The sequence below is a fragment of the Coptis chinensis genome, chromosome 2 (genome assembly GCF_015680905.1).
Source record: "Coptis chinensis isolate HL-2020 chromosome 2, ASM1568090v1, whole genome shotgun sequence".
In the NCBI taxonomy this organism is placed as follows: Eukaryota; Viridiplantae; Streptophyta; class Magnoliopsida; order Ranunculales; family Ranunculaceae; genus Coptis; species Coptis chinensis.
In genome coordinates this window covers 111187777-111259299 of record NC_141457.1, presented here as the reverse complement: position 1 = coordinate 111259299, position 71523 = coordinate 111187777, and the positions used below count along the sequence as shown (strand labels likewise).

Sequence of the window (71523 nt, the reverse complement as noted above, 5' to 3'; positions counted from 1 at the left end):
AAAGCATTGTATAACCCATATGTATCGTCATACTATATGATAAGCAATACCATTTTTATCAGACCTCCAACTAAGTCAACACATCCATGATTTAGTGAACCTTGCAATGTTAAGTAATAAAAACTTAAAAGTCAAATTTTTATATTAAATTAAGAATGAAGACTGAAGAGCACAAATAGTCATGAAATTTAAATAGACCAACTGCAGGATAATCAGGCTTGGGCTACAAGTTTCTTTGGAAAAGTTGGTTAGTCTGGACTGAGATTTATGACCCTCAACACGAATTGAGTAGAGCTACACAAGCTTCAAATTATAATATCAGTTACGTTCATATATATATTTTTTTCTTTTTGGGTCATGTTGTAGGCAAGGAAAAATCAGTCTCCCTTTGCTCAGTCCGCTACCTTCCACCATTCAAGATTTATATGTTGGAAACGATGCAAAGGCCAGATCATTTAGAGAACACACTCGAGGATATAATTTAGCTAATGCGTTCACTAGTCTTAGTTCCAAAGCAGATGATAGATTTTTCAGTGGGAGTAGAAAGGCATTACTGAATGTTTCTATTGATCTGTCTGCGGTTTTCTAGACAAAATGTATGTAGGATTTAATGAAGCAACAGATCGACTCCAGAAACTGGTCATAGATTCCCCCACTTCGCTCTCTGTCAACACCTTAATTTTGAAGACACAGCCCCACTTTGTATTTCAATTTAGATTAAAGAATAAGAATAAAAAATTATAGTAATAAGTACTAGCATAAACCAAATCAGCATTTCATAACAATTTTAAAATATTATTGTAGAAAAGTAGAATGCTTGCCTTCAACATTTGCAGCTGGTCATTTTTTGCTTGACAAAAATCCTGGAAAATCAACATCATTTCTTAGCAATAAATAATTCCAAGCCCTCTACTCTTTGACATAAGTATTATGAATATATAAAGATAAAACATAAATTTGTCCGGACTCACCTCAATATCATCAATAAAACCTTCAATCGACCGATATGGTGCATAAACAATTAGATCAAATCCTAGGCCCTACAAAAGGTTGTTTCAATATATGTGGTCTAAACGAATGAATTTATACAAAGAAGCAACAGTAGCTTGAAATTTAAATCCATGCCTGAAGAACTATCATCTCGTTGTTGAGAATCATTTGATGATCCTGGTTTATCCCTTTACCAAGCTCCTCGGCCGATACATGATTTTCTTCTATCTTACATGATGTGTATATGCAAGTCAACCTGCATAGACAAAAGTGTGACGAAGATAGTGAAGATCTAAGCTATCCATTCAATCATATAATTATAAAGTTTAAGGCATAAATCACTCTTCATTGGACTAGACACGTTAAAACCAAGTAATTGTCATGCAAGAACATTCAACTGATGAGAACAATACCTCAGTCTTAAAAATAATACGTTAGAGCATCTCTAGGTGGTAGTATCACCTCCAAATTTCTCCAAATTTGCTTCCAAAACTCGGAATTTCGCGGAAATCCAACTCTAGGTGGAAGCAAATCCGTTAGTATCACCTGTTTAGCCGCATTCGTGGATGCAAATTTGGGATTTCCTAATGTCGCCCAAACTTTTTTTTTTACTTTGACCAACACACCGCGCCATTACTAATGTCGCTACCAATGTCAATGTCATGGGTTATTTTTTTTTTACTTTTTCAATTTGGTAGCGGCGATGGGAATGTCACGTGGGTTTTTTTTTTTTCAACTTTTTTTCAACTTGGGACGACGATGGGTAATGTCGCATCGACAAGATATCAATATTGCGTGGTAGACCCTACTTCAAATATGCGATATATTTATACCATCTAGAGTTGGTCAAAATTTGAGGATACTTTCTTCAAATTTCGCCTCAAACATGCAGTGATACTACCACCACCTAGAGATGCTCTTAGTTGCTATGCAACCTCTCATATGGCTGTATTTGGTTTGAGGAATCTTAATTCCCATAAAATAGAGAGTCGCGGTGAAGAATAGTGAAAAAAGAAGAAGAAGAAGAGTGGAGGACCGAGGAAGGGAAGTTACCCCATCTACTCCATACATTTAAGGAAAGTGACCACCAAATCACCAATTTGCCATAAATCAAGTTGTTTTCCCTAATTCCAATACCCTTAGAAGGAAATACCTTGAATTATGTAGTTCTCGCTGATTATCTACCCACAATTTCCATCTTTGTTTTTTCTAATTTAGCTCTTTGTTCACTCCCTATTTACATAACTACCCATGACTTTCCATGAATATGGATTCCTTGAACCAAATACAGCCTATATGCCTCCCTCGTGAACCACCCCGAATCTCCCGAAAGGGATTTATAAGTCTGTAGAAGAGAAATTGGAATGCCAATACAGCCCGTGCGCCCTACTGAGAATGCTTAACAATCCTAACAGTTGAATTCTAGTATCAAATGATGGTCTTATTTTCCTCATTTGTCATTCAGAGCTGTTATGACTATGATAAGTTCATTCATTTAGACAACAGAATTCTAAGAAAAATATGCAAACTAATGAAAAACATATCTCACATTATGTTTTTCGGATGATGCTCCATTACAGACCATTGCAGATAAAATCGTTTAAAATATATGATGGCTGTTCCCTGCAAAGGATGAATAATTTGAAATTTTAAGAAACAATATTGTTACAACCACATAACTATAGCCTTGTTGCAACAGACTAAAATAAGTATACCTGAATTTTGTTTGGAAATCCAAAGGCTCGGCATACTTCTTGAATTTTTTGTTCATAGAAGACCCGCATAAGTTGTTCGTCTTCAATACTAAGTGGCTTTGAACGCTTTTCAGCTAAGATGCAAACAAAATAACTTAACAAGCTATGAAGGACATATTTATAAAATAACGGATTCAAACTTGAACGAGAGTAACACGACGTGCATACATTTATTTGGGTCAATCTTCGTTTCGGGGTAAGTCAACGTCCCATCAGCATTCACTTCTATCCGTGTTGACCCATACTACAAAAAATGAATTTTCAAACGTATAATCTTCAAAAAATGATAATCCGTGACCCATATATTGGTTAAAAAGTTTCTCCATCAGTATTGGCATTCATACAAAAAATTGGATATACCTGTAAGAGTGCTTGCATAGCTCTCTGGTTAGAAACGTGATATTTTTCCATCTACACATTTAACAACAACAAAAGAAAAGATTAATTCATTATTACGATAAATAACTATTTCAGTTTAAATAATAGTAATAATTATTACCAGCTCTTCTGGAGTGAAAATCCACTTAGCTCGATGAGTTGATGTTTGAAAATCAGCCATGGTAAAATTCTACGCTACAGAAATAGAGTGAGAGAAGAATTAGAGTGGTTTTTGTGCTAGTCAGAGTTGGGCTTTTTTTTTTACGGGTTTAAGGTTCGGGTTTTAGTGATGCCTGCGGCCTGCCTGCCTGACGCCTGTTGTTTCAGACGGGCACCTACGTGATTTTCTTACTTATTTATGGGTCGGTATATATATGGAAAATAGTCAATCGGTCAAGAAGTGATTATTTTACTAGTATACTGCATTGTAGTGGGGGCGTGAGCGTAGTATATAATTTATTTGGCTCTCCTTTTTAATATAATATATAATATATAATATTTATTTATTTATTTCCATGACTTAGCTTCAAGGGCAGAGAGAGGAGCAGTTTGACCGGACGAGGCGTTAGATCTCCGCAGCTCCAACATCGAGGAAGTCCTACGGTAAAGTCATCAATCGCACCCTGACCGAGTTTCCAGACACATCGCACTGGAGCTCGGGTTGAGGCTGCCACTTGGCCTAAGACGGATCAAAGAAGAGTGGGGAACCTCTTGCGGGTGTTTGGAATTCAACATCAAGAAGTGCACCATCACCATCAACCGACATCAGGAAGTGCACCATCGACCGACATCGACTCATCCCAATCTTTAAGGAAGAGATCAACGATCCCAAGTTATCTCATAAGAGATCTCCTTTTCCCATAAAGAGTGAGACACTCGATCTAACATTCTTCTAGCCAGAGAAGAAAGGAGGAGTTTCTGACTTTCCAAGTGATTGGTTTTCATTGTTTTGAATTGTGCAATGCAAAGGTGAATAAAATATCTCGGACGGGATGTTAGATTCCGTCTGAAGGTTTTTTATTGAGACGGAATGTAACATCCTGTCTGATATTTTATAACCAGACGGAATGTAACATCCCGTCTGTTATTTTATAACCAGACGGAATCTAACATCCCGTCTGATGACTTGTTATGAACAGACGCGAACAGGCTCCATTTTCACTTTCTTTCCAGCCTCCATTGCGATTTTCTAGCCTCCATTAACAACTTTTTATCACAAACTTCCATTCCTAATGACTTCCCCCCAATGCATCCCCACCAACCTCACCACATGAAGAACATTCCCGATGGTTTGGAAATGTCAAAATATCCAAAAAAAAATGGCAAAAATGATCGTCGTCAAGAACGCAAAATGTGGGAGAGGAGGACGAAATTGAACTTAGGTTCAATTTTCCACCGCGTTATGAAATCGAGAAACACCCACTGTCATGCCCCGAGACCCAACACACATCCCGAGACCCGAGTACGAGGAGTGAATCTCGAGGCCGACACTATCCCAATTCTAACGAAATTTCGGCGGAGTTTCCTTTGTTTAATCGATGTTTCGTATACAAAAACCTGTCATAAAACCTGGACATCGCATAATTCATCCTTCCAACAACCATATATATACAAACCAACTTTCTAAACAACAGTGATATATCTATATATCCACAAAATGTTTAAGTGTAATCATACTCAATTACATCGAAAGTATTACATCAAAATGAACTAGCTCTCTATATATACAACAAAAGAATGAACTAGTCTCTCTCTATACAACCCAAAATGAACTTGACTCTGTCCCTCGTCAAGCATAGGGGAAACCACCCAAATCCCCATAACCATCATCACTAGGGTTAGGGAAAGCCTCATCCGCAACTGGCGTGTTTGAAATGTTAAGGTATAATGAGCAAACAACTATGCCCAGTAGAAACGCACATAGACAATAAATAGTCTACTTATAGCAAAACATTTAAAACATGCAGGGTTTCCATAAAAGTATTCAAATATCATGACTATATATATACATCACTAACTAACAGAAATCATTTCGACATGCTTCATTGATATACAAAATAGAGTTTTTCACAATCATCATACAACTATTGTGACCGCTGCATCCTATTAGAATGGTGAGGGTATGACTGGTACTCAACCCCAGTCACAAGCATATCTCGATTCAGTACTTTCCAATGTGAACCATTCACCGTTATTTTCCTGATTTTACCGGCAGAGAGATGAAATGTCGTTGTTGTATTCGTACACACAAAATCCCCAAAGCTTTTAGGGATCAGGTGGGCCCTGTGACCACGACCCCCATACGGACTGTCACCTAACTTATGATGGTCAACTGTTCGACGACTGCAGACTGTTCAGGATCCTGACACACATCCATGAGTGGACTAAACTCTCACTTCTCGCGTCTAAACCTCATCGAGGTAACATGTAACCCCACACAAGCTAATCACCATACAGCGTGACACGTACAAACATGGTTATCTAGAAAAGTAGAAAATGAATTCCCGAACTCCATTATGTGATGCATCCCTTTAAAGATGGCCCACCACTTCGAAACGTGTATACCACAGTTGGAATCCTAGAGCGAACTGCCGTCTCCGGAAATGCGACAACAGTTCCTTCTTTATAGGAATTCACCAATTCTTTTCCAAATCCCCTCGTGATAAGAATAGTACCATATACTCGTATTACCGTTTATCTCAAAATACTATAATTACATATTTAGTTTTCCATTTTAAACTGTTGTCCTGTATGTGTGAGTTCCTGGATTTCCAACAATCGAGTAAATACAACCTATGACTCCCAAACAGGCTAGTCATAGTAAATGACAACCGATGATTCCCAAACGGCGGATCATCGTAAATAACAACGAACTACATCCATAGAACAATCCAGAACCTCACACATAGTTACAAACAACCGGGTAATCCTTACCCACATTACAAAATCCATCTCTCTGTCTCCTTACCGAGACAAGAGACGAAAGCCCTTCCCAAAACCAGTTTTTTTTTCTCTTTTAACAAAGAAAACAATCCCCGCTACCCAGGTTTCGCAAAACTCATTTTCACACGAAAGTTATCCATATATTTAGTTTTTATCGAGGAAAAATACAATGCAAAACATGAATATCACATATACATACATGGTTGATAAGCAAGTATCTTTTCCAATTTAAAACAATCAAATCATGCATGAAAATAAACATGATATATATATTGGTATGTAAGTTCCTACCTTAGCAAGCTCCGTTCTCCTCAAGTCCACTTAACCAAATCCACTCGTATTAACTCCTATAACATCATATGTATACGTCGGTTATTAGAATTTATAACTAACGAGAAATTTTTATCTAACGCAAGCCAAGAAGAAATCTCGACGCTACGAATTTGGTTTCAGGTATCTTTTCCTATAACTACTGTCAACAACGCTACAGGCCATTTCTAGCACTGTTACTCTGACAGGATTCTATAGTCATTTACAGCCACTGTAGGGCCGTATGCCAACGCCAATCATACCACTTACAACTTCCCCATCATTCGATTCACATTACATCTAGCAATAATTACAGTTGTGTTCCTTATCCATCGTTCCTCACTCGACTTAATCCTAAACAAGTACATAACTAACATAAACTTCTATGTTATATAACTAACACAACTAACATAAACTTCTAGGTACATTCTATCTCACTCGACAAAAATGACGTTTGGAGTTTTGCAGGCACGATGGCATATTGTTATGGCTTCTACGCGTTGTCATAGTGTTGTTGTTCTTGGAGACATAATGAAGGCATGCATTATAATGCATAATATGATTGTTGAGAATGAACGTGAAAGTTGAGCTTGGAATTGGAAAGTTTTCTTGGTCCACCATATGTACAGTAAGTCCCTCGGACATGTTTCCTTGATCAAATTGCTCCTACATCTGCTCAAGAATTTTGGATTATTCTTCAACCTTCACCTTAATATTTCCATAGACTTCCCTGTTCCATATTTTCAGTACCCCTTTCAATCTCTTTAACTTTTGAGTTAGAATATATATCGAATGTCCCATGATGGGAGTTTCCCAACTTTGTTGCACCAGGTCTCTGAAGGAAGGATGATCACACCACATGTTAAAGAACTTGAAAGGAATATTTTTTGGTTTGGGGATGTCTATGCTTCTCCCCACCAGAGGAGAGTGGTTAGAGCATAATCTGTTAGCAACTTTGTAATTCCATCTTGGATATTTGGAGCCCCATAGGACATTGCAGAACATCCTGTCCAATTTGCCCAAAATTTTAAAACTCCCCACTTGTTTATTCCACCAGGTGTGATGAAAACCTGTGCATGGTACTTCCATCAATTGAGAGTAGCTGACACACTCACGAAAATCATTCATGGCCGCTGTTGATGGTCTGTTTCATCCTTTTTTATCCCTCGTAGCTCAAGTATGCATTGAAATCCCCCAGGACAAGCCATCGTAGATTGGAGGAGCTGAGAAGCTGCAATTCAGCCCATAGATGTCTCCTTTGTACATATAGACAATGGACATGTACAATTGTAATAAAAGCCCCATCTACCTCTACTGTGAGCTGTTGCTGAGAGCAATGGAATAGAAAAGAGGCTTTCCATAACAGCCATAGATTTGGCACCTGATGGTGTCTTGAGTTACTATAGAAAGTTATGTTCATCCCCAGAGATTGAAGAAAGGACTTAGACATGTCTTCTGCCTTTATCATATGTTTAGCAATTCCTAGAATATCAGGGTCCCATTTATGAATCAACTTAGAAAGTCGATTTTGCGACTTATCATTTGCGATACCTCGTATATTCCAAAAGATGCATCTCATTGTGAATATTGGAGATTTATTAGTGAAAAGTCGAAAACCCTTTAAATGTCCCTTCTGTCAGACCTAGATCGTGATCTAGATCTGGTGGATGGGGGATTTGTTTGTTGAATCTGCCATTGTGGCTTATAACCACCTATGCTAGGTTGTGCTTGAGCCTCTTGATAAGTCTCTTGATGGAATGGATCGTTTTATACATAGATGAGATGTACCGGTCCTGCATTAGAAACGGTTTAATTGAACTAACTTATAAAAACAAAGATGTTCAAGTTAGACTATGCCTTTGTTGGTTGGACTGGACTGTCCTACACTTAGATTAGATTTTGCTGGTCCTAGATTAATATCGGTTTAACTAAACTAACTTAAAGAGAAAAGACGTTCTAACCAGGCTAGCATTTTCTGCTTTAGTTGGTTGGACTGGAATGGACTGTCTTACACTTAGATTAGATTTTTGCTAGTCCTACATTAAGATCGGTTTAACTGAACTAACTTAAAGTGAAAAGACATTCTAACCAGGCCAGCCTTTGCTGCTTTAGTTGGTTGAACTGGACTGTCTTACACTTACATTAGATTTTGCTGGTCATGCATTAAGATCGGTTTAACGGAACTAACTTAAAGAGAAACGACGTTCTAATTAGGCTAGCCTTTTCTGCTTTAGTTGGTTGGACTGTAAAAAATCCTTATCTTTTCAGTTTACTTACCAAAATTGCTTGGACTTCATTTTGTGACTAGCTTTATTTTTCTTAAGGGAGCGTGGATGTAGATAACCAAAATCTGACCCAATCCATTGCAAGTTTTAAAGCAGCAATCCATTGCAAGTTTGGCTTTAGAATTAGAGATAATGTATTGTGAATTTTAATGCTATAAAATACACTTGCTAACAGAGACTGAAAGCTAACATTGTTACCAACTAAGTCCAAATAAAGTTCAAACAGTACATCCAGGTGTACACTTGTACCTTCACAACCAGCAATACCAGAGAAAACAACTCAAGTAACAGTCTTCAAGTATAATTATTGGCCGATTTTCTCTCTTACCCTGTTGAGAGTTGAGATAGACATGACATCATTTAGAAGAATGACCTAATCCTTTATATTAAAGCTAATAACATTACACCTTTGTGAGAGACAAAAATATAGAAGATTGTCAACAAGAAGTCTGCATCAAATGGCTACATATTAAAATTAATAACAAAATCATCCATATCTCCTCTGACAAGCATTTTTTATAACACCAACATTAACACCGTCATTTCTTTCTCTTCTGCCTCATTGCAAGTTGTCATTTTGTCAACTTTGTCGTGTCAATGTCCATGTTATCTCCACTATTTTCACCACCATCTCCACCATTATTTTGACCACCCCCACTATTTTCACCACCACCTCCACTTTGTGAACTTTCTTGAATAATTTGTTTGAATTGGAGAAAGTTGTATATCATATTCCCACGTGCTCACATCCCATGAACATCTTGAGTTCCTCCTGTGTCCAACGATTCTTTAAGTAACCTTGTCGCTTCTTGCTACAATAAGTTCCTATAAAGTAATTTGAGAGTTAAATGCATATCACAAATATGACTAACATTAGATATATTATATTTTACGTACATAATGAAATCGTATACGAGTATAATTAAATAAATATATATATACATCTTACCCAATTTACATGTGGAAGTCTATGAACTTGTGAAAAGTGATTCGGATTCCGCATACGAGGATGGCTAATATTGTTGAACCAATTTATGTATCTATTAACGCGATCCGAGGAACCTACAACACGTTCACCACGTTCAATATGGTCTTCTACAACCATTGTTTTTCTGTTTTTTCATATTCGATGAGATGCCATTTGGGGCACCCTAACTGAAGGTTGTCTAGAGCCAACTTTCACTCTCTTTTTTTCGGGGCGGCATGACTATCCCTATAATACATCAATAGCTAACAATAGTCAAATTTCAATTACAACCCAAACTTTATGATGCAAGACAGAAAATGCAAGCTTTTGACTGTGCCATGAAAAACCGATAAGCAATGTAGACATGCTGCATATAGAAACCCAACTAAACTATAATATTAACAAAGCTAAAATACAGTGAATACATTGTTATAAGAATTTACATATTTAGAGTCAGGATTGGAGGTTATGAACAACAATAATATCAACAAAGCTAAAATGCAGTAAAAAAATATGTCACTTGCATTGTCACCGTATTTGATTCCTTAAGGAAAAATCATACATAAATGAATTTATGAAGCAAACAAAAGAGAGCAAAATAACCAGTGGTATGGTGATTATTCTAAACCGCAAATTACCATATTCTTTATTACAATCAAGAAAAACATAACATTTATTAAATGTAAGAACATAAAAGTATAAAACTTTTACATAACCTACTTTAAACACTTAAAAAAAACTAGAATAATAAAATATAATTACACTGTTAATGACAATTGTGCAAAAAAAAAAAAAAAAAAAAAAAAAACTTAAAGAATGAGATGGTGTTCTTATTACCTAAAATGGAGAGAAGTGACACAGTTGGTTTTAGTTTTTAGAGGAGGAAAAAAAATGAAAAGAGACAATTTTAAGACAATTTTGGACTTTGGGTTGACAAGGCACAGGTGGGTGTGCCCAAAGACAATTTTAAGTTTGGGGTCTGCTTTGAGAAAAGAAAAATTGGGGTCTGTAGGTAGTCCCCTGTTAAACGGCGTGAGACTTTGTTGGGTCTAAAAAAAAAAAAAAAAAAGGTTCCCGAGAAGTTTTTTCTCGTTGTGATTCCCTCGTTTTTATATTTTTTTTAACTGATCAGAATTCAGAAGAACCAGACAATAATCAACCAAGGTGTCTGGAGAACTGTTCCAGGGTTTCCTATATAGGGTTTCTTATTAATTGTGTTTCATTGACTGGTTTTTCTGTTATGATTTTTAGTTATGCGATTAGAGGAGTGTAGATGAGAATTTAAAACTAGGACAAGCCCCTAAAGACCTCAGGTACCAGTGCTTTTCTTGCCGAATACGTGTTTTGCTCTAATTTTGTTTTTCGAAACAATGAAATGAAATCACTGTTTACGGATAAAACATATATGCTCAAAAGATTTAATATTTTATCTGCTAGGCGTCTCCCAAAAGAAACACTATCTCTTATGTTTTTAAGGTGTTCGATTTTTCATGGTTTTCCAGAAATTCACGTAGTAGTCCTCAACTGTTACGATTATACTCATGGTTTTTTGGTTCGTATGTCCTATGTTTTAAAATAGAACTTTCCTCTTATTTCAAACGGTGTCTTTAGGTGAATTATTATGATTGGTTTAAACAAATTTCGTGGGATTGAATTTATGCGAAAAGGGTGTGGAGAAATATTACTTGGCAAGTGAAAAGTCGAAACAGACTTTCCTAGTTCATGGAAGGTTTCTCCACTATCAGGTTGGAATTGCTCATTGAAGTTTTCTCATTCATTTGAGCACTCTATTATTTTGTACACTACATGATTTTTGCACACTTTAGCTTGCCATTAGGGTTCCTTCTATGCAAATGGTTCTTTTGACTGAAGAAATTTTATTTGGAGAGTGAAATGTATCAAAGTAGACTTTCCGTGTTCATGATATGGTCTATAGTATTTCTTGTTAAACTTCTCATTGATCCCAACATTTTCTGAAGACATGAAAACTAATTGCAAATGTTGATTCAAATTTGTTTTCAGAATTAAAAAAAAATAACATACTTTCTATGTAAATCATTTTCTTTCAAGAAATTCTCGTAGTAGTCCTCAATTCTTTCAATCATCCGCATGGTTTTTGGCTAATGTTTCCTATGTTTTAAAATAGAACTTTCCTTTTATTCCAAACGGTGCCCTTAGGTGAATAGCGAATGCCCGGAGTACGTCTAATTTTGATGTAGAAAAAATTAATGGGAGAAGAAGTCGTGCGAAAGCGAAAGGGGTGTGGAGAAATATTACTTGGCATTTGAAAAGTTGAAACTGTCTTTCCTAGTTCATGGAAGGTGTCTCTACTATTATGTGGAATTGCTCATTGAAATTCAAGGAGAGATAGAGGAGCAATTGGTTTGTATGATTGGATTTGATGTAAAGCTGGAGAGGAAGCTTAGGTCTATCAGATTTGGAGTTAGTGGTCTTGGTCGTAACATGCCTCAAACGGTGGTATGTACATGCAATGCGGTTTTCAATTATAAATTACATTCTGTTTTCTACACTTGTTTATAAGTTTGTTGGTACAGCTGAATGTGATTCTAGAAACAATCAAGTGTGAGAAATGCTGAGGAGATACTTCTTTGAGAAGCTTATTTGACCCGCCCCCTTGAAAAACAAGATTTTTGTGATAGGTGCCTTGGAAATTTAGTAGGTGTCTTTCTTATTGGATTGCACAAAATCTTATTCTATTAGTTGTCTTTCTTGAAACCCAATTGTTAACCTATCATATCTAGTTGTGGCCATACCATAACAAATGTCAAACATGTTTTTGATTTTATACTATCTTATGTAATGAGGTTGAAATCTTTCCATATATTTAAACCTCATTACATGTTTTTAGAATACATATATTTAAACCTCATTACATGTTTCTAGAATACATATATTCTGGGTTTATTGCTCTTTATTGGACTGTGCTTATTTAACACAACACTGCTCCTATTGGCTGTTACCACAGAAGTTGCTCAGACTCAGAAGTATGCTTACGGGTGATTAATTTGCCTCTTTTCGAATTGTTTTCCTAAAGACCTCTATAACATCATAGATTCTAGGCTGCAATGATAGTGTATATAGTTATCTAACACCAAACGTTTTACATTCTGAATTTTCTAGTTTTCAAAAGTTAGTGTTGTTTGTTTTAACATTATTTTATATATTTCACAATTTATGGGGGAATTTTCAATTTTCAATTTTTTTTAAAAAAAAAAAAATAAAGGGTGTAGTAGATATTATGGCAGAAGAGTAACGACTACGTCTCACCTTGTATTTGAGAAATTTCATGTGGTTGGAAGCATTTTGCAAATATATTTCTCCACCCTGTACAAATTTTTTGGGAAACTTAAAAGAGGAATGGGCATGGAAAAGTTTCGTGGGCAAGTAAATTATAAACAGAGATGTACAAAGTGAGACTTTTTAAATTCTTCCCTGCTTTCTAACACTCCCAATTTCTTTACACATCATATTCTTGAAACGTACCGTTATTCTGATTTTCCTTTGTTTTTACAATGATTTTCCTACTCTTCAATTGTAACATGGAGTTACTACATGCTCTTTTGTGTTTACATATGTTAAGTTAGGCGAGTCAATATCTTTGGTACTGTCCATCTTAGTCTTAATTATTATGACCTTGTTTGTTCTACTTCATCAAGTGTTGTCTTGTGGTGGATTTTCCTTTTACGGTATTTTGCTACAGGCAGCAGGCTATACTACATATTTAGCTGTTTGTGTTGCAGACATCTCTGTACCAGACCCTTGCATGCAATGTTCTTGTGTCAGATCTTGGCTAAACTCCTCACTTGTTCCATTGCTACTTGATTGTGTTCAAGCTCCCATGCGGTCCTCAAGAGTCATGATATAGGTAATATGTTTGAAATGGATTAGATGGTATGCATAAACTTCTGTCACTGATTAATTAAGCACAATTTTTGTGACTGAAGATTTAACACCTTGTTGTAATGTTGTATTTCTCGCAAGAGGTCAATACGGAGGATCTATCGGCAAAGCCCGTCATAGATGTCGACTGTTGCATCTTTCCACTTGCAGTTGTTGAATGTATTGAAGAGATGCACTCCTACCATAGGAAAAATGAGGTAACCAGAAACTCATTAGTATGTTGCTTTCTTGGTCGGAAAGACGGAAACACACAACTATATCGAGCTCACATTTTTTAATCCTTTTCCTGCTTTGTTGCATTATGGTTTTTAGCCCTTCTAATTTTTTTTGCCAGATATAGTGCAGGCCTACTAAAATACAAAGAAACACGATCTCCACATTGTATATCCCTAAAGTCAGGACTTCTACTTCTTATGAATGGCAGCAACTGATTGGTGATCGAACTTCTATTGACATAGGAAACATTATGGTTGGGAATTAATCATACGTGCTTACAGTAATTTTGTTATTGCATTGTTTGATATGCAGATTGGTAAACAATAGTAATTAGTTAAATTCTTAATATGAAACTGCAGATATGGTTGAAATTGCTACCCAGTTCAACCTGATGTTTTGCAGATTTCTGGCTGTGTCCATCCCATTGGATTGGGAATTTGATATAAATGCAAATCTAATATGAAGGCTATCCTCATTAACTAACTAATTGAGGTATTACTATATTAGAAAAATCTGGGGGTCTAATGAACAGTGTTTTTACGTACATCAAAGTGGTATTTTTGTCTTTTCACTTTTTGTTTGGGGGATATTTTGGTCTTTTGGCTGTGTAAGGGTATTTTCCCCAAAACTCTTGAATATTCTCTCTCTGCTCTCGGCCTCTCACTTTGTCTCTCCCATTCTCTTTTCTCAAGCTCTTCGCCTAAGGATAAATATCTCGATTATTTCCTCTTTGATGTGCGCAAGTTCTTCTTCTTTGGTCTCTCTCTCTCGGTGTATGCAATTTCAGTGAGAACTGGACTTGAATAAATTTTGAAGTGTTGAAGGATGGGCTAAGAAGGAACTGGTTATGTGGGATTTGTTTGTTGAGTGGAATCCAAATACAACTATATACTTTCATGTCTGCCCTTAGATGACATGTAATTAATTCGTGCAATTTTTTACATGCTATTGTTCAAGGAACATTACTTATTGGTTCTATTGTCATACAAGTAAGCCTTATCTATATACTTGGACCATTACATACATCATAGAAATGAAAATGATAGTTGAGTTTTTTTTTGACATTGGAATGTTTAAGAATTGTCATGAATTACCAATGTCAGAACCTAATCACTCAAGTAGGAACATTTTGTTTTATATATAATGTCTATTTATACATAATGCTTAGCAAGTTGTTCCGTGAGACAGATCTCTTTATGCTATATATTCACTTATCCAGGAAGTAGATATGACAAATCTGGGACTTTCAAGAGGAGGCTGAGAAGAAACTAACACTATCAGAGATTGAACTAAGGTAATTTTCTAGAATCTTAACATTCGGTGATTTTTCTAGGACCGTGTATTTAATTGTTATCCCCAACCTCAGTCAATTTCCCGACTTTTCCTTCTTGTGTTTTTTGGGAGAAAATAGTGTTAAACCATCAAGAATTTTAACAGTGTTTTTTTTTTTGTTCTATTGTTGTCTATTTAATCTCAGCGTCTGTATTGTTGTCTCAGTTTTAGCTCCATAAATGAATAAACTACAAGTATTGTTGTCTCAACTTTATGACGTCAACTGCAATTGAAATCCTTAACTGACATTCTCTAAATTGTACCTGTTACGTTGCTTGGTCATTTGAAATGGAATCCATACCTGTCTCTGATGCTACCTTATTACCTGTGAGTAGTCTCCTGACCCATATTCAGGGAGCATACAAATCGAAGTGAGTTTATAACATAAACAAGAGGCTCTAAAGTAAACTATTAGAATTTAGTTTGAAATAAGTATTGTCAAAACCTCCACTATTAACTTTTGTGTCAATAAAGTACAATATATTTCGAACAGTATTGTCAAAACCTCCACTATATAATGAAACATGTGTTATATGTATAATTTACAACATACTTCCATTTCATTTGAACATATGTGGTTCTACAATTCATAGAAATTTTGTGATGAAAGCATTTCACCATTTTTTTTTAAGGCAGTTGGATATATAATGTGCAGGGAAATTTGGTACCTAAAAGTTCAATATTATTGTCGGAATGAAGGCAAACTGCATTCAACTGCAGTTATGTTAAGCTAGGATCCTCTCAAAACTACTATTTCGTAATGCAATTGTGTGTTTGTTCTGAAAATGATATGCGGTGCTATTTCAGGTTGATATTCACTACCCAAAGTTTGTCAAGTGGTAAAGAAGACTGGGGCAGTAGCCTGCAGCTAATGTATCTGTTTGTGATGTTTCTATACTTACGTTTATTTGTTGTGTTTTTTTACATGTGAAATCAACTTTGTAATTTTTTTGTCTTAATGAAAGTATAGTTTACCGAACTTTTAGCAAAACAGCATGATTAGGCTCCATGCTCTACAAATCTGTATTGTTAATACGTGCATTGCATGTGCATGATGCTAGTTGAGGTATATAAAATGCTTTTTGATGTTGCTTAGTAAATATCAAGTGGTTCTCATTAATAAATATAATTATTTATCCAAGGATATTATGTGTAAGAAAAATATCCGGATGAATTTAAGAGGCAAGATTGATTATAGGAGATGCTACTAATAGAGATAAATATCTTGGGTCTGGTTTAAAACAGAACACTCAGAAACTGGTGAATCTGAGTTTTACGTGGTTACTTGATCCGATTTCCTATTTGTTGCTTTGAGCAATTTTCTATTTTTCAACCTGCTTTCTTTGTTCCTTTTTTTTTTCATTTTTAAACCTTCATTTTAGGTTTGTAGATGGTTAACGTGACTGACGTTCTTTTGGGGCACGCTGAATAGCCCGGCCCAATTCTGTTTGTCGTATTAATCAATTGAAAGACAACGACAGGCTGAGTGGTGTTAGACTGATATATAGCATTTAATAAGTGTTTCATCTTTACGGAAGAAGAGCAAACAAAAACAATGTCAGAAACCGAAGAAACCCCTTCACCAAAACAAAACCAACCAAAAGAAGCAGAAAACATAAGACAAAAATTCGAAAAAATGAACATGACCTTAAGCATATGGCCACCCTCACAACGCACGCGTGACGCCGTAACAAACCGATTAATCGAAACCCTATCAGCACCCTCTATTCTCTCCAAGCGTTACGGCTCATTATCAGCCGACGAAGCTTCTTCAGCCGCTAAAATAATCGAAGAAGAAGCTTTTACCGTCGCTAATTCCTCCTTTTTATCTGATTCTAAAACGGGTGGTGAAAAAGAAAAAGAAAAAGAAGAAGAAGACGATGGGATTGTGATTCTTCAGATCTATTCTAAAGAAATTAGTAAGAGGATGTTGGAAGCTGTTAAAGCCAAAGCTGTGGCGAGTGTTTCTCCTGACCAAAGTGAGCATGTGGTGGGTGATGATGATTCCACTGCTGCTAGTGAAGAGATCTCCTCTGCTTGATCCTGGATCTCTGAAGATTCGAGGTTTTATTTTATATTTTATTAGGGTTTGTGTTGTTTTTTATTCTATGTTTGTCGTATCTGGATGTTTTTCGTATGTTTAGATTTACTTGTGCTTTTATTGCTTTATAAAACTGTTTAGTATGACTTTTAGTGTTGGAAAGTTTTATGAAACTTTCTTTCATCTTTGATTAATTCTCTGATATCAAGGTGTAGAAAAGTTGTGTTTTCCAATTGTCATTGATATTGTATCTCTCAGAGGGTTCTGGATGTGATGTTTATAAACACGACTTGCATGTTGTACAACAATGTCTGTTGTTCATATGGGGTAGGGATAAAGTGTGTGCTGAGTGTAGGTCGCCATTACTCTTCGCTGTGTGGAACAAGTAGCATTGGAAATCACACCTAAAGGGATATTAAGCTTTCATGAAATGGAATATTCAGCATCCTGCATTTTATTTTGAGTCAAGTGGACTGCTCGGAATTTATTATGCTAAACGATTATTGCATATCTACTTTGAGAAGAATTCCTCGGTATTTTCCAAGGGAACATAATAGGCTGGGTCGTGGGTGATTGGGTGTACCCAGACTCTTATCTTTAAGATACTGGCTGTATCGGTTTTGGTTTACATAGTGGACACACTGGTCAAGTTTCTACAACTATCGTAACCTTTTCTTTGTAGTACCTGCTCTGAATTGGTGTGTGTGTGTGTGTGCTTGTTGAGGAAACTTGATGAAACCTAAATAATTGTTATGGATTCAGTGATTGATGGAATTTGGTGACTCACAGTTTGTAAAAAAACACATGATGTTGGAAGTCAGGTTCTTACAATCAGGCAGAACTTTCTGACCTTCAACAATACATAACTGGTTCTACAATCAGAACTAGTTGGGTTCATTGAAATTCAGAGTGCTGATGTGCATCCTCTTGGAGCGTCACCACTCTCAAATAGTCATTAGAGCCACAATCTTTGATATGTAAGTTGATATGTACTAGTTTCATATGAATAGGAATACCAGTAGCCGTGATGGATTGTTGTTTCTGTTATGCCTTTCCGAAATTTTTAGGAATAAGGTGAACTAGGAACTGAGAAAACGACAGGATGTTAGCAGTTGGTTGTTTTGCCAAGTATTTTTCTTAGATGCACATCTTGTGGAATTGAGAAACCTGGTTTCTTTTTACCTTATAAGCTTCAGATTGTTTTACTGGTACAATTGATATATGGAGCTGTCATGAAGAGAGGGTAAAAACATCAATAAACAACTTTTAGTTAACATTAGTCCTTTAAAAGACCAAGAGCATTTTAGGATCCTAGGTTAACTATTTTCCTTCCTCTCCTTGGTATCTCAGGCTTTTAAGAAGTATTGGATGATTACTTAACTGACCGACACGGACTATGCATTTGTGCAATTTAGCAGCTTCATATCTACACCATTTGGAACATCAAGAAAATGTTAAGCCAAAAAGGTCTATTTAATATCATTATTTCAGTCAAGTAATCCTTGAACTGAAATTTGCATACATATAAACACAGATAGAAAAATTGATTTGATCAATAAGATCTGACATGTAGGCAGATGGCAGATCATCAGAGTGCCTCTGTGTCTTCATCTGTAGTTGGAATCCAGTCATTTGTTGCTGGGTTGCTTCTGAAAGCTTTTGTTTTTGTTCCTCCTCGTCCACTCTGCAGGTGAAGACCAACATAACCATCTTCTCCGCTGCCTTTGACCACCTTGATGAACCCACTTCCTGTCTGCTATTAAAATTCAGTTGTTATCGATACTTACAAGTCCTATATGTAGTAACGCTTGATTGAGAAAATTTTCATTAGAAAATTTGTAGAACTAACTGTGTGATGTTTGTTTCTCAATTGAATTTAATTGTTTGTAGTATTGTGTCTCTACAAACTCTTGTTGCACTGTAGACACTCTTCCAATGAATAGATAGGCTGGTTCATAGATCAAGAGAGTTAGAACTTTTTATCTGAAGACAAACGAAAAATAGGGAAATGGAAAACTGTTGGTGTTTATTTATTTTACACATACCTGAACGAGATTTTTAAGGGACCTGGATTTTTTTAGCTCAGGGATGCTCTGATCATTAAAAGAGACTTGAGATGATGTTGCTGCTGAATTGATGTCACTTCGATTGGGTTTAGTGGGTCGTTTGGGAACCATGGAATCGAAGTAAGCTCAAACCTGATCGGTAATCTTAAGTTGTTGATCAGCATCCAGCACCTCGTCACTGCAACTGGGTCTTCTCATCAAGCCGTCTCCCCTACCCATGTTCTTTTCTATGGTTTGGTTACACAATGAAAGTTGAATACAATTAAAGTTTAGTCTGTCCTTTTATAGCAATACAGATCAGTGTGCCCACACAGAATCCACTTGGACCTTGTGTTTTCCAAGGGTCCAGGCTCGTCTTTGGTACCCTGTAACTGTCATATGGTTGTTGCTCAATTCCAATTCAAGTGAACTGCGTAACAGTGAGGGTCACATTGCGCATGAGGTTTGTCGGAAGCAGTTAACATTGCGTATCACATAACTTCTTGAAAAATGATTTTGGATGGCTTGGACTTGGATGCACTGTCGCTCATAAAGTAGTGTACTAGTGCGGTACTGATTCTAGAATTTGTATAAGCGCGGGCTGATATTGAAGCCCAACCCTACATTTGCACGAGGGCTTGGGCTTTTCAATGCAAGTGGCACACTGGCACAGCGCCCAATCAGCATCCTGAATAGTATGCTATTTCCCAAAAGTTTGCATAGAAATCCAACCGACTGATTGCTAGCTGTCGCATTTTGCAGCATCCCTCCTCACGGTGCAGTACTTCAGTAGTAGGGCGGGACCAAAAGCTCTGAAATTTGCTCCATGACAAAACAAATCCTATTTTTTAACTTTTTTGCAACCCTTCTTGTGCTCTCAAAACTCAAAAGTTCAAAGTTTTAAACCGACTGTAAGCTGAGCAAGACAAATGTGTGACAGTCTGTCGCCAGAGGGATGACGATTTTGTAATTCATGATCATCATAAACAAATTATTTTTTCTTCTAAAAAACAAATTCGTTTGTTGCGCCAAATTGTATTCAATTAGTTTTAGCACTCTTCGAACAATGTGCAAGAAGAAAATGAGAGTTATCCACGAATCTGTTCAACCAGAGAACACCGAAGAAGTGTTGGAAGAAGGAAGAAACCAGCATGCGGTGATTTTACAAATGTTAGGAAGTTTAGATTTTCTAGACACAATCAGACATCGTTCTTTCTCTGCCATCAGAGGTTTATTTGTCCTCACTCTTACACGTGTTGACATTCCCACGTGGCACCATTTTGTCTTCTTTCCTCCTCACTCCCGAGGTTCTGGAAATCAAATTATCGGACACCCGGAATGTCCCAAATATCGGAACCCAAAGTTCCAGAAACTCATACTATTTAAGTCGTTTGTCATAACTCATAAGTACCAGGTGTCGCCGATATGCCACCTAGAGTCGCGACACAGAAAGCGATGTTAGAGTGCCGACACGAAACGGTATTAAAAAACACCGAAAACTGCTACGTATGCATTCGGATTTTGGATGTAGAAACCACGGTTTTCTCGGGGAAAGCTGGTTTTGACTAAGACATCGAAACCGAAGCCTGGAACTTCTCTACCTAATTAAATAAAAAGTGAAACAAAACAAAATTAGACTGGCCCCCACCCATACCAAGCTTGATGACCAACCTATTTTAGTTTTCTTTCCTCTCAAAATCTCAAACGCCACACTCCCTGCCCAGTTCTCATCACCAACGCGTCTACCTTGTTTCTCTCTATTTCTCTTCTAAGCTTGTTTATAGAGTTTTAAAGCTTGGTCTAATGGAGAGAAATGAAGGTTTTGAGAAAAATCCAATTTCAATGTTAGATAATGCTATGGGTTTTGATATCAAGGAAAGTTATATGTACCCAACTTCTTTTGCTTCTGGAAACACTGCAACTATGTTGTGCTTTGATAACAACTTTAAAGATCAGAGATATGGAGTTAATGGTAGTGATTCTCCATCTGCTTCTTCAAGTAACAACAGTAGTAGCAGCAGTAGCATCACCAAGTCAAAGGCATGGCAGTTATGCAAGAACATTTTTACTAACAGGTTCTAAAGTTTCTTGTTTTAAGGTTCTTCAGTTAATTTTAATAAAATGCTTGTGTTTTTCTACACTCTACAGAGGAAAAGAGCTAAAGCGGCAGGTGCAGAGCAAGAAAAACAGAGGACGAAAACTGAGAGCAATAAAACAAGTAATAAAAAGGCAAAAACAACAAATCCCCCTTCAACCAAACCTGTGAAAGTAAGAAACTCAATTTCTTGGTTTCTATTCATTTGAGTGTTCAAATTATTTGTTTTCACTGAATGGAGTTACTTGTTTTTTGCTGATAATTGATGATAGGTAAGGAAAGAAAAGCTTGGCGAACGAATTGCAGCTTTACAGCAACTTGTTTCTCCTTTTGGGAAGGTGAAGTAAATAAAGCTAATGTGTAATGTGTCGTTGTTACTTGTTTAAAGGTTGAAACACCAAAATGAGTAGAAAACAGACAACCTTTGTCTCCTCTGTTTGACTTTTAACTTTTTGACGCATGCAGACAGATACTGCTTCTGTTCTTCATGAGGCCATGGGATATATCAGATTTCTGCATGACCAAGTTCAGGTGAGTTTAAATTATCAAATAGGAATTTCGGAAATCATAATTAATTTATATATTTATGTTTTTATTTTTTCAGGTCTTAAGTTCTCCATATTTGCAATGCTCACTATCATCTAACTTGATTGTAAGGGCAATGCTATATTATTTTATTTTTCCGTTTTACAATTCATGGATTATATGATTTATGTTGTGGTTGAAGACTTGAAGTTAGTGAATTTATTTTATGTATCTTATTTTTAATGCAGGATGGAAGAGGGGAAGAGAAGGAAAGAAGACATGATTTGAGAAGTAGAGGTCTTTGTTTGGTTCCGATTGAATGCACAGCAAATGTGGCAAACAACAATGGAGCTGATTTTTGGTCACCTGCAAATATGGGGAGAAATGTCTCAATGCCCTGAATCTTTTTTTCTCTCCTTTACTTCAGTTTTTGCCTTTTAGACCTTTTTTGCCCCCTAGTAAAAAAGAAAAACAAAGGCAAAACTTGAAAATCTTGTCAGTACAGTCAGAGCCTCAGAAGACGAGAAGAGTACATTTTGGGGGGTCGTGATTTGTGAAATGAATAGAAGCCAATGGCACTATTCTTTTGGTAGAATTGTAGAAAGAAGCATGCACGTGGTTTGAATTTTCTATTTTGGGCTTTAGCATGCATTACATGTGTACCTTCCTTCTGTTTAATTGTGCCAAAGATGTGGCGCGTTCTGAAAATGAGGCTTTGAAGTCGTGGACGGACTGGGACTGGGATTTCGACAGCATTGGCCTGTGGAATTGTACCATGAATTAATTTACTTTCGTACTTCCATAATCCAGTTGATTGGTTTCTAGTTAATTAATTTATTTTCAATTGGTTCGCGGTATTTACACCCTTGCTTGACGGGATTGACACTCTTTTGGCCGAAGTGTACATGAATAATAGTTATTTCCAATATTTATTTTTGCACTCTACAATAGTTTCACGGCAGTGAGTTGCCGTGAGATCTCACATTTCATGGCATCGAGTTGCTGTTAGATTTTATAATCCACGGCATCGGATTGGATTGTCGCGAGATCTCATGACAGTGGATTATCACGGAGGGGTTTTTTTTTTTTTTTTTTTTTTGTTCTTTCAAATTTTGAACACATGGCATATAGATATCTCATATTTTTCTTTATACGCTCCAAGAAGAACACCAAACTTATAGAAAAAAAATACAATCGATGTATAGTCTTGTTATTTCATGGCAAATTTTTTCATACGCTCTAAGAAAAAATTGTGATCAAGTTGACGAAGAAGAGCTTTTGTAATTAATAAAAGCAAATATGAACACAATAGTTGTTTTTAAAATGGTTATCAAAAAAAAAATTAAACAAAAAATGACTTGCAGCAACAACTTTTTATGGATTTGCCATCTCGAACATTTTTTGTTGTGGGCATCAAGGCCCAAAATATTGCTGATATATCTAATATATTGTCGATATATATCATTTTTTTTACACCGACATCAATATATTCGATATATATCTACCGAATATTAAATTATTTTTTTCTCGATATATATAGAATTTTTTATATAAAAACTTTATATCGCCGATATAACTAATATATGTAATATTAACGATATATATCAATTGACTTTTTGACCATTTTTTAATATAATATATCCGATATTTTACGATATTTTTTTACCGATATTCTTGATATTTTAGATAGTTTGGACTGGTTACAAAAAAATGGATATATCCGATATTTCTGATATATATCGGTTTTTTTATACATCAAAATATTCACCGAATTTAATATTTTGGCCCCTTGGTGGGCATTATCTTTTCTCAGCAATTTCTTACCGTGAGTGATTTTTTATATGATTAATAAAATAGTGTCAATACCATGACCCTTTTTCAATTTGTGACATTATTTCTAGAGTTGTTAATATATATTTTGTATATGTTAATTTGGCAAAAATCATCCTCTATCTATCACTTTTTTTTTTTTTTGCTTGGTAAGTGAAAATATATTAAAACTTGAAACAAAAACAAAATATGTTGTATAGGGTGGCCAAAATATGTTCTTACTTCATTACTATAACCATAAACATGTACGGTGTATCAATTTAAAATATGTAGAAAAGTTGAAAAAGTGCCTCCCATTTGTGCAACCAAACTGGTCGACCATCAGTGGTAGATATCTCGCTCTCCGTTAGTGTGGCACCATGTTTTGCAAGTAAATCAGCTATAAAGTTTTTCTCTCTCCAAATTGTTGAGATTCTCCACCTATACAAGTTATCAGTGCATGCTAGCCATCTATGTTGCAACATCCATGGCAACAACCAATTTCAAAAGCTTGAGCTGTTGCTTCAAAGTCGGTTCCGATCCAAATTTTTCTCTACCCTTTTTAAAGTGCTGCCTCAACACCTACAAGAATGGGCATATACTCAACTACGTAGTAGTTATTTCCATTACCTATGTTTATACTGAGTGTGTAAAAGAATTGGCCTCTGCCGTTCCTCTGAAAGAGATGCCAATGCGAGAGGGTCCAGGATTTCCCATCACTATCCTTCAAATTTCCTCTTCAGTTTAATCTATCCTAAACAACTGTAGTTAGTACACATATTGGAAACCACCACTTCATTCGTGTAATTGCTTTCAACAATACTCGAGCTGTTTATGTCTTTGTCATAATATTTTATAATACTACCGACGATGGGAGGTCTGATAAAGGGCAAAATAAAAATGCCTGACCGTCGTCAAAAAGTGAATATAATATCTTCTCTCCTTTCTCGTTTCAATCTTGATACCTGTAGCCTAACGTCGATCACAACTAATTGTTTATTTGTCCAAGTCACGCTGTGTCAACACAAATCAACGTTTAGTAGCGAGTATAAAAAAGCATGTAGAAAAAAACAATTGTTCTCTCGTCATACCAATTGCGTCATCAAACATAAATCACTCCCATTAATTAGATTCCGCACCCTTTATTACTGTGTTCACTGTATCACTTGTTTTATTTTTTTCAGTAATTAAAAAAAACAGTAAATTGGGTATAGATACACAGACCCAAATTTCTTAAGTTTAGAGGAAATAGCAAATTTTTGTTTTGTTTTTTCTCCATAAAAAACTGAAATTTGACCTCTGTCTCAAATTTCAGATTGACTTTTACAATTTTGAACTATTTTATTAGTCCCAACTAAAAAAGCCAACTACCAACAAAAAAAAATACGAACTAAATTAGTTACCAAAAGAGTAATGAGTTAATCAAAATAACTAAAATTCATTCGAAATCTATAAAATTCCAATTAAAAGTGAGATGAATTTATGGAGAGACCAAAACAATGTGGAAAACATCAATTTAAAAAACGGAAAAAATATATGTTGATTACAACTAATTTCAATACAGCTTTAACAATTTAAAATGCATCTATGATAATTTTGAATAACATGTTTAAGCTTGATGTAATTCAAATTGTGAAATTGTGAAATGGACAAATGATTTTTTTTTATAAGACAATTTTATTATTTGATTGCAGTACATTTTGGAGCAATATACATGCACCCTTGCCTAATGAGTGACCTCGATTGACACATACACCTATAGTCTGCGCACATTAGATTTTTGTATTATTTATTTGTGGAAGAAATTGGAAAAACAGTTAATATACCTTAACTCCGTTGTTAAAATTGGAGTAGAATCAAAAGATAATATTGGTTTTTTCTAGACAAATGCCTAATTTCTGGATTAAAAAAATTACTTGTACCTAAGAATAATTAGCTTAAAAGAAAAAACCGCCTCGTGCTTTTGTTCTACAACAATTTCTATTGGCGCCAAGAAAAAAAAAATGAGCTTCGATTCTTCTCGTTCCGCAAATTCAGGCTCCAACTCAAAACGAAGTCTCAACTCCAATTCTTCAAACCCATCTAAAAAGAAAAAACCAAACCAAAATAAAAACCCTGGGCATGGCTTGGGGATCCAATTCTCTCCCGTCTTCCAAATCATCTTCTCGAAAATCCAATTTCTCAGATTTCGGCAGGTATTACACTTTTTTTTTTTTTTTTTTTATACGAAATTTCGAATTATTAACCACGTCATTAATGTTTAATGCAGTTATATGACTGAAAAGAATAGAAAACTACGAGAGCAGTTTGATACGTCGACTTATTCTTTTCATGATTCGCCTTTGTTTAATGGGGTTTCAATTTTTGTTGATGGATTTACTGTTCCGTCTAGTCAGGTTAATTTGAGGGTTTTGTTTTATGTAAATAAATTGAGTTTGATTATGTTGGTTTTATTGTAAGTGTTGAAAATTAGGGTTTTTTTTTTTTTTTTTTTTTTTCAGGAACTTAGAAGTTACATGTTGAAGTATGGAGGGAGGTTTGAGAATTACTTCTCGCGAAGTCAAGTGACTCATATTATCTGTAGTAATCTTCCAGATAGTAAAATTAAGAATATCAGGTTTCTTCACTTTTGGCGTTGGCGTGTTTGATTTCCTTGGATTTGTCTCCAATTTCAACTAGTTGATTGTTTTGTATTTCGATGTAGGTCTTTTAGTCGCGGGCTACCAGTAGTGAAACCTACTTGGATATTGGATTCTGTTGCGGCTAATAAACTTTTGAATTGTAAGTTATTTATGCGAATTCAATCCTAGAAGATTTTTATGAATTTTTTTGTCACTCCAATTTCATCCCTTTTATTTTGTTTATTTTAAAGCTATTTGTTTTGTTCATTTTTTTTACTCATTTAATAGTTAATGGATTACTGAAAATAGAGAGTAGAATGTCTTATCTATAGCATTCTTAACTGCTCTTAACCTGAGAAAGAGCAAATTATTGACGAGACAAAGATAGCTATCACGTTTGAACATTATTTGGACTCTCGTCACAATATATAGGTTCTGTAGTGTGGACTATGTCTCTGCTTTTGTAAGGCCTTAATGATCTCCTTAGGGATGAACTTTAAAGAAGTGACCTGTAACGACCTATCTTATTAGGATTTAAGTGTGCCAAACAGCCAACCACCCTGTATAATTACACACCTAGAGCCTTGAATAAGAGATAACCATATAAAATTGTGAACATACAATTGAAGTACTCATAGTATAGATAGACTAGAGAGACTATAAGAATGAACTCCGTGTCATTTTATTGTTCTTTGTCTGACGACAGCTTGATCTTTCTAGGGGTTCCTTACCAACTTGACCAGCTTGTAGGTGAAACTCGAAAGCAGCCAAAGTTGTCTGCCTTTTTTGTTCCAAAAACAACTTCAATGCTCGAGGATGGCAATATTCCGGCTAACTGTGATGAAAAACTTGAAAATGTGGGTCCTTTACCATTGGGTGCCATATCGCAGGAAGCACCATCCTGTGAAGTTGGTGAATCTGTAGATTGCAGTCCAGAGTGCAATGAAGAAATATCCACTTTTGGTCAAGAGAAATCTGGTGAGGTAATAAAGGAGGAATCTAAATATGTGGATGAGGAAGTTTCAGAATCAAAGATGGCAGAACCAAGTTCTTTTGATTTAAATGTTGGGGAAGCATTGAAATGCAGTCCTTGCAAGTCCTCAGCTTCAGCTACTGACTGTTTAGGTGATCAAAGCAAGAAAATCTGTTCCACTCCACGTATTGGACCTGGGTCTAATCCATGTCATTCAACTCTTGGGGATCCTAATTTTGTGGAAAACTATTTCAAGGTAACGAAGCACGAGTATTGTCTTGCTTAGTGCATATGTTTCAATGAATTGACAAAATTTTCTTTTGGACCGGAATTTGCATAGTCTATATGATGCGTTTTAGTTTTGAGAATTCTTAGGTTTCTGTGGAAAGTGGGGTTACCTGATAACACTCTCTGTAAGAACCTAACAAATTCTATATGCTATGTCAAAACTTGAGAGTATATTTTGATTTAATTTTTTCCGCTAATTAAATTGTCCCATGGGTTCTGGTAAATCCAAATATGCACTCTCCACTAACCAAACTTCTAAAGCTGAGTACCAGAAGTTGTTTGGTTATTATGTTCATAGACTTCTTGGGTCTAAGATTCATAGAATTGCTACAAAACTTTGGGCCAATTTATGTTGTTGTGATGCTGTGGCAAGTGAGATTCTCTATTTTGGCATAATACTGTTTGTGTTTTATTTATGAAATTTTCCGGTGAAGAAAATTTTGCATTTCAATTCATCCAGAATTTTGAATTTTGTAGAACTCAAGGCTGCATTTCATTGGAACTTGGAGGAACCGTTATCGTAAGCGTTTTCCCAGCTGTGGGTTTAAACATGAAAAATTCCACTGTTGATGGTTCTAATGTTGATCCAGGGAACTTCTGTTATCCATATTGACATGGTAATTTTGTATATCATATTACTGATTTGATGTATTACAAATTTACAATATAGAGTGTAATGCATATTGTAATCCAATGTCCTTCATTATGTCAGTTTCTCGTAACACACATGGATACATACTGACACATATTTTATTTTGAAAATATGGAGTGTCAATGTTACATGCAATATACTGAATGACCCATTAGAGTCTTGATTTTGACCTGATTGCTTTACCGCATTATCTTATTGTTTGCAATTATATGCTATCAACTAGAAGTTTCTACCCTTCACTTGATCCAATGCATTACAATTGGTATTGTTGTCAGTCTATGTATTTAGGGTTTTTTTTTTTTTTTGTGTGTGTGTGTTGGGTTGGGATGTGTGTGTGTGTGTTAGGTTTCTGCTTATCTGATATATAGTTATTCCCTATACAAATCAAAGAAAAACGTGGAAAGGGGGGGCACACTCGAGGAGAAATTCTCTGTCACATGTTATTTATAAAATTTGTAAATACATCTTTTAGGGGTGATAACCATGTGCTTTTCCAGGACTGCTTTTTTGTGTCAGTAATTCTCAGAAATCGTCCCGAATTGCAAGACAAGCCTGTAGCTGTGTGCCATTCAGACAACCCAAGAGGAACAGCTGAAATTTCGTCTGCAAATTACCCTGCTCGAGACCACGGTTGCTTTTTTGTAGAGTTTTCTGCTTATAATTTAATTTTTCATGTTTTATCTGGTGCCTTGATCCCTTGATGCTGTTTTATAAATTTATTAATAATGTAATTGTAGGAGTAAAAGCTGGAATGTTTGTTAGGGATGCAAAGGCTCTTTGTCCTCATCTTGTCATTATACCATATAATTTTGAAGCTTATGAAGTGGTAAGCAGTGCATCGAGTTCCTTATATTGATGTGTAGATTCAAGATTGCACATTTGTTTTTGTTTATTTATATTGTAACGGGCAATGTTTCATCTGTTGGTGCTGTTATTGGCAGGTTGCCGATCAGTTTTATGATATTTTGCATAAGTACTGCAGTAGAGTGCAGGTGTGTACATGTTTAAAGATGTAATTCATTCCATTTTCACCCTTTTATTCCACGTAATGTTACCTATAATAAAAAAATCTGTAATTTTGATATCTCTTGAAACAGGCAGTAAGTTGTGATGAAGCATTTTTGGATGTAACAGACCGAGTGGATGAAGATGCTGAACATATAGCTTCTGTAATCAGACAGGAGATATTCGAAGCTACAGGATGCACTGCTAGTGCAGGGGTTGCTGGTAATATGCTCATGGCTCGCCTTGCCACACAAACTGCTAAACCAAATGGTCAATTTTTTATTTCTCCCATGAAGGTTAGGTTTTGGAGTTGTGTTATTTTTTTAATTTTTCCATCAGACCCTTGGTTTCTGTTGAATCACGGTGATGAAGCATGCTCTGCTTCTGTCTTGTTTTTTTATCAGACGTTCCAGTATCGTTCAATAGCTTGTATGAGTCTGGAAAAAGTTATGTTAATTGATGGATTTATGCTTGCTAAATCAGTCTATTTGATTATCTTGTTCTGATACTGAGCATGACATGCATTATGTAAGTATGTTTTTATTCTTCCTCCAGGTCGAAGGCTTTCTAGCTGAACTTCCAATCAAAGCACTTCCAGGTATTGGGCGTGTGTTAGAGGAGAAGTTGAAAAGGCTACATATTCAAACTTGTGGGCTACTGCGGACGTTTTCAAAGGTTTTGTAATATGCTATTATGAACATAGTACAGTTAATTACATAAGTAGTTATTCGATATGGGGATAATTGATAAAATGTGAACTGTTTGGAGGTAGTTGTTCTGAATGGCAATGTTCCTGATACCTTGTTGAATAGAAAACTTCAGATCATAAGGTTGCCCTTGAAATTGATTTGAAATGTATAAATCAGGGAACGAAGCACTGCATTAGGCCATGAGCCCTTCTGATAATTTTAGGGTCTACCTATTTTGTTGTCAGAGTGATCTATCTGAATTGACAGATATATGCAATGGGTGCTCCCAAGTCCCTCCTGTAGCTTGTGCAATAGGAGGAATGGATTTATGATGTGAGTTGAGAATAGAGCAAGAATGCTCAGTCAGGGTTGTCAATCTGGTTGATTTTAATATTAGAGAATATAAGTTCTCATCATATTGAATCATCTGCACCAGTGGCACCAGTTGCACCAGTTGGTTTCCTGTATTATTGTTTTGTGAAGTTGATCGTAGGTTTTGACTTCATAGTTTATATTTATCTTGAATTGAACGTGTCTTAACTGTACTTAATCGGTTGTCCAGTATTTTAGATGCACTGTTCTACGAGCTGTTTTTCATTGTACTTTACATGTTATTCTATAATAATATTTTTCCCCTGCTACATATGCAGATATGCTTGAGTAATCTGGTTATGATTCTGGGTATAGACCTCCCTATATCTTTATTGATGTTAAATTTTTTTTCATGGCCTCCTATACTTTTTATAGGAATCTCTTCAAAAGGACTTTGGTTCAAAGACTGGTACTATGCTGTGGAATTACAGTAGAGGAATTGATAGCCAGCCTGTTGGAGTGGTGCAGGTTTGGAAAACTATCTTTGTTAAATTTACTGAATTTGTATATGCAGTTTTTATTTATTTATTTTTGTTTATTTATTTATTTTCTGTTTTATGAAACTGTTGATTATATCACATTGGTCCTTTTTTCTTTAATTGAATTCATAATATTGTTATACCTGGTTATTTATTATTATAAACAAATTTCTCTTATTACCTATTCAAAGGAAAGAAGAAAAAATGCCTATCTTTTCCCCCTTTAATATAGTAGTTGTGGTTCAATTTTTAAATACGGTGAAATCAGATTGATTAGTGTTTAAAAGTTTTATAACCATTGCAAATACCTTTGAACAAGTAAAAACATTTTATTGCTAATGAAGAAGAAAGGAGAGAAAAAGAGCACATGGTCTTAGGTAGTTTTGGCCTTGTATCCATATATATATAATAGGGTCTACATATTAGAAACTTGCTCAAAAAATTACTAAAAAACTCTCGCTGGAAGGGACTATGCTTTGATTACTTCAACTCCCATGATGGACTATACTTCTTGTCCTGGCTATATTACATTACTGTTGGAACCCGGCAATATTGCATTCCTGTTGGAACAGCTGAAGAACTCACAGTTTGGATATCTCTACCTTACTTCTCTTTATTAATTATTTGTTTTGAGTTAGTATCTCATACTGACAGTCATTCTTGTCCTACCCCTATCGTATTTGCACATGAATAACTATACATCTGTGATATTCTTAAATTAATCTTTCTGATGTCTTTGACTTCCATAATGTAATTTTCTTGCACTTACACATGAACTGCAGGAGACCAAGTCTGTTGGGGCAGAAGTGAATTGGGGTGTGAGGTTCAATAGGTGGCAAGATGTAAGCACTAATTACATTGCAATCAATAATAGCCTTAGTGATTTTATTCATTGTATGGGTGATAATCTGAGACTCCTCAATTCTAGAGTCAAAGATTTCTTGTGAACCTCTGCAATGAAGTTTCTTTGCGCTTGCAAGGGTGTGGAGTCCAAGGTCGAACTTTTACACTAAAAGTATGATGTCTTTCCTCTTTTCTTCTTTTTTTTTTCGGTGGGCCTTATTCTGTTTCCCAAGTTTTGCTTAAATATGTGTCTCTTCCTTCTGATAGTTTATTGTTACAATCTGAACTTTGAAAAATGTGGTCTTTGTTAAAACTGGTACAGTTAAAGAAGAAAAGGAAAGATGCCGAGGAGCCTGCAAAGTATATGGGTTGTGGAGATTGTGAAAATCTAAGCCATTCAGTGACGGTAATGTTGATGCTGCACTATTTTGTTACATATTTCTATTTATGCTTAAAGTGAAAGTAATCTGCACTAAGTGAAAGTAGTCTGCCATATGTCTCTAACTTTTATAACCATTGTTCTTGTTGTAGATTCCTGTCGCTACAGATGATGTGGATGTACTTCAAAGAATAAGCAAGCAACTCTTTGGTTATTTCCAATTAGGTGAATGAGCTCGTCTCCATTCTATTTGAAATTATTTTCCACAAAATATTTTTATTTCTAATCAACTTTGAGTTTGGAGTTGATGAGGATTCGTGACTCCTATACAACTGCTTACACATGTATCCCCAGAAAAGATAAAAGAAAAGATCAGTTTCTGCCATATCTGCAGATTTCCTTTGATTCCTTTTGTTCTACCTCCCACATACCTATATACTGATTTGGCATTGAGAGAGTGTGACAACCCATTCTTCCCAGTAATACTGTACTCACTTAATCAGCCTTCATGGTGGTGTGAGGTTTTCCTTAGAAGGCCTTGGAACTATTTAGAAATTAATCGTCACTAAAGAACCCAAGGTAATGGACAGTTTCAGGAAATGAGTAATTGCATTTTTATTTGTTTTTGTTCTTCATGTGCTTTAGTGCGTATGGGCTTATGTTTATATTTTTCTTGTTCCAAAATATTGCTGAAATTCCTAGAAATAGTCCTCATAGGTGAAGTCTACTATTAAACAAGATTAGATTAATCAATTACTATTCTTTAAAATTTGTTCCACTTGAATATTTGTTTTAACTTCTGTTACTTGCTTTTTAAATAGATGTCAAGGATATTCGAGGTGTTGGCCTGCAAGTTTCAAGACTGGAAAATGCAGACTTGGCTAGTTCAGGTTCTTGAATAAGCTTTACTGTCACTTTGTTTATTTTTAAATTCTAGTTCTATGGACTTGATTGTTAAGTACTCTGGATTACATTCAAAATTATCCCCTGAAACCATTACTTCCTAATTCCTGAGTAGTTCTTGGTTATTACTGACAAAGAGGATCATTTTAAGCGCTTCTTGAAAGGCTAACTTTGTTTATCTATATTTTGATTATGGAAGGGCATGAGAGAAGTTCACTCAGATCATGGCTCTCTTCTGCCTCTGCAAATATGGAAGAACCCATTTCTTCATCCAAGGAGAGGATTGATGGAGGTAAAAGCAGATGAAAGACTTAATTCATGAATGAATCTCTTGTTAACATGATTGCTCTATGGACTGTCAGAACATTGGTTTTTTTTATAGTTTCAACAGTATCAAAAGGATTAGTGTTTTTACGTAGAAGATGCTAAAATATCTTAGAGCATGCAGTTATATTGGATATTCAACCCCTTTGACTGAAGGTGCTCGTTGCTGTAACAGAGATACCATTGCTTGAGGGACAGCATGGCACAGTTTCTATGAAGCTTGCTAAACCGCATTATGATGGGGATTCCAGCAAGTTTGTTAAAAATTCAACTGGACCTTCGTATCAGGTACAGACAGATCAGTCCCGTGGTGATGCTTCTTTAAGCCGCACTTCCACTTTGCCACATATATGTGATCTTGATATGGGAGTGATCAAGACTCTTCCACCAGAAATCTTCTTGGAAGTAAATGAAATGTATGGGGGGAAGTTATCCGACTTGTTGGAGAAAAATGAAGACAAGGATAATAAAATTAGTGATTCTGTATGCAATTTGTTTAGAAGAGATTTGGAAGGTGACTACTGTATGTGGCTATAAAACTGTTAATGATATGCTTTTTTTAGAGAGTGACTGAGGGCACATTGTTTACTGTATTCAGGTGAAAGAAATAAAGGAAAGGAACCTCTTTCTTGTCATCAAGTCCACTTTGAGAAGTCTGGAAGTAAAAATGAGGTGAGTCCATTCTATTTCACTATTTTATATGGGTTGATGCTTCCAAAACTTGCTCTTACTGTGTAACTTTTGCTTAGGTACACCAGCGTAGACCTCAGGAGTATCACTCAGCATCTACTTCTGTGGCTGGATCCTTCAATTCACATACGACCAGTATGGGTGAAGATCAAAATGATTTTATGCCAACATCTTTAAGTCAAGTTGATATCTCTGTTCTACAGCAGTTACCTGAAGAATTAAAGGTTGACATACTTCAGTTACTTCCTGGACACAGAAGGCCAGAATGTTCCAATAATTGTCTTGTAGAGTGTCCCCATGACAAAGTGAAAAGGGAAAATATTAATGATCATTTGGAGGAATCGAATTCAGTTTCAAGGAACCATCTTTGGATTGGTTGTCCTCCACTATGGGTTGATAAGTTTGAAGTCAGCAATCATTTGATATTAAATCTTCTTGCAGAGATGTATTATAGATCTGGCTCGAGTGGGCTTCTGTCTTCCCTTCTGCAAAGCACAATATCTGCACCTCCTACTTTCTGGGAGGCAAGTAATGATCCAGAGGATGATGTCATATCCAGTGTATGCAGTCTTCTTCAACAGTATATTGAACTAAAGATAAAATCAGACATGGAGGAGATATACATCTGCTTTCGTCTTTTGAGGAGGTAATCAAGCAGCTTTATGCTTTTCTGTGTGACCAATCTTTGAGCAGTTTCTCCCCTCTGCATATCTTACTTGTCATGGCCCACACACAATAACTAACTAACTAACTGACTGACTGACTAACTACTGGTTGGTTGTGCCATCATAAATTTTGTTGGTAAATCTTGACATGTTATCAGCATGCCTTTGGCATGCCATGTAGTCGTGTACCCCTGGAATATGTTTAGATTGTTTTGGCATGTACGGCTATGCCATTAATGAAATTGTTGTTCCTTCAGGTTATCTATAAAATCAAGATTTTTCTTACAAGTATACGAAGAAGTGCTTCCATATGCTCAGGTATATACTTAATGACTTTCTATCATCATTACCCCATTTTTTTTATGAATATATTAAAATCATGTTCTCCATGGTGGGAGATCATTTTCAGCATTTGATTGAACTTTTAATCCACATATCTATACACAATAGCTCTTAAAAAGATCCTTAAAATATATATATATAGTTGTTTTAAATTTGTACCAAATTTTAAAGCCTAAAATAAGGCAAAACACAAATTTAAAACAATCCACCTACAAAATGAATTAAAATTTGATTTTTTGTGGATATGATCTACTAACCATAAATAGCATCTCTACAAAAATTCAGCTCATTTGACAATTTTTAACATTGGCAAAAAATTATTGCAAAAACTCGACATTTCTGGACCATTAGATATTTTTTCAGAAGTAGACAACAATTTTTATCTAGGTTAGAGATAGAATTTAACACATTTTTGACAAGACTAGAGACATCTAATTGAGCTGATTTTTTGTGGAGATACTATCCATAGTAGGTAAGTCATTTTTACCAAAAATAAGCCCTTAGTTAAAAATGTATAAGTCCGCTTTTTGAATGCGTATGTTCATTTCCGTATGTCAATTATGTATGTCGACGTAGCCATATATATATTAAGTGGAAATTTTATTGATAATGATAATGGGTTTTACAAATAATTAGAATAAACGTGCAACAAAGCAGATATTTTTCCTTTCTCAATAATAGCAATCCTATCATTCTAAAACAAACTCGTTAGAACTAGTTGTCATTACGTTGTTGTCCATAGCTTTCTGAAGTCTCTTGAGGAGCTTAACATACTGTTGTGCCAAGAACCCGAAAGTGTCGAAACTAAATAGAGTAAAACAATACTGGTTAGCCCTACAAGCCTCCTTATGCTTATCCATATTTTCTGTTGCTGTTCTATTAGCTACTTCTCCCACCTCAAAATCTCCATTCCCCAGCCCTACCAATGGAGAGACTCCAGTTACATCAACACATGCATGTTTCCCCTATCATACTAACTATAAATCAAGACATTTGCCAGTCGAAGTATCGATATGCCCTCATTCAGATTAGTGAGAAAGTTAACAGGAGCCTCTTTCTTCACTTGCACCCCAGCCCTCCAAATTGCATCACATAAAATATCTCTAACATGATCATATTGGTTTTAAAATCGGGAAAATGTCTACAATGTGTTATGTTTGGTCCCCTTTTATCTAGTCTCAAATGCTACTTCTTCCTTTTATAAATCTTTGGATGGGCTCTTGAGATGGTTGAACACATTATTAGGACAAATACAACCTACTAATGTTCCCTAGACCTTTATCCCATAGCCATTTCACTCTCACAACTTCCCAGTTGGCTAGCAATTGGTCATCTTCACATATTTACTTGTGGAACTGTACTTTTTCAAGTACAATAGAACTGTTATATTGAAGTAATTATTTTTCTTACACGTGTTTTCACTTTTTATTTTCAATGATATAGGTTTCCTTTGCTGAGAACTACGGAGGAAACTTGAATGTTTAACATGCGAAGGACTAGGGCTTCGTATTATATCATATGATTTATCTATGACACCCGGACGATCCCTTTTCCAGAGTAAGACATCTTGAAAGTTTTTCTTATTTATATAGTAGAAACAACTTTTGTTCTCAGTCATTATGTTTTCCAGGTCCCTAATATATTTAAGTTGTGGACGTGTCGTCCTTCTAATAATTTGAATGAGTTGCATTCATTTTCTTCTAAATTGTTTCAAATCTAGGGTACAAGTTGACTATGTTTTAATACTGGGACTTGCATTGTCTATTACTTCCACCTGATCTCCTGGTATCTTTCTCTTTTTTAGCGGAAGTGGTGCTGGCAGGTTTTGAAATAGTAACAACTCCCAACATTACCAACTAAGCTAGCTGGTACCTGTAGGATCTTAAGAGTGCCAGTGTACCACAGTCCGCAGCCTCATTCAATTCATTAAAAGAAAATGGGTGACTTATGATCAGTAGCAGATATTATTTAAGATGTTTTGTGGCTCGAGCAACTTGACATCTTACATTGAGATACTTTTCTTTGTTAAACTTGTGACTTCTCATACTTTTTATACAATGGAGACAACTAAGGTTAGATGTTTAACTGGATGTTGCATAGCTTTCATGGTTGTCCTTTATCTTTGCCATGTTTACTTTGGAGTTCTAAAAATCCTTTTTAGCAGAATAGATTTTAAATTTTTTGTTATTGATTTAGTGAAATATCAGTTGCTACTATTAATTAAAAGAGTTATCTGCTAATGGGTGAGAAATAATCAGGGAAAGAAGGAAGGAACACAAAAAGTAAGGATAAACATTATAGGAAAAGAAAATAGAAAAGAAAAATTAGGAAAAGAAAATAGAAAAGAAAAATTTCTTGTGTTTTTTCTAGTTTTGTCTCAGTTAAAAAAACAATTTACACTATAAAAACTGTTGTGGTTCTTCTTGTTTTGTCTTATTTTTAAAGTGAATTACTACATTCTCAAGATTTGCAACTATGTGTTTTTTTATGTGTCCAAAGGAAATTTGTAAGTCTTATTGAATGGATTTGATTGAGAGATCGTAATGATATTTATATCTATTTGTTTGTTGTCATTCATATATGATATTAGTTTGATGACCATTTTTGCTCAAAGTTTAAAATTGCCATTAATATATAATTTAGGGTGAACTAGTGTTGATGAGCCAATTAGGATCCCCATTTTTAGTTCAAAGTTTAAAATTCAAACAACTGAAAATGACATAAATGCCCCCATAATTAAAATTGAATATTTTCTTTTTGAAAACAATTTTGTGGTTTGAAAAAGAAAACTATTTTAAGTCTCTAGTGGGGGGGAAATCTTATTGCTCATCTAAAGTACTATTAACCCTATAATTTATTATCCTTTATTTTCAGGTTGAAAAGAAACTATTTTAAGTCTCTTATTTATTGCTACAAAGTATTTATTCATATTATTTTCTGCTTTCTGTGCCAAGTTAGTCTGAAGCTCATTTTGTCTACGTGTCTGTTGGTTCAGGTGGATTTCTTTCATCCTTGCACCAATATTTGGGCTCAAGTCGGACGTCTTGGAAACCATGACTCGATTAAGCCTTGCTTGTGAATGGGAATGCACAGACTCAGGTAGTTTGGAGGTTGCGCCATTCCCCTATCCACCAAAATTTGCTTATGTTGATTGGATAATCTTGTCAACAGTGCATAAATGTGTGGATTGGTTGGGGAAAGTTTGCTTAGGAAGAACATGCAGGCTGGCTTGAACCTTGGTAAGCTTGGGTCGGTCAGGATCTTCCAAAGTTGTGTGATTTCTGAGTACATGTCAACTGGTTACTTCATGAAGGAATGAAGTTTTGTTTTTCCCTGGTAAGATGAAGGAATGAAGTTAATATGGGCTTACATACAGGAAATTGGATGCCAGAGATATCATTTGGTGCTGTTGACTTGCCTTTTCATGCTTCTGGGAGCAGAGGCTTGAGATAACGAGATTATTCGTTTGTACAAAGAATCTCAACTACCTCTACTCTAGCTCTGACAGGGGGTCATCAACTGCAAATTCAAGTTATTAATTTAACCTACTTGATCAATATGAAATATGTCTTTGGTGGCAGCAGCTTCCAAACTTTCAGGGTCCCGAACCTGCTCGTGGTAATAGTTGGCAATTCGATCTGGCATTGATGAGGCATTGAGGCCTGTGCCATTTACTTGTTTATAAGCTCTGCCTTAAGTACTTTCTCCATATCATGTAATTGTAGCGAGTAGTAGTTATATGGTATGCATTGCGCTGCTGCAGGAAGAGGAGAGGGGATCACTAGAGTAGATTATGGTCTCAACTCTAACAAATTTCTGTAGTGTGTAACATTCAGAATAATTTAATTTTCTAAATGTTGATCTAGCATTCACAACAAAATTACGTGCTGTTTTCCTGAACACAGATTGTTCAATTGCATCCAGTATTTGGATAGGATTCAGAACCTTTTCCGAGTATATCTTTCCAGATCGTGATGCAGATTGCAGAGAACTCAGAGTTGGGCAAACTGTACCTTACTCTTCCAGTCAGTCAAAAAACTAAACAATTGGATCAAATTAGGAATCGCAAGAGGGGGCATATTTTTTTTCGTCTGTATACAATGCCATAGTTTATATTGTTGATGTGTTGGGCATGTCAAAATTTCCAGCTTTTTGTAGTGTTAGCATATATTGGGGTATCTCCCGAAACGGTAATTTTGCTGTAATCTTTTTGGTAAAAGTGCGGAACATGTCAAAAGTTGCGAATCAAGGAAATTTGGAGAGGAGGGAGTAGTGTGGAGGCCCGTTAACATAAAAAGCCCACCCGGTGATATGAGCTTTACGTGTTTCTTCCGCGTTTTTGCTGAGCTGGATCTTAATATACCGTGTCCATTCCGCGTATATTACGCTGGAAACCCATAGCTATAAATAGAGGGAAAATTTTCATGAGAGAGTTCAGACTTAAAAACACAATTTTTAAGTCTGAAAACTCTATCGTTAGGGTTTATAGAAAGACTCTGATGATGTGGAGCAGGGAGAGAAGGTTTAATTGTTTGCATTCTAGATTTTATATTGATGTATTTCTTTATTTATTTTGTTTGTAAGAACTTTATATTAAAGTCACAATTATGCCCGGATTTTGACAGAACACTTCGTCAAAATAGATTTATATTGATCCCTGTAAGAACTTTGTATTAATAAGTATCTGATAATGGAATTGCATCTACGATTTTGTGTAGATATCCTTGACGAGCCTTACTTCAAAGAAGGCCGATCTTCTTCTCTCTGTGTGAATGGTATTTATAGTTTACCCAAACGTGCCTGTCCTCCTCTCAGAATGGGAAAGAACATTGTGATTTTGACATCAATGAAGCATATGCTGAGCTTGCTAGGCACTGTCTGATGAAATGCTAAATTCTTAATTTCTTCTGTTTATGTTTTTGTTGTTAGTGTTGATGATAGAAAAGCAAAGAAGTTGTAGTTTTACATGGTTCCTGCAATTACGAAATGATCCAATTATGCTCGATGTGGAAAATGAAGTTATGACACTAGACTAATATGTATAACTGTTTCCTCTCCTACAGTTCTCTCTCACTACGTTATGTAGTTTTTAATATCAGCGAATTTGACAAACTATTTGTATGAATAGTCAGGCTTCTTCTCTTCTCAAATTGAGTGATATCCGGAACATGAATAACAAACCTAAGAGCTCTTGGAATAAGGAGGGGGTCATAGTTGTTAATTGAGGTGAGTAGTGGTATAGGGTTTTGACTTAATATGAACAGTTTCACTTGGTGTTCAAGTAAAGGTTAAAATGGAAGGTGTGATCCTGATGAGGTACAAAAGAAAGAATCCCACCTTCACTTGACAGAAAGTAATGATATTTAGGAGCTGATGTTTTGGGTTGTTTTGGAAGCTATGGAGCAAACGGGTAAGTGAAGGAAAAGGTAATCAGATCAAGCCTGTTACAAGCATGAGTTCCCATTTATGTGTAGTTCAAGTTGTTTGGTTCTTCTGAGTACTTTTGTTAGTACATATCTGGTGCAAATATATGTGTGTTCTCTAGTGGATTTATAAGCTCAAAATGGTAAGAGTGCTCTTAATTGAGAGGTTGATGGTTCAAATCCGTCTGGATCCAATTATGTAAGGTAATCTGATTTGCTGTTAAAAAAATAGGAAAAAAAAATGGTGAATACAAAAGCTATTTGTTAATAGCTGTTTGTAATAGTAGATTTTGACAGTTTGTGATTGCAATTAATGATAAGAGTTTGTGTTTGTCAACGCTATTGTATACCATAGCGTGTGGAGAAAATGCTATTGGAAATATAGCATTTTGAGAAAGACTCTGGTATTATATGCGCTTCGAGGACACGTGCTATATCATATATTAATAATTTTTGAGACAAATGCAGTTGTAAAGAAGATGGCATAGAGGCAAGAGCCTTACTTGATGAAACTATTGCTTCTCGCTGATAATATAACTGAAACCGATACTTTTCGTCTTGCAAAATATAATATACATGATACAATACTTGTTGTTAAACTCAAATTACCATTTTTGATATGTGGAGTTACATGCACTTTTAGGTGACACCATCCAGCAAGTGCTTATGTTTGTGATTTGTTAACAAACATGTGCTTCACAGTTATCAGGGCAGAAATCATTTTCTGGCATTAGTTACTAGTATACCTTATTTCTCTTTTGGTATCATGTTAGAACTTGAGCTAGTTAAAATCTGTGTTCTTAATTATATTTGACTTTGATTTATGATGTGGGTTGACTATTTAACAGTTGGGCTTAAAAAAAAACAGAGGGGACCGTACAGTGTTCATTCAAATGGCTAACGAAGGGACAGTTACACACTTATTTCACTTGAAGTTTGAAGGAGAGGAAGAAGGGATTTAATTTAATTTTCCTTTTGTTGTCTCAACCTCCTTTAACCCATTTTTTTTGCCCTCATCAAGTTTGGTTTTTATTTCTTTCCTTTTTTATTAACAGGTATCACGCAGGACAACCTTGAGATGAGGGCCTATCGTCAAACGGCCATACTGCTTGTTATTGGGCTGTGCTTGTTTGGGCAGGATAAATAGTGCTGACTGGTTAATATTTGAGATAGATTTGAAGGTCTGCTGCATTGATCATATAATGCTTTTGACATGAATATGATGATCAATCTGCTACTTGACAATTGTTACTCAATTCAGAGTTTCGGTAAAAAATATTTTTTCCCAAAAATCAAAAAGTTCATTACAATAATGTTGTGATTTCTTTGGGTTCAAAAATGCACAACTAGAACCTAATCTAGAGCAAGTAACTAACATATCCTCCTTCCATGCCAGATCAGAAAGCCACGTCAGCCATTCTCAACAGTCATGGATCCTGGGCTCGGAGTGGTGCCTGTTGGCCGTGGGAGTTGTTTGGAGTGAATGTGGACTTCATGCTTCGGATGAGACACCTGATTTGTAACTGTTTTCACCCCAAACAAGTTTCTCAAGTGCAAAATCACCGTTTCTCGGTTCTACATGAAGATCCAAAGAAAGCTGCTTGGCTTGAGGTTACCATGCACATGTTTCTTCTCATAGAGGTATGTGGATCCTCTTGCTGCTACTCCTTTTTGCTATCTTGAGCCTTGCTTCCCATGGTAGTTGATATGGGGATGGCTATGGTCTCTCTGAAGTCTAAACAAAAACAAACAAGAAAGAAGAAGAAATAATTAGACAGGTCTGGTTCCTTAATATCTTGACAGTCATCAGTGTTGACTGATCGTGCTACTAGACGTCATGACTTAATTGGAAATCATTGAGGTCTGTTTCAAGAATAATCAGCTAGTATCAAGACTACTTAGAAATCCAGTTCTAAGAAGAGTTGCACCCAAGACCAGAAGTCCTAGTTCCGGTTCTACGAACACTTACATCCTTGGAGGTACAGATACTGATCAAAATAAATAAGTTCATAGCTAGATTCGATAAGAACACTTGATATCAAAAACATAAAGGTTCTCAAAAGTCAAAATGATCATATTTTAGTCCAAAGTCCAATCAAAATGGATATGCTAATATTTGGTCTGAATCCAACAATTCAACTAAAACTTTGTTATTTCCCAAGGTAATAGTTACAGACAAATGATACGGCAAAACACAACGATCACTGACACAAAACAACAGGTAGAAGAGAAGCAGGATAGGAACTTAATCTAGCATTTACACTAAAAGCTCTTGAAATATGAGTAATGTTTCTCATCGGGACATCTAATTCTGTAGAATAACAGTATTCTCATTAATTATTTATGAACTACAATTACACTTTATATAGTATTACATTCATAGTCTAACTGAATTCAAAACAGAAAGCTAACTAACTAACAGAATACAGTTTCTTCACTAACAAACTTTCTTCTAGAAACTAGCTGACGTGGACTGTTGTCTAATATACCCCCTCAAGCAGAAGTAGGTTTAGAAACTATTGATAGCTTGGATTGGAGATAGAGATGATGTTGCTTTGATAAGCCTTTTGTGAGAATGTCTGCTAGTTGATCTTGGCTGCAGACATACTTTATTTGAATTGCTTTGCTTGTGACAAATTCTCTTACAAAATGGTAATCCACTTCAATATGTTTAGTGCGTGCATGAAACACTGGATTTGAGGCTAATGAGATGGCACTAATGTTATCACACCACAAGAGTGGTTGAGTGTAAATAGGAATGTGTAGATCTCTGAATAAGTTTTAAGCCACGAAAGTTCTGGCTGCGGTGTGAGCTAATGACCGGTACTTTCGGACTCGTACTTGATCTTGAGGCAAGTGGGTTGCTTCTTTGTGACCAAGAAATTGGAGTATTTCCATAGAATACTAGGTAACCACTTGTAGATCTTAAATGTCGACATCCATCCAATGTCAATCGAAAAAGCTTGAATTTGTGAACTTCCTTTTCTTATCATTATTCTATAATCTAAAGTACCTTTGAGATATCTTAAAATCCTTTTCGCTGCAGCTAAATGAGTAGTTCTTGGAAATTGCAAGTACTGACAAACCTGATTTACTGAGAAAGAAATATCTGGTCTACTCCATGTAAGATATTGCAAGGCTCCAACTATTTGTCTATATTTTGTAGAGTCTTCTAATAAATCTCCAGTGATATTATCAAGTCTTGAATTAGTAGCAGCTGGGGTGGAGATAGGCTTTGCTTCTGACATATCATGCTTTTGAAGAATATCCAAAATATATTTAGTCTGACATAAAAACATATAGTTTTTAGTCCTTGTAATCTGCAAACCTAGAAAGTAACTTATATTCCCCAAGTCTTTCATTGCAAACTGTATGCTCAACCTATGAACTATTATTTCACAATGCGACAATGAATTTCCCGTAAGTAAGATGTCATCAACATACACCAAAATGTAAGTAACTAGGTCTTGATGAATTTGTACAAAGAGTGAGTGATCTGCTTCAGACGTCTGAAAACCCAATGCAAGTAAAGCTCCCATAAATTCAGAGTACCAGGCACGAGGAGCCTGTTTTAGGCCATACAAAGATTTGTTTAACTTACAAACAAATGATGGCTTGTCCTTGTTGATAAAACCAGCAGGCTGTGCCATGTAAACCTCTTCTCTTAAGTGACCATGAAGGAAGGCATTGCTAACATCCAATTGTTTGATGACCCAGTCATTTTGAACCGCAATGGTAAGAACCAATCTTATTGTAGCAGGCTTTGTTACAGGACTGTATATTTCACTGAAATCAACTCCAGCCTTTTGTTGAAACCTTTTAGCCACCAATCTAGCTTTCAACTTGTCTAGTTTACCTTCAGTAGTTTGCTTGATTTGAAATACCCATTTGTTCTGCACTACATTTTGATTCTTATAAGGAACCAAGGTCCAAGTATTTGTCTTGAGTAATGCATTGTATTCTTTAGCCATGGCATCTCTCCACTCTTTTTGCTTGAAAGCTTGACTAAAACATGTTGGAAGTGAAGGTAAAAGAGTTGAAGCACTATAACAGCGTGGTAAAGGATGCTTAGTAGAGTGAAGTGCCTTTTTCCTTACAATACCATCCTTTAACCTTGTGTTCATTGTATGAGTATTCACAATGAGAGGGGGGCCGTCTTCTTGGTGTTTTGATTTTACTTGGTTGTGTAGGTTGTGAGGTAGAAGGTTGAGATGATTGAGGTTGAACAGAGGTAGAAGGTTGAGATATGATAGGTGTTGAAGTTGAATTTGCAGGAAAATGTGAAACTGGAGGACTGTAAGTGAAATTTGGTGTTTGAGGTGTGGCTGAGTAGCTTGAAGATGAAGTAAGTATATTGTTGGAAGAAGGTAAAAATTGAGAAAATGGAATGATCAAAGGTAGTGAAAGTTTCAGATGCATTGTGGTTGGAAGGAAGACTTTTGAATGGAAAATGATTTTCATTGAAGACAACATTTCTTGAAGTAAAAACTTTTCCAGTTGAAATGTCAAGACACTTGTAACCTTGATGATTTAAACTATAACCAAGAAAAACACACTCTTTACTTCTTGCTTGAAACTTATTTGATGTATATGGGCGTAGCCAAGGATAGCATGCACACCCATAACTTTTGAAGAAAAGATATTTTGGTGTTTTATGAAAAAGTTTTTCATAAGGTGAGATGAAGTTAAACCTCTTTACTGGAAGTCTGTTTATAAGAAAAATGGATATTTCAAATACTTCTACCCAGTAATGAAAAGGAATAGTACTTTGAGCAAATAAGGTTCTTCCTAACTCAGAGATGTGTCTGTGTTTCCTCTCCACAACACCATTTTGTTGTGGAGTGTGAGGACAGCTGAATTGATGTTTGATTCCTGAATTTGACAGAAAATCTTCAAAAACATTGCTTGTAAACTCACCACCATTGTCTGATCTAATTTTTTTGACTTTGGTGTTTAAGAGATTTTCAACTTGAAGTTTGAAAATTTGAAATACTTTTTAGAAAATCAGATTTGACACATAGTGGAAAAAAAATCAAACATAATTTGAGAAATCATCTATTATTGATGCATAGTACTTGAATCCTTTTACAGAGAGTACAGGTGAAGGACCCCATATGTCTACATGTAAAAGCTGTAAAGGTTTATTACACTTGGAAGTAGACAAAACAAAAGGAAGCTGAGAACTTTTGCCAAATTGACATGAAGTGTGTAACGCCCCAAAATCAATAAAGATTACGAGGCGTTAATAAGATTATTTTCAACATTAAAATTTAAATAAACCATCATATATTTTTTTTTCTACAAAAAATCCGGCAGAGTTTCCTTTGTATATTCAACATTTCATATACCTAAACCTGTCGTAACCTGAAAAAAATCAAAATAACCTAATATACATATATCAACCCTTCCAAGTTATATAACTTTACATAGTTTGAAAACCAAAACATATCTATATACAACGCAAACTAAATATATACAACCCCATCAAAACATATACACAACACCTTCCAAAAGATAAAGTATTGACTACACTACAAAATATGCATACAGGGAAATAAAAGGTTAACTATAAACAGCTTCACTCCAAAGCTTCTACTCCTCGTGCTGCTCTACATACTCCACTAAACTCGTACTGACATCTTCGACAATTATATCTGAAAAAGGGAGATAGGGAGGTGAACAAAAGTCCAGTAGGAAGATACAACTGCTATTAATCATCATAAAAACATTTCATGCATATATATAATATTGTAGTATAAGCTTAAACATTTAAATAACCAATTTAACCTTCATAGCAATATCTACCACAACCTGAGTACATTCCACAAATCAAACCACATTCTAATTAATCTACAGAGATAAATGGATGCCCAGAAAAGTATGTGGGATTTCCCGGATTACGTTAAGAATGTTTTCATCTATTAGAAACCCCATAACCGCTAAGAGATGTATTCCTTAACCATCCAATATAATTCTTTGATGCCGCTAGAAATCACAATCGTTTACTAATATTATTCACAGTCACACTTCACATTCATAACATCACACAATTCATATACTTTTACTTAAAAATCACTCGTCTACTTATGAGAACGGGGAAATATCACACCCAAGAAGTACATTCATCCCTTGTGAGTATCCACTCATACAAACCACGTATATATTTCTCATAAGAAATCATATACATCATAATATATAAATATTCATATGCAATAACTCAGTCACACATAAAAATCAATATTTTTATTTTGTTTATTAATTATCTTGTTGACTCATTTATTAAAAGACACAGCCCAACCTTTAGTTCCTACTCCACGATTTGCACTACACATATTTGCCAAATCACACATATCCATGTGCCGGTGTGTACCACTACAAGACATATGTCCCAAGCGGGATATCGCCTCTAGAAAACATACTTTCATCTTGTAAACTCGTAACTTGTGAGTCACAACCATCTCTGGGCTTTTCATACACATAATCACAAAGCCTCTTTTGGGCATAACAAAATATCAGGTCATTCATGGCACATTCAATGAATACCTTGGGTCATTCCCGCCACATTCAAGGAATACCCATCATAATATTAACAGGTCATTCATGGCACATTCAATGAATACCTTAGGTCATTCCCGCCACATTCAATGAATACCTATCATAACACTAACAGGTCATTCATGGCACATTCAATGAATATTTTGAGTCATTCCCACCACACTCAAGAAATACCCATATACATTCCCGTACATTCAAAGAATACAACCCACCCGCAGGGCGAATGCCTTAGTTCCTCTCTAAGGCAACTTTTCACATGACATCATTAGTCATAAACATTTCTTTTCATCACAAAGGCGTGGAGAGATCTAAAGATGTGGGCAACACATTAAATTTTCACCGGACATTTTTATACCGGATTTTAACACTCAAAAGTTATCATTTATTATAATATTTTCATTATATTATAAAATAAACATCGTCTCAAGCAATAGAATCATTAATAAATATTCTAAACACAATAACCAATCAACTCACCTCATTATCCATTATATAAATCATAAATATCAAAAAGTTCAATAAGGAATAACGCATTAGTTAAATGTCTCGTGAATACATTTTAAACAACCACAATCACGTAATAACATTGTACACATGTAGTTATCACAAAAACTAATATATAATATATAATATAGTGTAGTGGCTGCACTTTTGCTCAAAGCTGCCTACGTATCCCAATCTTTTAAGATTGGAATCAAGTCTTCGTAGTTCTTATCAGCCACATAGTCAAAATCAAAGTCCATCAATACCAATATATATAATTGCATAAAACCACGTCAAATCTTTATTAGATAATTACAAATATGTTTATACAAGTTTCGACAACATCCTATTATTGGATTTGTCCACAAATTCAATATGTCAAAAATCTTCAAAGTCAATATTCAAAAAAAGTCAACGGTCAACAGTCAAAGCCAACAGTCAAGGTCGACAATCAACATATCATTTTCATGGTCAACAGACTCATGGTCAGCCATGGTTTATATAGTTAAGGTCATGGCAACATTATTGAATTGTATTTTTTATATTCTTTCCACGTAAAGAGAAGTATCTTGTTCGTATTTCATTATTCACTCGTTATTAATTTTTATGATGTCTAAGTGTCATAACGTCGTATATCATAAAAGACTGAAATATCACATAGTAGTTAATACACGTATACACGTATATATAGAAATTTTTAGCCTAAAGCCAAGTATGCTAATAGCCCTAAACCTATCCTAATAGACCAAATCATCATCCGAGTTAAAAGTCAACTCTGGTCAATAGTCAAAGTCAACTCTGGTCAAGGGTCAAGCCCGATACTCAACAGTCAAAGGGTTATTTCCCAAATCAGTTAATCCAAAACTCATCCCATAACCCATTAACTAAACAGTGAACTCATAAGTCCTAAACCAACTTGGCTAGCCTGACTCGATTAAATAACTTAAGTCTTAACCCAGCTCATAAACACTTCAGCCTGTTCTTTAGATTTGAGAAAAAAATCTCTTTCTAGCCGGATTGATCATGTCATGTGTAAAGTCTATAAATGATGGTTCATTAATTATCCCAGTTCGCGGCAGAGACAAGGCAGCAAGCGTATATGAAATGGAATATAGGTGGACCAAGCTACTTATGGATCGATAAATAGATTAAACCCAAAAACAAAAGAAAAATAAACTGGCCCAAAACACAAATGGGTTCGGCCTAAATAATAAAGGTACTTGTTACTGCCGGACCCCATATTGTGTTGGGCAGACCCCAAAAACTAAAACACTTATTACAAATGTGCCATTGGTCCCAAAAGTTGTTTTGTGTTGGGCAGACCCCAAACCAAAGTGAATTTGACTTGTTGCAACCTTTTCAACCCTTCTCTTTTATTCTCTTCTCTTCCACCATAAAAAATCATAAACCCTTAAACCCTTAAACCCTAACACTAAACACTAATGGAAGAGCCCAACCCCATTTTAGAACATGAAGATGACGAAGAAAATGTAATGCATCATGACCCCATTCAAGAAGAAAATATAGAACAAGTTCCAAGTGACCCCATTCAAAAAGAGAATGTAGAACAAGTTCAAAGTGAAGAAAATAGAGGAATGGATGATGATGCATTTAATAAGAATTAGGTAAATATAAATTAAACGTAATTATGAATGTAGTAATTATACATGTAATAATTATGCATGTAGAAATTATTGATGTGTACAGTGATTATACATGTAATAATTATGCATGTAGAAATTATTGATGTGTACAGTGATTATACATGTAATAATTATGCATGTAGTAATTATGCATGTAATAATTTTGCATGTAGGAATTATTAATGTGTACAGTGATTATACATGTAATAATTATACATGTAGGAATTATTGATGTGTACAGTGATTATACATGTAATAATTATACATGTAATAATTATGCATGTAGTAATTAAACGACGCGGCTAGGTCGTTTGTATTTCACACCAAACGGTCTCGTCACACCGTCTGGACTGTGTCCAAAACGATGTGGCCATGTTGTTTGGGATTTGAATTTGGAAAAAACGATTTATCTGTTTTTTTGCGACTTGAACGGTGTGGCCACAACGTTTGAAGTTAGTCACAAACGACATGGCCACACCGTTTGGACTAGGTCCCAAACGGTGTGGCCATGTCGTTTGAGATTTGAACAAAAAATAAATTCTCTGTTTTTTTGGCATTTGGCGGTGTAGCCACACCGTTTGGACTTAGTCTCAAACGGTGTGGCCATGTCGTTTGAAACTAGTACTTGGAAAAATATGACTTGCTGTTTTTTTGGCATTTGGACGGTGTAGCCACACGTTTGGGACTTAGTCTCAAACGGTGTGGCCATGTCGTTTGAAACTAGTACTTGGAAAAATATGACTTGCTGTTTTTGGCATTTGGGCCGGTGTGGCCACACCGTTTGGACTTAGTCTCAAGCGGTGTGGCCACACACAAATCAAATGCCAAAAAATCATACATACAAGGGGTCTGGAGTCCATCAAAGATAGAGAAGTCTGCTGCTACATGATCTCATGCAAGGATTCGATCAACATAGACAGTGTCATTGATTGGCTTATCAAACACTCAAAAACGGCAAAATGATCATTGGTGTAATCTTTATATGGTCTGTATTGTATTTGTTTGGAAAATTTATTTAATTCTAGAAATGAAACAGTTCTAAGAATGCTTCAGAGTTTTGCAATCGATGGTATATACTTTTATATTCCAAATTGACATATTGTATCCGAACCGTGCTTTATACGGTATGCTAAGGTAATTCTTGTTCAAGGTTGTTGTCCAATCCAAGTTTGCGAGTTGATCCAGTCTTGTATTAGAGGCCTTTACGGTGTAGTTCGGTTGGATAAAGGGTTCTAAGGTGAATATGAGTGGTCTTTTCTCAGAGCTCATCTCCTTCATAAGTCTGGTCTGTCTATTCTTGTTCTTAATGGAAGAAGCTAGTAATATCTCCTCGCCATTCCTCAACTTCGTGAATCTAATATAGTGCAAAAGCACCACAGGTGCTAAGGCATGCTTTGCCCACATTAGCTTGTTTACTCTTGTAACAACTGTTCACGTGCACTAGTATCCCGGGCAACCAAGGTTATCCGGACCACAACAACAACTAGAGATATGAACAGAGATGTAGCATTTAAAAAGCAAAACACTTGAAACCCAACATTGTCGGCAATGTTGGCTTTCCCAACATCAGGTCCAAGGTGCAAGTCTTGACCGGGTAGATTGAATATAGCCATGAATGCTATAGAGGCAAAAGAGCAGCGACAACGGTTATAGAATTTGTTGTGTTTTGAAATACTTCTCTATCAGGTTTCGTAGCTCTTTGGCAATACCGGACATTCTTTTGTGGGTCTTTGCATTACGTATAAGGCGCGTGAATGCACCTCATGCTTTATATCACTAACAGATTCTTTTTAGGTTCCATTGCCTCATACCTAGCATGCTTGCTCCCACCGGCCTCAACCGGACCTTCCTTAATCTCCATATTGGAGTTTATCCGCCAAATCCATTGCGGTTTCATTACGATGATTAATAGCATTGGCGTCAACAGATACAAAGCTCGATAGAAAGAGGATATTTGTGGCTAAGTTAAGTAGAAGGGATGATTATGAGTGTTTGTGGGTTTTGTGTCGAAATAAATCGAGGGTTTGAAGCGAAAATCGTGAAATGGAAATCGAGTGTGTGTGGGTTTGTGGGGTTGCCGGTTTGCGGTTTATTGGTATTTGGTTGGGGGTGTATGATTTATGAGTTAAGCCCAACATGATGGGCGACCCGGCCCAACTTCGGTCCGCCCAACACAAATTGGGAATGCAGCGTAATAGGACCCATAATAAATGAACTTTGTCCCAAAGACTAAACTGAAAAAGGCCCAAACAACTAGCTTATTTCGGCCCAACCAAACAAACTAAAATGGGGCCAAAGAAAACCAACTAAGGCCCAATCCCCGTTGTCTTCTTCCCTCCAGCAGCTAGGGCAGGGAATCGGGTCGGGTAGACCCGAATCCGACCCGACCCGATTACCGAATATATCGGGTTCGGGTTGATTTTTGTATCCGTTTATGTATTCGGGTCGGATTCGGATTCGGGTATGTCGGGTTCGGGTTCGGATTCGGATATAATTTTTGGGATTTTTTTGAATTTTTAGTGTTATCCGATCGGGTTAGTCGGATTCGGTCGGGTTCGGGTCGGATTCGGATATTAAATTTCGGATATAATCGGGTTCGGATTCGGATTCGGATACTTTGAAATTATTCGGATTCGGATTCGGATATAGCTATATCCGACCCGAACCCGACCCGATCCCTGCCCTACCAGCAGCTCTCCTCCACCACCGGAATCAATCACCATCAACTCTTCTCCTCCTCCACTTTCATTCCACCGGTTTTACTCCTTATGAAAAACCTTATGACTTTAATAAATGAAAAACTCGATTTCCTCTCACATCCAAACTCGACCCCGACGGAATCGCGCCGCCATTAACGACCTCTTCCAGCTTCGATAACACTACTCTCCAGTACTCAAAACTCCCACTACAACCAATCATACATCCAACTAACACACCACATATTAAACACAATAAAAGTTTAAAAAGTACTACAACCAATCATACATCCAACTAACACACCACATATTAAACACAATAAAAGTTTAAAAAGTATACAGAGACGATCTCTCTGTCTTACACTGCCATTAACGCTTCTTCAAGCTTCGCCAGCACAATAATCTATGTTGTGTTTACGAGCGGCGTGCAGAAATAAAAACTTGAGAACGAAAAACTGCCACCTAACAATCGCCAGAAAACAATCATAATAACCTTTGTCATTCTCCCCTTTTTCCACTTTGTGTAAAACTCTCTCTCTCCCTTTTTAAAACTCTCCATGTAAATTCCAATGTAAAACCCTTTTTTTTTCAAAAATCCCTTTAAAAATAGGAATGGGTTTATCCTCTTTACCCTATCTCTTTCTAATCTTTATCTTTTTTATTTTTATTTATTATTATTATTATTATTTAACTTTATATATATTTAATTAAAAAAGAGAATAAAAATAGGAGTGTTATAAAGATGTCCAAGTCCCTTCTGGCTAGTCCCTTCGGCTATGTGATATGCAAACTCCTTTTTATTTATTTTATTATTATTACAATAAATTATTACGCGGTTATTGGCTGGATTATTATTTAAACTTATTTATCCTTTTTTTTTTTTTTTTTTTTTTTTGCTAATAGGGTGTCCCGGCCAGCTTACGCTCACCTCGACTAATCCCGATCCCTATTACCATTTGAGATAACTTGTTGCATTCCCTAATGTCTAGGTGTCGCAAGCTGGTATTCCTCTTGTTTTTAGGCAGAGTTTGAAGCTGAGTGCACCATGCTAGTTTCAACGTTTGCAAGTTTCTGAGGTTGCAAATAGATTCAGGCAATGATGTGACTTGTGTAAAGGACAGATTGAGATACCTCAAGTGTAGTAAAATGCCAATTGTATCTGGCAGTGTTTTGATTTTCAATGAATTCAAATTTATTGCTCGCAAGGATATGAAGCATAAGTCATCGTTCCACTGAGTTCTCTGATAAAACAAAATGAGTGTTCGCAGGAATGGCAATGAAACAAGCAGGGACTGCAAAATGGATGATGATTGACTTCTGTTGACTTTTGCAGACAAGTGTCGAGTGCCACTAGGGACATTTCTAGTTTTGCTATACTCTAGAATCGAACATTCATTCATCAATAGGTTATTTGACAAGGTCATTTATATATTTTCCCTTTGTTATATATTGTAAACTCTGTAATAGATAGATTCAATAAACCTAATAAATAGAACATGCGAGATCATGTATGAGGCCATGCCCATCACGCAAGTTTCTATGTTGCCATCTTCATCTTTCTCCAAATCTTGAAAGAAAGATCTCCACAATAGTGCATTAAAAATCTCATTCCCGACATATTTTAATTGCATTCTTTCTTTGCATTCGGACCAAACCATTTGCCATATCCATAGATGTACGGGTGGCAATGGGTCGTGTGCCAACCCGCCTATATAACGAGTGACCCGATAAACACAAACCCGCCCAATTACTAATCGTGGATCAATTTCAAATCAGTTTGGATCAATTTCAAATCGAGATTCCCAATATCTAAAATATTTAGTATTTTACAATTTTATTTATCAAAAAAATATGTATTAATTATAAAAAACCATCCATAATTTAATTACATATTAATGAAAATTGAATAATGAAACATATCTTTATCGAATGAATCAATATGACAGCTAATCTTTCTCATTTTAGTCGTTTATTTTAGGTAGTTGGGATAATATATGAGATTTTATATCAGTTTTGAATCGGATTCACAGATAACCTGTATGCAAAATATTTAATATTTCACGATTTTATTTATCAAAAAAACATATATAAAAAAATATATGTATTAATTCTCAAAAATCATCCATAATTCAATTACATATCAATGAAAAAAATGAATAATGAAACATATATTTATCGAATAAATCAATATGACGGCTAATCCTTCTTATTTTAGTCGTTTATTTTAGGTTGTTGGGATAATGAAATTTTAAAAAATAATGAAACTTATCTTAAAACAGGTTATACAAGTCACGGGTTGATGACCCGACCCATTAGACCTAAAACTAATTGGCTCTATTAATGGGTTACTCGGATTAACATATGTGACCCTAATTCAACCCATTTATTTAACGGGTTCGGTGGGTCAACCCTTAAATAACCCAATAGCCACGAGCGAAACCTCCTTGTATCTGACTATCTGTATTGCTTAGCTGGTGCTAATGCTTAGTAGTAAGCTTGTTAGTTCAGTTTGTTGAAATATTCTTGTTAAAAATGGTAATTCCAGATGAATAGTATTATCCGAACATCCTGGCGCAGAGTAATTACCTTTGATGACTTGGAAGGGTTAACCAATCAAGAATTAACAAATATTAAGAGTTTGTAATATGTGTCTTGATGACTTGTTACAAATCATACAAGAGCCTCTTTTTGAAGTGCGAGTAATCTAGCTTGGTCAGTCATTAACCATAGCAGTTGAATATCTATTTTCTGAGATCTTCTTTTGACTAGAGTTCAACTAATTTATATAATATAATTTCATTTGATGTGATTTCATTTTCTGATTTTCACATTCCCTGAAGTTCAATATTGCTTATTTTTTCACTTGATTGGTATGGGCTTGATTATTTTAAAGCCAAAATTATTCCACCTGCTCTAGGAAATTTCTTTTCTATTAGAACTTCCCTGTTTTTTTTTATTCGAATTAAGTTTCCTAACTTCAAAATTCCTCGTGTTTTAAAGTTTAAGCAATGGATTCGTAAGACTCTTGTTTTCTGTGTGCTCACACTCCTCACAGTAGTGAGTTGGTAGGACTCTCTAAGGCATAATACTACAGCCTTTATTGACTCATCAGCATATTGGAAATTTGGAATGCAAACAAGCGAAGTGACACCGGAGTTCCTGAGGGAATGTTTGTTGAACAAGATAAGTATACAGCCTTTATCATAGTCGCCTATGATCTCTCTGGGAAAATTAAACATCTTTGAATCTCTACAACTTGCTCAAACTGTAAACAAAATTTTCTAGACGACAAATAATAAATTAAAAAAGAAGAACTCTTTAGACGGCAACAAGGATCATTTACAGCTTACAGCCGATTGGGTATACAAGTTGTGTATAATCATGTAATACTAGAAAAATGAATCAAACAAAAAGTTTGAAAAAAAAGGAGTGAAATGAACTCCGTGGAGAGAGATGAACATGTGTTAGTGACCAGGACCCTTCTTGCTAGGCCCTGAAGCGAGCTTGAAAGCCAAACTCCTCACTGTAGAAGCATAACTACTTGAGTTGTTTGAAGACACCAAAAAAGAAGCAATTCCTACAGAATTTTCAGCGCCACCTTCTTGCTCACAACCATTACTGGTGCCGGTTGATCGAAGAGCTCTGCCTTGTACAAGAGATAATTGTATCGATAGCAATAGTACCACAATTATTAGTATCAAATAGAAACAATTTTTTGAAGCCTTGGGGATCATGTTCTTCATTGCCATCTCTTACAATTTGTCTTGAGTTTGTTGAAGGACAGAAATGTTGGTAGTATTGAATGAAGAACTCAATGGTTCTGGCCTTGTTATATATAAAGGACTAAAGGTGTACTTTTGGACGACGGTGTAGGGCTTTCTTGGGTGGGACCCTCTTTATTGTAGTTTGACTCGGCCCTTTTAGTGGTTAGTTTCACACTTGGGATCCTCGGTATTGACTTTAAGAGTTGCGTCATTGCGTGGATGCTCAATTGCTCAGTGTGAAGTATTTTGTTGCACGAGAAGCAATTAAGCTGAGTGTTTGGTACTTTTTTTGGTACTTGGTTGCAACTTGCAAGTTTCAATAGAGATTTACAAAAAAAATATAAAAACTCGCAATAGAGGATTATAAATATATATCGTTTTGAAAGTTACATATAGGCGATATAGTGTCCTGAGTCGAGTCAATTGAGCATTTGAGCTTCAGCATGCTCAGGCTTGGCTGGCTTTCCACCTGAGTTCTAAAATTCCGTTTAATAGTTTCATATTACAAGTTTACAACACAAGTCAAACTCTGCTGAAAATATAATTACCCAAAAAAACACTATGCTGAAAATATGTTTATATTTAGCCAGTTTTGTCTTCATTTCAATTTAAATGCGTAATTTATTTACTACTTCTTTACGGTATAATTGTTGGTTCAATACAGTTTATGGAAATCAAAATTCGTGGATCTAACCACGCGATTCTCAATTGAAATTGTTTATTTGTAGTATGGATGTTTGTGAGTTGTGAATGCACGTGGCTAATTCACTCTTTGAGTGGAGATGGTTTCAAACACAGGTATGTATTTTACGAAACTTACGATGTATTCGCCGGTCTGACGCGGGTCTTTACTCTTTATTTAGTCTTTACATCCTGTACACGGTTACACTATTCTTGGGAGACTTTTCAGATCGTTGTCGTGCAAGTTGTCATGATCAGATTAGTGTTTTTTTTTTTGGGTAACTGATCAGATTAGTGAGCATGATGTCAGGTAATCGCACGTCAGCTGTTCGACTAAAAAAATAACACAGCAGTCAGCAAAAGCCTTTTTCAACAGAGTACCAGATACTAGCTTCCTGCTTAAGAAAGGAATGCCATGCAAGAGTAAGTGAAATCGCCATCATGAATTAAAAAGTCAAAAACATGGGAGCTACATTCAATCTTCAAAGTCTAAATTAGAGCTCAAGTCATATAGAGAAGAAAAACTGTTAGTGTTGGGTAACTGGAAGTAAAATTCAACCTTCAAAATTCCTTTCAATCACCAAACAATAATAATAAAAACACTTCTACTTTTCAATCAAACACAAGTTGATTTAGAACAAGTCCATCCTCACTAATTAATCACTATATATAGATCAACCAACCTCATCTACTCTGATTCAAATATCAATATCTAATTAAACAGTTAAAATTTTCAAATTCTAGCACCACATAACAGTGCCGTCCAAGTCCTCCAACTGAAAACATCATTCAACGCGTATTATCGCAAGTATATTTTGTATATAATCAAGTCAAAAGATAAGAAAATCAAATTTATTATGCGTTTTTCTTTGGGTAGAGTGCTCATTTGATATAGACCCCCAATTTTTTGGACTTTTGTTTTAGAACCCATTGTAACAGGCGACTTGGGTCTCCTGGTCAGTCTTTTAATTCGTGACCAAAATACCCTTATGAGGTTTTAATATCGAAAATGCCACCAGTTATGGTTGTAGTTTTATCACTAAGTGGTTACATCTTAACCAATCATCAGTTACTGTAGAAGTAAAGCAATCTACGGTGGAGAGGCAACATGCATTTCACATGAAATCAAATAGGTGTGTTTTTTTTTTCCCCCTCAACTCAGTTCATTTGGAGGGAAGAATGTGTAGAATGGTTTTCTCTCACCCACAGTAAAAGAGGGGACTTTATGCTCTATTAACTCCAATCAAAGTGATTTTTTTCTAGATTTGTTGTAGTAGAAAGAAAAATGGCAATTAACTTTAATCAAGCATTTTCAAAGTACCAAAAAGTAAAACTTTTATTGGTTTCATTGTATATTACGTTCGTTTATGAAGAAAGTAAGTCGTTTTTTTTTTTAAAAACTTGTTTTGGTAGCCTAAGTTGTTTTTTTTTTTTTTTTTTTTTTTTTTTTTTGTATACAGATAATGACTTTTTATAAAAAAGAGATTTTTTGTGATACATTATGGGGGTCGGTTTGAAAGGGCTACACTAAGTGATGGAAGTGCGGGATTTTCGATTGATAAGTACGTTAGTGGTAAAACCACTAAACTGCTTAACGTTGATGGTGATTGTGTTTTTTTTTTCTCGATTTTGTTAGTTCTGTAGCTACCTCGGTGTCTTGCCCTTCTGATGCATTTTTAAAGATAGGAGGGGTTACGATAACTTGTTCTAGTGACAAAGATGTCATGTTGATGTGGAAAGATCTTGAGGTTGATCCGTATGGATTTTCACACATATTTGTTGGTTGGGATGATGTGGAGATTATACCAACCCCTTGTGCTTTACCACCTCCTAGATCTATAATGGTAGTTGAAGATGATGATTTTCCGATAGTAGCAGTTGAAGAAACTAGCAACAGAAAGAGAATGAGAGAGACTAGTGTTGAGCCGGCTGTTGAACTCATTTTGGACTCTACACCTTAGCATTGAAGGGGTAGTTGGGTTAAAATGGAAGAGATTGACATTAGTAACATCGACGTAGAAGAAGAGTATCACAGTAATAACTCCTCCGAAGGTGAGTCGGATGATGAGTTTGTCCCACCTTAAGGTGGAGGTTTCTCAAAAGATGCAAACAATGTTTTAATTTTCTAATGAAGATAGTGACAATGAAGACACTAGATTAAATGCAAAAAATGTTTTACAAGTTGGGATGCAGTGGCCAACCATTTTAGCATGCAGAAAGTTTTTGAAAATTATTGCATAAAAAACAAGTTTGTTGTTAAATATATAAAAAAAAAAAATGAGTGTTATAGAATCAAGATGAAGTGTAAGGCTGATGGTTGTCCTTGGTTTGCTAATTTTAGAAGATTAGCTTCTGATAAGTGCAAGAAAATGTGTGGTGGCCATGTATGTACTGTCAATGAAAACAACAAAAATCCAATGGCTGATTGCAATTGGATAATGGAAGTTGTGGAATATGGAATCAAGAATCATCAGAAGTCATACAAGCCATTTGACATTCAAGAAGATTTGTGGTGGAGTTTTGGTGTGAATGTTAGTTATTGGAGTGCATGGCATGCAAGAGCTAATGCACTCCAGAATTTGTTTGGGAGTTATGAAGATAGCTATAATTTGGTACCGGGGCTTTGTAACCAAGTCTTGATCAGTAACCCTAGGTCCATTGTGAAATACTGTAGAAGTGACGATGGCCATTTCTTGGGTTTGTGTGTTGCTTTTAAAGCCTCATTGGATGGATTTGATAATGCTTGCATACCCATTATTGGGTTAGATAACTGCTTTTTGAAAGGAAAATTTGGTGGTCAATGTCTCAGCATCATTAGGTTGGATGGTGATAATGGGTTATTCCCTATAGCTGTGTACATTTGCAGGAGTGAGAGTACTGAAAGTTGGACTTCATTTCTTGAGCATTTAGCTCCATATCTGAATATGCACCTTTTACCACTCACGCACGATCATTTTCAATAGACAGAAAGGACTTGTGGGAGCAGTTGGAGATGTTCTACCAGAGGCCTCACACAGGATGTGTTTTAGACACATGTATCAAAACTTTAAGAAGGAACACAAGGGTAGTCATCTGGAAAATTTAGCTTGGGATGCTGCTAGGGCATATAAATTGATAGATTTCAATAGAGCCATGGAAAAGCTTGAGGCTGAGGATAAAGATGCAAAAGCTAAGTTAGACAATGCAGAGCCTGTGCATGCATGAGCTAAGTCACAGTTTGACCATACATCTAAGAGTGATCACATAATAAACAACTTCTCAGAATCATTCAACAAATGGATTTTGGAGTTGAGGGACAAACCGATTATGACTTTCATTGATGGGTTGTATATTGAATTTATGAAAAACATTTATGACAGGAAACAGGTTGCATATGAATTGGGAGAGAATGAGGTTCTTCCAAGGGTGAAGAAACTTATTACCAAGTATGTCAAGTTGATTAACAATTACATTGTTCGAGGATCATCAACTGATCAAGTGTATATGGTGAGGACTCAGTATGGAACTAGGTGGGAAGTAAACTTGGTGACCAAAGAATGCAGTTGTATTAAATGGCAATTGTTAGGACTCCCTTGTGTACATGTAGTGGTTGTCTTACATCCCATGAGGTGTGATTGTTGGGTGGAATACCCTCATCCATATATGAGTGTCAGAGCATACAAGGAAACTTATGCTGGTTCTATTAGACCAATGGCTGATCTCAATGACTGGGACAAAAATGTAAGTATTTCTTATATCTATATATTTGATTTTATAGTTGCTGAAATATTTTTCACATGTATTTAAAATATTGATCATATTTTATTTTTGAGTTACTTTTTATGTTATCAGCCTAAATTCCTAGAAGGTGATCCCCAAGAGGAACCTATTATAGTTCGACCACCACCTTTTGTTAGAGGCATTGGCAGACCTAAGAAAAATAGAAAGAGGGACCCAGATGAACTTATACCTACTGGAAAAGTAAGGCATTTTAAATGTTAGTTGCAATGGAACTAACCACAATTCCAAGACATGTAAAGGTGTTCCTGCTCCTAAAAAGAAATATACAAAGAAAGATATACAAAGAAAGGTACATTTGATTATTACCCTAAAAATAATTCGTATTATAAGTTATATATCATTGTTACTCATTTATTGTATATTTGTGTGATGCTTACAGGTAAAAAGGGCGCCTCCACTAGTAGCAATGAACCAACACCTATAGCATCAACACATCAGCAGTAGCCGCCCAAAGCAACCCATAGCAAAGACCGCAAGAAAGAACAACCCAAAGCAAAGAACACCCGGCAAAAAGAACATCCGACATCCTGACATCACAACAAAGAATAACGTGGAGCAACAAAGATAGCAAAGAGCCCATAGCACCAACGCATCACCACTTTAGAGCACCGACGGCGCATCAGCACTTCAGACCCCCACTACTTCAGCAACAGTTTGCACCACCATGTCAGTAGCAGTTTAGAGCCCCTGCACCACCTCAATACTTCATAGCTCCAATTCATACTCCTCATCAACACTTCATTACACCAGCTGGAATGCAACAGTCTAGGAATCCAGCAATAAGGCCCTTGTTTGTTGCAAGGCTAACTTTGAATGCGAAGGCACATTGGAGATGAACTCAAGTACTATGTCTAATATTTTGATTTTTGGATACATGTTCTTTGCTATCAAAATGCAAAGGCACTTTCGAGATGAACTCAAGTACTATGTATTATTGTCGGGGTTTATAAGATCTAATATTTTAGTTTTTTGGACACATGTTCTTAGCTATCAAATTAATGAAGGGATCTCTTATTTTGAATCTTGTTTTGTACGTATTTACAACATGAAAGCAACTTTGGTAGTACAACTAAATTTATCATGTAAAGATAAAACTTCATTCATCATCGAACTCTTATTTTGAATCTTGTTTTGCACGTATTTGCAACATGAAAACAACTTTGGTATGTTAAGTACAACTAAATGTATCATGTAAAAATAAAACTTCATTCATCATCGGAAAATAAAGTACTTCATTCATTCATCACCTCCACAAGTACAATGATCACTTGGGTATGTTTATTACAAATTTTGTTTCAAAACCATCAAAAATATCATCAACATTGACCTCAACAGTGTATTTCACAATAGTTTTCCCCCTTACACTATCTCCATTCGCTTCCATCTTCGCATCTTTAAGCCATTGAAAACCATCGCACCGTCTACACTTCAAGAACTTTTGTCCATATATATGTTTTTTCAGTACGAGAAGTAAGGAGTGCCCTCCTTACCCCATAACACTTCTGACAAGGTGAGTTGTTCCAAGGGCAATTTTCGAGCCAATGACCATCTTCGTCACATCCGAAGCACTTGGTCGATTTGCCTTGCATAATTGGTGACGATGTACCCGCTCCATTAGCTATTACCTTTTCCAACAACTGAAACCCAATGCATGAGTCATTTTGACACTTGAGAAATATTTTTCCGTTCGAATTTAGTAAGAAACAAAATCCTTTGCAACCTAGTTCTTTGCAAGGTCTGTGTGACCAAGGACAAACCCCACAATGGTCATCAAGACCACAGATTGCACATGACATCTGCAAATTTAAATGTCAATATTGAAGAAGTAAGATAAGTGAAAATGGTGAAATACTACGTGTATAGCACAAACAAAACATCACCTTTACAAATTTGTTAAATGAATTACCACCCATCTCGTCTAGAATGATTGTGTAAAGTTCCAAATTTATTTCTTTTGATCTTTGAAATTTTTTTCCTTCGATATCACTTCGCTAGTTAGATCTAGGTTTCTGTTTTTATGAGGAAGATAACAACTAACAATTTTAAATCCCTTTTAATCTCATCCGTCTGTTTAGTCGCATCTTACATTGACACGTGTCCAAGGGAATTTATGTCTTCACAAAAAAAACCTAACAATAAACTGACTAGACAACCTGCATTGACTGACTGTTGACCTAGTCAACCAATGAGATTGGGGGTCCAAAACAAAAGTCCAAAAAACTACGAGTCTATATCAAATGAGCACTCCAATTGGGGGTATATCTCAAAAAACCATTCTTTTTTTTTTGGGAGTTTTCCCAGTAGCCCACTACCTTAATTCACTGTTTCACACCACACCATTTTTTCAAATATTGGAATGAGCCGTTGATATTACCTTAGTCAAATTTCATGGTCCAAGTCAAGAACATGATACAGAATGGGCGTCTCGATCATTAATTCCATATATATATATATATATACAAAAAACCGAACTCAGGCTTTAAGGAATAAATAATAATCACAATATTTCTGAATACAACATTTTCTATGTACTGTTAAATGGTTGAATCAATGGAATGATAATGAAGACAACTGAAGGGCGTTATGAAGTTTCAACAGTCAAGGTCGAATGCTTTCCCTAGGATTCACGACAGAGTTACCATCCCCGTCACAAGTAATTAGATTTGGATTTGGTCAATAATCATACTATTATTACAACTTCAAATACTTTTTTAGCGCAGCTTTTGAATTGATCAAATTTTACTCAAAAGGATACCGGGTTACTCAAGAGTCTCAGATACATACTATTTTAGTTGCTCTACTAACAAATGATCAGTTAGATGTGCCGCCACATGGCAGGATTGGGTCAATAATAAAATACTGAAAATAAGTAACACACTAACACATCTATCCGCGTTTCTCGCATACCGACTTTCCAGCTCTTTACAAGCTTCAAAGTAAAAGCGTGCTCTTCAAAGAGTTGAAACCAACTTCCATATCAAATTTGAATGAATCAACGTTGCCTTAACTCAGCTTATATATAAGAGCAACCATGTCAATCAAATACATATCCTCGTCTTAATTTAATTTCATCACTTACACAACATACCCAACCTACATTGTGATCACTCACCAACCCATATTATTTTCACTCACTTGTAAAGGAAAACAACCTCCTAAAGAAACAATGAGAAATATTAACCTTATTTTTGCTCTTAACACCATCACCATATTCATCTTCTTCCTCATTCTTTCTTACTCTACGGCGGTCGACGCCTCAAGGCCTCTCAAAGATAATATTTCACCTTCTTGGATGAAAGGTTTCACAATAATAACACGGGCATATACTGGTCCAAGTAATCGTGGAAAAGGTCATTAATGGACAAGCTCACCTTATTCTTTACCAGATTCTCACACACTTCGTTGATTTTCTCCAAAATGGCATACGTACTTTTGGTTTAGAGATTTTTTTAGTATTTGTCTTCCATTATACGAGCGTCAGAGTTAGAAGCATGTTACAAATGTGTTGGTACTTCTACATCCTTGTACATTTATACTTGGTTTGATAATTGTAATTCCACTGTCCAAGCGTTAATATATATCTTGATGAAATGAAACAAATTAGATATCACTCTCGTATTTGGCTTATTATCTTTCCTTAATTTCATATATTTTCATTTGAAAGGGGCAATTGTCCCCAATTCCCATAGGGTTCCTTGCACATGCTGACATGAAGGACCTTCGTACTCAGGGGCGGCTCAAGGCCATTGGGGTCCTAAGCAAAACTCGAATAGGGGGCCTTCTACAATTAATACCAATAAAAATTGTTTACAACTTATTGCTTTATATATTTACATTATTTCATTATATGAATGCAAACCCTCATCCTTTATCCGGGCTTGGGACCGGCAATATATTATCAAAATACTTTGGCAAACTTTAAAGTTTTTTGTTTTGTTTTGTTTTGTTTTGTTTTTTTTTAACACGAAGAAATTATTACATTTCACAAACTTCAATTAAATTTCATTTTTCTTACTTTTTGAGCTGCAAAATCACTAATTAAGTTTTTGTATTCAAGTTCTTCTAAAAAATCTCTTTCTATAGATAATATAGTTAATCCACTCAATCTTAGTTAGGTATCAATTTTACCTCATCGTCCGGGGTCATAAATATCTTGAACTAAAGAGTTGAATTGTTCATTGAGGTTCTCATCAATACTAGCAAGCTGCAAGTCTACTGTTGAGTTATCATTTCTTTCATTTGTTTGATTTTCTTCAATGTTATCTTGAACATAAACACTAGGAACAAAATTTACATTAGGATCATTATCAGTTTGTTCTATATTTTCATTATTATCCATTTCTATTGGTTGGTCAGGTTGTTCATTTGCTAAATTATCGCTTGAACTAACCGATTCACTTTGTTTATAGTTTTTTATAAATTTAAATATAGCTCCTCCTTGAGATTCAATCGCCTCATATGCTTTTCTCTTTTCTTGACGTTTTTTATTACCGGATTTATACTTTCGGTTCATATCGAAATGTAAAATAATATGCAAGTAGCAAGCAATAAGTCCTCACATATAGTCACATAACATACCAAAATAAAAAATAAAATGGAAACAATCACCGTGAGATGAAGCTTTATTGATAGCCGAAGTCACATTGGAATTTCGAAAAAATAGACAATCCACAAGACCACGACAACCACTTTGACTAAGCAACTAGTCCAATTATATCTGTCAAAACCACTATCCATTGTCCACAAAAAGAAAATAATGAGTTTGAGTGTAATTATAAAATGATCTAATTAGAATTTAGATGATAACAAATTAACAATTAAAGTAAAAAAAGACCCCAACCTTTTTTTTTCCTTTCTTGAATAGTCTTCTCACAAGTCACAAACTTTAAACTTTAATAAATTGCTTAACAAAGAATTGCAAATAGAGATACAAAGAAGAAGAAAAATATAGAGAGAATGAGGGAGTGATGAAGAATGTTGATTAGCTATGGAGGCGTGTATTTTTTTGTTTGAGAAGGCGTAGGAAAGTGGGAAACGGTGGAGAAGGCTGAAGGCGAGAGAAACGAAGGGTTTGTTTCTCTACATACCGTTTTTTTTCTCTAGTTTCCATAAAAACTTTTTTTTTTCTCTCTATCGGTCTGAAGAAAAATGAGAATGCGATAGTGGGCTGGACCACTGGAAAATATTGGGGGGCCCTTTGGGCTGCGGGGCCCTAGGCGGCTGCTGATTTTGCTCTATGGATGAGCCGGCCCTGTTCGTACTTAACCTTAAGTCGAAAATATTATATTCCTTCGTTCCTCCCATTAAAAGCTTTTTACCCTCAAAACACGAAACGATAAACACGAAATTTTCCATTCCAAGAAAGCATTTTTTGGGTGATCTTAGACACACCCATAAAAACACTCACATACCCCATAACTAACTAAAGTTTTTGTCATACTCCAATAACTGCCTCAATCCAATAATATCTGTCAATAAAAAATAAAAAATAAAAACACGACATTTTTTTCTGGTAATCTTAGGCTTTGGCTAGGTTCATACTCATATTTCAAACAAACAGACTTGACTACAACCTTTAGCTTTATCATTTTCCCAGTCTCGCAATGTAGAAATGTAACATGGTACAAAAACGTACAAGCACTAGTTCGAAACAATGTCATATTATGGCTTGGATTTATTTTTACTCTGAAGTTCATTGCTTAAACTAGTTCATGAGTTCATGATATTATTCTTTAAAATAGATTAGTGAAAATAAATCCATGTATAGTGTAATTACGGTTATATTCATTGAAACATCAAAACCTTGTTTTGTCTTAGGTACGCCTAATAAAAAAAATAGTCATTTAGGAACATAAATGTGTCTAAAAAAATTATTTATTTATTTTAAAGTTGGAGTCATTTAAGAACATAAGAGTATTTTTATGAGTGTGTCTAAGATTTTATATATATATATATATATATATATATATGCATTTTATTTATTTATTAGAATAGAAACAATAAAATTTGAAAATCACGGAGCACTCTAATCGAATGTGAAATGTATTATGCATCTATTTCTAGATACAAAAGCACAATAAACAAATAGTTTCATTTATAAAGAAAACAACAAAGACCGGAGGTGGCACAACTATCCAAATATGTTAAATAGAACTAACGACAACGATGGGAGGTGACACAACTAGGGTTGTCACTAGGTTCTGATAATGGATAACTTTATAACCGACCTGAACTAAACCAATAAAAATTAATTTCAGTTTTGGTAATTTAGTTTCGGTTAGGTAATTAATGGATTCAATTTTGACTGAATTTTAATAAGATATTGGTTTGGTTTTGGGTTTGTCATTCACCGAACCGATAAAATATCATTTTAGTAATATTTGTACTTAATTTTCTATAGATTTTATAATAAATTGGGTGGGTGACTTAAATTAATTGTAATAATTTATGATTTGATTGATATAATAGTTTTCAATTTAATTTGGTTTGGTTTTTGGTTTTGGACTTTCGGTTTGCAATATATCTTATCAATTTGGTTCGGTTTTGAATGCACTATGATATTATCAGTTTGGGTCGGTTTCGGATACCCTTTTTTGTCCATCGGTTATTGGTTTGGTAATGGGTTTTCCAAAATCCGACCACCAAACCTATTCATTGACAGCCTAGGCACAACATATAATATATAGTCATATAGTTTCCATGAATGCTAAAATGATCAGAAAAATTAGTCCTGGATTTTGTCGAAGCCTGTTGCCACACATACTGTACATCAACTTAATATAAAGTTGTATAACGTATAAAAATCCATATCAAAGGGTACTGCACTTTAGTGGACTTGTAACCTCGACAAGACACAGATGTAGAGTATGTATGTCAAGTATACAATTTTTTTTTTTTTATTATTGATAAGTCTATTTTAAATGTACAAGTTCAGAATAGGAAAGGTCAGAGTCTGGGAAAGAAAGGCAAGGATACAAGCAGTGGGAGTCTGAAATCACCTCTCCTAGGGTTCGCGGTGGCTGTCCCAATACAACCGCCTCAGTCTCCATGACGATACAAGCCTGGAATTGCCGGGGGATCGGTACCACCACGGCAGTTCAACAACTAAAGGACCAGATAGGAAAGTTTAATGTAGATATTATATGTTTATCCGAGACCAAAGCTACTAAGGAAAGTGTACATAAGTTAGGCAAGAAGTTGGTTCAGCGATAGTGCCCATTGGAAGGTTTGAGTGGTGGGTTAGCCATTTTGTGGAAGGAAGATGTGAAGTTGGAAATTCTAGGAGCATCTCACAATCAAATCCGCAGTAAAATTTCAAATTATTTTCATAAGGATCCTTGGTTATTTACTTTTGTGTATGGGGAACCAGCAGCGCATAATAGACATAGAGTGTGGACAGAACTAAGGGACATTGCACCTTTAGTGCCAGGTCCTTGGTGCCTCTTTGGCGACTTTAACGCCATATCTAGCATGGATGAGAAAATTGGGGGTAGGAGTAGATTAACTAAAAGCATGCAGGAGTTTAATGATCTTATCAATGACTTGGGTCTGGTGGATTTGGGGTTCAAGGGACCCAAATATACCTGGAGCAATAATAGGAAACCAATGAACCACATTCTGGAAAGATTAGATAGAGCCTTAGCAACCCCGGAGTGGCTAGGGGCCTTCCCTAAAGCCCAAGTCAGAACTTGGGCGAATGCTATCTCAGACCATATATCTCTGTTCATTAATCTAAAAAAGTCTGAAGAAAAGTTACCCAGACCTTTCAAGTTCTTTGATATGTGGTTTACTCATGAGACTTGTATGGAGGTTATAGAGGAAGCTTGGAACTCGATAGCTGTGGATATCCCAGATATTAACCTCCTTAAGAAGATGGAAAACACTAGGAATAAGCTGACCATGTGGAATAAATATGTCTTTGGCAATATTTTTACAAACATTAAGGCTACTCAGGCTAGTCTGGACTCTGTGCTGGCTAAGCCTTTTAGCATTGCGAATTACAGCAAAGCTAAAGAGCTCAAAGAGGAGCTCTTGGAATGGTATTGTAAAGAAGAAGATTTCTGGAAACAGAAATCCTCCAACACTTGGCTCAAAGATGGTGCTAGGAATACAAAATTTTTTCATATTTCCACCATCTATAGAAGAAGAAAGAACACCATTGAAAAGATAAGGGATAATGATGGAGAGTGGAGAGATGGAAGGAATGAGGTGGGGATTTCCCTAAATCAATACTTCCAGGGGATCTTTACCTCAGACCAGCCTGAAAGAAATGAACATGTCCTTAATCTGTTTCAACCTTGTGTTACCATTAGGGAGAATGAGATCCTCACTGCGGTGCCCACTATGGGGGAAATATGGGCTGTTGTGAAAAAAGATGGGAAGTCATAAAGCACTGGACCGATGGTTTCGGGGCATTTTTACCGAAAATGTTGGGATACCATTGGTCCGGATATTTTTTTGTACAAGATTTCTTCACACAAGGGATTCTCCACCCGAGATGAATAATACACATCTCACCCTCGATCCCCAAGGTGGACAATCCCCACCATGCCTCTAAGTTTAGGCCTATTAGTCTCTCAGTAATTTTGGATATAAGATTATTTCCAAGATTATGGCTAAACAGAAAAGGCCTTATGAACTTTAGTTTCCCCTTTCCAAGGGGCCTTTATCAAAGGCGGGAACATTGGGGATAATGTGGGGATAGCTAGTGAAGTGTTCCACAATATGAAAAATATGAAAAGTAAGGATAATGGGTGGCTTTAAGCTTATATGGCCAAAGCATATAATGAGTGGAGTGGTCTTTTCCGGATAATATCCTAGAGAGATTGGGGTTCCAAGAGAAGTGGAGAAATATGGTACAACAATGTATAACTATTGTATCCTTCGAGTCATGCTTAATGGATCACCTCTAGATAGGTTTGTCCCCAAGGGGTCGACACAAGAGACCCCTATCCCCATATCTTTTTCATCCTTGTGTCCTAGGCACTATCCGATGATGGTAGCCATGGCAGAACAAGAGGACAGGATCCATGGGATCAAAATAAAAAGGGCATCTCCTGCTTTAACACATCTGCTGTATGCAGATGATCTTATCATTTTCACCAAAGCCACTATGGTGGAAAGTGGAAATCTTAAGAGGATCCTGGATGAGTATTGTGAGGCTTCAGGCCAAAGGGTGAATTATGAAAAATACAGCATATTTTTCAGCAGAAATGTGTCCTTCGATTTAAAAAATTAAACTAAAAGGTTCTGGAAAGTGAGAAACTTTGCCCCAAAAGAGAAATATCTGGGGGTTCCCATAATGCTCACCAGGAAAAGGTCTGAGGACTTTGATTATCTGGTGGACAAGGTCCACAATAAGATTAGAGGATGGAAAGCCAAGGTCCTTTCACAAGCTGGAAGAACTACTCTGATTCAAGCCGATCCGAAGCCGTCCCTTTATGCCATGTCCACTTACCTACTCCCCACCCTGGTAATAAAGTGGACAAGGCATGTAGAAGTTTTGGTGGTCCGAAAGGAGGGCTCAAAAGTATCCACACCTTGGGGTGAGATAAGATCTGTAAACCCAAAGAAGTAGGGGGTTTGGGGGCGAAAAAGCAAAGAGATTTGAACAAGGCCATCTTTGCTAAAAACTTCCATGGAAAGTCGCCCCACGGATATCAATTCCTGTGGACTAGAACTATGTTCAAAGATATATGGGAAATGCTTTGGATAGGGGATAGGAAGAAACCCCGGATAAGGCCTCCTTTTTCTGGAAAGGAGTGCATCACAATTTCAATGATATCAGTGGGGGGCTGATATGGGCTATTGGCAATGGTGCCTCTACTTCTATCATGCATGACCCCTGGATTATGTGTAACAATAAACCTATTACCCTTGAGGAGTTAGGAGTGCAAGCTCCTGAATGGAACTCCTTAAAGGTTTCAGATCTGTTTAAAACAGATAAGAGTGGATGGGATGAAACAAAGTTGAGAATCTATCTAGATTCCTTTGTTTGTGCAAGGGTCCTAGAGATCAAAATAAGACCACAGGCTAACTTGGCAGACAAGATGAGATGGGGGTATGATAGGTATGGTGAAATGACTGTTAAGTCAGCTTACCAATACCTAAACCCTAAGGATGAGATGGGCCAAAACTCTGAATGCCATATGCACACCCAGAAAAAAATATGGAGAGCCCCCATCCCAAAACTCAATCTCAAATTTCTTCATCCGAAGATATATATCGCAGATGTTACCTATGGGAAACATCCTTGCAGAAAGAAATATGGTTGGGGAATTCTCATGTATTTTCTGTCTCAAAGAGATGGAAAGTGCAAAACACTTGTTCTTCAAGTGTGATTGGATAAGAGCTTTGTGGTTTGGCTCACAGTTGGGAACAAGAATACATGAAGACCGGCCAGGAGCAAAAACTGGACCTCATAATGACTGGTCTTTGCTTTCGGTGAAGTCCGAAAGGGATTGGCAGGCACACATATGGTATATATGCTCCAGCAAATATGGAAAGCCAGGAATGAACTCAAGTTTGAAAAGAGAAAGGCAAATAGAGAAAGAATGATCGGGGAAAGCCAAAGGGGAGCGGACAAGTGTTATCAGCGCTGAGTTCCTCTATCCCTAATAGCTCCTCTTCTTTTTGGCGAAATAGTATAAACTCTAAGTTCCCCGTAATACATAATGAGAGTGTTGTAATTAGTTTGATGCTTCATATTGCGGGGAAACCGGATGGGTTTGGAGCGGAGCAATAGCAACCGATAATGAGGGCAATATCATGGGAGCCGCGGTGAGGAGGTACAAGGCAAAAGGAACCAAAGCCAGGCGAAATGGAAGTTCTGCCGGGCAGCAAGCGAGGTGGCAAGAAGACCGGATAAACAACATTTTGTGTTTGAAGGAGATAACAGGGAGGTCGTTATACAGAAGACCAATCAGATGGGAATGGAAAGGTCGGGGAAGTCATCAAGCAAAAAGATGGCGGATGTGCACTCTGGGTGTTTAGATGGATCAAGAGGGAAAGTTAATGGGGACTCGATAGGCTAGCCACGACAACAAACTAGACCTAGCAGATCTTCCAAGTTGTCTGGTTGTTAAAAACTGTAGGCCTATGGTGGTGTAAGATTGCGGTTGTTTGTTTTATTTGCCTTTTTGATTATATAATATAAGTATGATTTGCATCCAAAAAAAAAAAAAAAAAAGTCTATTTTAAATGAGATTTTATTGACTTTGCTAGTTGACCCCATCTGCACACAACCCTTATTCTCTCTCCTATAATAATATGTTTTTGGGTTTATTCGATTTTGGCCCCACTTTTAATAGGGTATTCAGCGTTTGGCTCCTGTAAGTTGCTGAATTAGTTTTTGGCCCGATTCGCGTTCACCGAGTCAACTTTAATTCCCATCATATTTTTATAATGGCAATTTTACCCTTCACGTGACTTGCACATGGAACTTGTAAATTTCGTTTTAGATTTATTTCGATCATGAATTTCAATACAATTCTATTTCGTTGATTTCATTTAAATGACCATCTAAATTAAAAAATCAACGGCTTGGATGTTAGTTTTTGCATATCACGAGAAGTCAAGGAGTTAGTTTATAATTAGGGTACTAAAATGACTAATTAATAATTACCCTAACAATTAGGGTTTAAGGTTACTTACAAAATTTGGGG

The 71523-nt window shown here is 35.9% G+C and overlaps 6 protein-coding genes, 3 long non-coding RNA genes and 1 pseudogene across 16 annotated transcripts in view; 7 read left to right on the top strand and 3 right to left on the bottom strand.

Moving 5' to 3' along the window:
* Window positions 1-3467, bottom strand: part of CYCH;1 (cyclin H;1) — a 6432-nt gene extending 2965 nt beyond the window's left edge. For 2 of the 6 annotated variants that reach the window (XM_086592171.1, XM_086592170.1), the window contains exons 1-8: window positions 3244-3450; window positions 3105-3155; window positions 2913-2988; window positions 2706-2818; window positions 2540-2613; window positions 1126-1246; window positions 972-1040; window positions 822-863 (exon numbers count right to left, since the gene is read on the bottom strand). In XM_086592171.1, coding sequence (XP_086448297.1) covers window positions 822-863; window positions 972-1040; window positions 1126-1246; window positions 2540-2613; window positions 2706-2818; window positions 2913-2988; window positions 3105-3155; window positions 3244-3303 — 606 coding nt within the window. In that variant the 5' untranslated portion in view covers window positions 3304-3450. Of the gene's footprint in view, window positions 1-821; window positions 864-971; window positions 1041-1125; window positions 1247-2539; window positions 2614-2705; window positions 2819-2912; window positions 2989-3104; window positions 3156-3243 lie in introns of all 6 variants that reach the window. The other 4 variants (XR_015212743.1, XR_015212744.1, XM_086592169.1 and 1 more) reach the window with 4 other exon arrangements.
* A 13159-nt stretch (window positions 3468-16626) lies between these two features.
* LOC147520635 (uncharacterized) lies at window positions 16627-19662 on the bottom strand (annotated as a pseudogene). Its single transcript, XR_015213163.1, has 3 exons — window positions 19178-19662; window positions 18986-19111; window positions 16627-18889 (listed from the first exon to the last, which is right to left on the bottom strand). The product of XR_015213163.1 is annotated as an uncharacterized LOC147520635 (transcript).
* LOC147520636 (WPP domain-containing protein 2-like) lies at window positions 16732-17136 on the top strand. The gene has a single exon (XM_086594301.1). The coding sequence runs from the start codon at window positions 16732-16734 to the stop codon at window positions 17134-17136; it is 405 nt and encodes a 134-aa protein (XP_086450427.1).
* Window positions 19663-20702: 1040 nt separating the features above from the next.
* LOC147520634 (transcription factor bHLH113-like) lies at window positions 20703-22647 on the top strand. 2 transcript variants are annotated; one of them, XM_086592166.1, is made up of 6 exons: window positions 20703-21221; window positions 21330-21449; window positions 21549-21614; window positions 21742-21807; window positions 21881-21928; window positions 22050-22647. In XM_086592166.1, the coding sequence occupies exons 1-6, from the start codon at window positions 20985-20987 to the stop codon at window positions 22200-22202; spliced, it is 690 nt and encodes a 229-aa protein (XP_086448292.1). In that variant the 5' UTR covers window positions 20703-20984; the 3' UTR covers window positions 22203-22647. The 2 variants fall into 2 exon arrangements, with proteins under 2 accessions (XP_086448292.1, XP_086448293.1); XM_086592167.1 differs by lacking the exon at window positions 21881-21928 and having other exon boundaries at window positions 20841-21221.
* A 2892-nt stretch (window positions 22648-25539) lies between these two features.
* Window positions 25540-38735, top strand: REV1 (DNA-directed DNA polymerase). The gene is given in 27 exon segments (XM_086592165.1): window positions 25540-25702; window positions 25704-25805; window positions 25880-26006; window positions 26112-26227; window positions 26315-26391; window positions 26952-27460; window positions 27970-28056; window positions 28059-28109; window positions 28642-28774; window positions 28882-28970; window positions 29086-29136; window positions 29242-29445; window positions 29705-29824; window positions 30586-30678; window positions 31472-31531; window positions 31618-31704; window positions 31855-31938; window positions 32064-32136; window positions 32733-32801; window positions 33014-33106; window positions 33314-33652; window positions 33737-33810; window positions 33888-34474; window positions 34751-34811; window positions 36279-36392; window positions 36640-36907; window positions 37831-38735. Coding segments are annotated over 25 exon segments (3417 nt in total). The 5' UTR covers window positions 25540-25613; the 3' UTR covers window positions 36321-36392; window positions 36640-36907; window positions 37831-38735.
* A 476-nt stretch (window positions 38736-39211) lies between these two features.
* LOC147520632 (uncharacterized) lies at window positions 39212-39960 on the top strand. Its single transcript, XR_015214445.1, has 2 exons — window positions 39212-39357; window positions 39554-39960. It is a non-coding gene; the product is annotated as an uncharacterized LOC147520632 (long non-coding RNA).
* A 229-nt stretch (window positions 39961-40189) lies between these two features.
* Window positions 40190-42019, top strand: LOC147520631 (uncharacterized). Its single transcript, XR_015214444.1, has 2 exons — window positions 40190-41526; window positions 41655-42019. It is a non-coding gene; the product is annotated as an uncharacterized LOC147520631 (long non-coding RNA).
* Window positions 42020-58377: 16358 nt separating this feature from the next.
* Window positions 58378-59284, top strand: LOC147520630 (uncharacterized). Its single transcript, XM_086594300.1, has 2 exons — window positions 58378-58934; window positions 59044-59284. The coding sequence occupies exons 1-2, from the start codon at window positions 58378-58380 to the stop codon at window positions 59282-59284; spliced, it is 798 nt and encodes a 265-aa protein (XP_086450426.1).
* A 1788-nt stretch (window positions 59285-61072) lies between these two features.
* LOC147520629 (uncharacterized) lies at window positions 61073-64956 on the bottom strand. Its single transcript, XR_015214443.1, has 3 exons — window positions 64701-64956; window positions 64469-64589; window positions 61073-61656 (listed from the first exon to the last, which is right to left on the bottom strand). It is a non-coding gene; the product is annotated as an uncharacterized LOC147520629 (long non-coding RNA).
* Window positions 64957-67330: 2374 nt separating this feature from the next.
* Window positions 67331-68248, top strand: LOC147520628 (uncharacterized). The gene has a single exon (XM_086594299.1). The coding sequence runs from the start codon at window positions 67331-67333 to the stop codon at window positions 68246-68248; it is 918 nt and encodes a 305-aa protein (XP_086450425.1).
* Window positions 68249-71523: the final 3275 nt, after the last annotated feature.

What these genes read in the sequence shown, in the direction of transcription:
- LOC147520630 (XM_086594300.1), top strand. Translation starts at nt 58,378, where the DNA reads ATGAAGTGTAAGGCTGATGGTTGTCCTTGGTTTGCTAATTTTAGAAGA. An exon ending in GGGTTATTCCCTATAGCTGT is followed by an intron (nt 58,935 to 59,043) that starts GTACATTTGCAG and finishes CATTTTCAATAG; the next exon opens with ACAGAAAGGACTTGTGGGAG.
- LOC147520634 (XM_086592166.1), top strand. Translation starts at nt 20,985, where the DNA reads ATGGAGAGAAATGAAGGTTTTGAGAAAAATCCAATTTCAATGTTAGAT. An exon ending in CTTCAACCAAACCTGTGAAA is followed by an intron (nt 21,450 to 21,548) that starts GTAAGAAACTCA and finishes AATTGATGATAG; the next exon opens with GTAAGGAAAGAAAAGCTTGG. An exon ending in CACTATCATCTAACTTGATT is followed by an intron (nt 21,929 to 22,049) that starts GTAAGGGCAATG and finishes TTTTTAATGCAG; the next exon opens with GATGGAAGAGGGGAAGAGAA.
- LOC147520636 (XM_086594301.1), top strand. Translation starts at nt 16,732, where the DNA reads ATGAACATGACCTTAAGCATATGGCCACCCTCACAACGCACGCGTGAC.
- LOC147520628 (XM_086594299.1), top strand. Translation starts at nt 67,331, where the DNA reads ATGGATGAGAAAATTGGGGGTAGGAGTAGATTAACTAAAAGCATGCAG.